Below are 72,089 nucleotides of genomic sequence, written 5' to 3'. Positions count from 1 at the left end.
ACACAACCCAAGCCAACGCGCGAAGCGTCGCAATACACTGTATACATCCCCGAATCGTAAGGCAACACTAACACTGGTGTTGTAGTCAATGATGTCTTGAGCTTCTGAAAGCTCACCTCACAATCATCGGACCATCGGAATGGAGCACCCTTCTGGGTTAATTTGGTCAAAGGTGTTGCAATAGATGAAAAACCTTCCACGAACCGACGATAATAACCTGCCAAACCCAGAAAACTCCTGATCTCCATCGCCGAAGTGGGACGATGCCAATTCTGAACTGCATCAATATTTTTGGGATCAACTTTAATACCTTCGCCCGATACAATATGTCCCAAAAATGCTACAGACTCAAGCCAGAACTCACATTTAGAGAACTTAGCATATAACTTTTGTTCTCGCAATGTCTGAAGCACTACCCTCATATGCTGCTCATGCTCCTCCTTACTACGTGAGTAGATCAAAATGTCATCAATGAAGACAATGACAAATGAATCAATATATGGCTTGAATACCATGTTCATCAGATCCATAAACGCTGTCGGGGCATTAGTTAAACCAAAATACATTACCAGAAACTCATAATGGCCATATCTAGTACGGAAAGCAGTTTTCGGAACATCCGAATCTCGAATCTTCAACTGATGATACCCCGACCTCAAATCGATCTTAGATAACACCCTAGCACCCTGCAACTGATCAAATAAGTCATCAATACGCGGCAACGGGTACTTGTTTTTAATAATGTCTTTGTTTAATTGGCGATAATCAATACACATTCGCATCGTGCCATCTTTCTTCTTCACAAATAATACCGGTGAACCCCAAGGCGATATACTCGGTCTAACAAACCCTTTGGCTAGTAATTCTTCAAGCTATTCTTTTAACTCTTTCAATTTTTTCGGAGCCATACGATACGGTATGATAGATATAGGCTGAGTATCTGGAGCCAAGTCAATACAGAAATCAATATCACGATCAGGTGGCATACCTGGAAGATCTAAAGGAAATACATCGGCGAACTCCCGAACTACAGGCACATAATCAATAACCGGAGTCTCTGTAGTAGTATCCCGAACGTAGGCTAGATAAGCCAAACAACCCTTCTCAACCATGTGTTAAGCCTTTATAAAAGAAATAACTCGATTAAACGAACTAATAGGCGAACCCTTCCACTCCAGCTTAGGCAATGCTGGAATAGCCACGGTAACAGTCTTGGCATGACAATCTAGAATAGCATGATATAGAGACAACCAGTCCATGCCCAGAATAATTTCAAAATCGGTCATCTCAAGCAATAGAAGATCTGCTCTAGTTTCATAAGTGCAGAATGTAATAATACAGGACCGGTAGATCCGGTTCACAACAACCGAATCACCCACAGGAGTGGACACATAAACAGGAGTCCTCAAGGGCTCACGAGAAACACCCAGGAATAGAGCAAATAGAGATGACACATATGAATACGTAGATACTGGATCAAATAATACTAAGGCATCTTTGCCACAAACAGAAATAATACCTGTAATCATGGCATCTGAGGCCTCTGCATCTGGTCTAGCTGGAAAAACATAGAACCGAGCTGGAGCGCCAACCGGCTGGCCTCCGCCTAGCTGACCTCCACCCCTAGGACGGCCCCTACCCACCTGTCCTCCACCTCTTGGTGGTCGGACTACTGGTGGAGAAACTGGTCCGGTAAGCATAGGCTACTGACCCTGTTGTACTGCTCTACCCCGAAGCCTGGGGCAAAACTTCCGCATGTGACTGGGATCCCTGCACTCATAACAACTCCTCGGTGCGATGGGCAACTAACTAAATGCATGGCTCTGGGAACCTGAATACCCACGGGAAGAACCCTGAATAGTTGGTGGGCGATAAGAGCTCTCTGGTATAGCACTGAAATAAGGTCATCCTGGAGCACCCCGAGGAGGCAGTGGTGCCGGATATGGGGGCCTGCTGGACTACCCTCTCACGAACTGACCTCTACCCCCAGATGAAGCAACTCTGAACTCTCCAGAATACCTGAACCGCTTATCTCTCATACCCTGCTCTCGGCTCCATTGATGTACACCCTCAATCCTACGGGCTATCTCCACGACTAGCTCATAAGAAGTACCCATCTCAACCTCTCGAGCCATAGTGGCCTGAATGCCAGTATGTAAACCCGCAACAAACCTCCGCACTCTCTCTACCTCAGTAGGGAGTATCATAAGTGCATGGCGAGATAACTCAGAAAACCTCGCCTCATAATCGGTCACTGACATTTGACCCTGCTGGAGCTGCTCAAACTGAAACCTCAACTCTTCCTTCTGGGAGGGTGGAATATACCTCTCCAGGAAGATACGAGTGAACCTGTCCCAAGTTATGGGAGGAGAATATGCTGGTCTACCAAGAACATAAGACTGCCACCATCTACGGGCTTTGCCCTCTAGCTGAAAAGTAGCAAAGTCTACCCCATGAGACTCCAATATCCTCATGTTGTGCAGTCTGTCCCTGCAACGATCAATGAAGTCCTGTGGATCCTCATGTCGATCACCCCCAAAGACAGGAGGATGTAGTCTAGTCCATCGGTCCAATAACTTCTGAGGATCGGCGGCTACGGTTAGCCTGGGCTCAGGTGTAGCTATTGTCACTGGCTGGGCTACACCCATAGGTAGTGCACCCTGGGTCTAGTATACAACAGGTGCCTGTCCATGGGCCTATGCGGTAGGGGTCTGTGCTCCCCCACCCGCCTGAGATGTGGCTGGGTCTGCCGGAAATAAACCGGCCTGAGTCATATTGTCCATGAACCGCAGCATACGACCCATGACATCCTGAAATCCTGGTGCAGATGTGAAATCTACCGGAGCTGGCTCTGCCACAGGCACCTCACCCTGTTCCTCAATAATGGGATTTTCTGCTGGACCCACTGGCGGCATAACTGGAACAGTCCTGGGACGTCCTCGCCCTCTACCACGGGCTGGAGCCCTCCCTCGGCCTCTGCCTCGGCCTCTAGCGACTGAGGGAGTAGCTCTTCCCTGGTATGGAACCTCATTAGAGTGCGTTCTCACCATCTGTGAGAGAATAAGAGAAGGATATTTAGTATTACATTAATTGCACGATGGAATATGGAGAAAGGTAGTTTCCTAACACCCTATAGCCTCTCGAAGATAAGTACAGACGTCTCCGTACTGATCCGCAAGACTCTATTAGGCTTGCTCATAACTTGTGAGACCTAAGTGAACCTAGTGCTCTCATACCATGTTGTCACGACCCAAAATCCAAAAAGGTCGTGATGGCGCCCAACACTACAGCTAGGCAAGCCAACTAATAAATTAGGCATACATTGATAAAATTTAAAACCAAGAAAATATAAACCCAAACTCTACCAATGTGTGTGCCAAGACCTGGTGTCACAAGTGAATGAGCATCTAGTAGATTATACAAAACTCCAAATACTGTCTGAAATAAAATAGACAGAATGTAAATATAAGAAGAGACATTGGTAGCTGCAGAACGGCTCAGAAAAGCAGCTCACCACTATGCCTCGGGATGACGTGGGTATGTGATGATAGGTCCTCCACTAGTACCTGTCTCAGATCCTGCACAAAAAGTGCAGCAAGTGTAGTATGAGTACGTAAACAACGTGTACCAAGTAAGTATCAAGCCTAATCTCGAAGTGGTAGAGACGAGATGGCCGACTTTGACACTCACTATGGGTCAATAATAATAATTGAAATAAATCTAGAATATTTAAATCAGCATGATTCATAGAATATAACAATAATTTATTTAACCAATAAAAAATAATTAAATTCCTTCAAAATGCAACAATTCTCAATATATATATATATATATATATATATATATATATATATATATATATATATATATATATATATATATATATATATATATATATATATATATATATATATATTAAATCCTTCAATTTCAATAAAAATTCCAATTTATCAAATAGTTTTACAAAACTGCAATTCAATTTCAATGAATTTCCAATTTATCAAATAGCTTCACAAGCTGCAATAAACCGTCAAAGTATCGTGTTATTATTATTATTATTATTAAGCACGATTTCTGCTGAGGTCGTTCGGCCCTATCCAGATTATTGTGTACACTGCCGAGGGACGTGCGGCATGATCCATAGATGCATCTATCCTGCCGAGGCGTTCGGCCCGATCCACAAGAAAGGAGGACATTTTCTTATGTACCTCCAGAATAAGAGTATTTATTGTAAAGTTTATTCGAGAGGATAACAATTTATTTCAATAATTAATTAATCTAAACAAAATTAAGCATATGAAGATTTCATATTTCTCTGCCTTTCATAACAATTCATAATATATACATCAAATATTTTAATTAATAAAGAATATAATTTACACAAGTAATTCATGCTTTGAGTCTTAAACTACCCGGACTTTAGCATTAATAGTAGCTACGCACGGACTCTAGTCACCTCGTGCGCATGTAGCCCCTGCAATTTAGCAAAAATATATTTAATTTTTATCACCTATGAGGTAATTTCCCCCTCACAAGATTAGACAAGAGACTTACCTTGTCTTGCTCCAATTTAATCCACTATAAGGCCTTTTCCACGATTATCCAACTCCGTCTTGCTCGAATCTAGCCAAAATAATTCGATACAATCACTAAATATTATAGGAATCAATTCTATAAGAAAATACTACATTTTTAAGAAAAGATCCCGAAATTAATTAAAGATTTGCCCGTGGGGCCCACATCTCAGAATCCAGCGAAGGTTATGAAATCCGAAAACCCATTCAATTACGAGTCCAACCATACCAGTTTCACTCAAATCCGACTCCGAATCGATACCGAAATCTCAAAATTTTTGTTTCTATGAGATTTTTAAACTTTTCCAAATTTCAATCTCAAAACACTAATTAAATTGTGAAAACAATGATATACTTGTATATGTAGACGATATCCGAGTTAGAATCACTTGCCCCAATGTTTTTCCCTTGAAAATCTGACAAAAGTCGCATCTGCTCAAGCTCAAGTTCGTCAAAAATGACAAATGGGACGAATGCCCTCTTTTTATAAAACTGCCCAGCAGCCTTCGGAACTGGTCCTCGAACTGGGCCTCGATCGCAGCTTCGATCACAGGCTCGAGCCTGGACATCGGTCATGGCCTCGATCAGGGCATCGAGGTTGGGCCTTCGATCAGAACATAGAGGTTGGGCCTTCGATCAGAACATAGAGGCTGGGCCTTCGATCAGGGGATCGAGGTTGGGCCTTCGATCAGAACATCGAGGCTAGGCCTTCGATCAGAACATCGAGGCTGGGCCTTCGATCGGGGCATCGAGGCTGGGCCTTTAATCGGGACATCGAGGCTGGGCCTTCGATCAGGGCATTGAGGCTGGGCCTTCGGTCAGGGCATCGAGCATGTCCCTTCGATCAGGACATCGAGGTTGGGCCTTCGATCAGGGTATCGAGCATGGGTCTCGATCCTAGCCCTCGAGCCTTACCCTCGATCATGTCCTCGAGCTGGACCTTCGATCGTGGCTTCGATATCAAGCTTGAGCCTGAGCCTCATCAACCCTGGGCTCGATACCTGGGCTCGATATCAACTCAGAATATCCAACAGAAGAGGAAACACTGCAGCAGCTTTTAAGTCCAATTTTTGATCCGTTAACCATCCGAAAATCACCCGAGGCCCTCGGGACCTCAACCAAATATTCCAACAAGTCCTAAAACATCATACGAACTTAGTCAAACCTCTAAATCACATCAAACAACGCTAAAACCATGAATCATACCCCAATTCAAGCTTAATGAAACTAAGAGTTTTCAACTTCTACATTCGATGTCGGAACCTATCAAATTAATTCTGATTGACCTCAAATTTTACACACAAGTCATAAATGACATAACGGAGCTATGAAAATTTTCGGAACTGGATTCCAACTCCGGTATCAAAAAGTCAACTCATCGGTCAAACATCCAAACTTAAATTCTTATTTTTAGCCATTTCAAGTCTAATTTAACTACGGACTTCCAAATAAAATTCTGAACACGCTCCTAAGTCCAAAATTACCATACGAAGCTATTGGAATCATCAAAATTTTATTCTGGGGTCGTTTTCACATAATTAGATATCCGGTCACTATTCGAACTTAAATATTATAATTTATCTTCAAAATTCCATATCTCGTGCTAGGGACCTCGGAATTTGATTCCGGGCATACGCCCTAGTATCAAATCATGATACGGACTTAAAGAAACTGTCAAAACACTGATCAGAGTCCATTTTCTCAAAATGTTGACCAAAGTCAACTCAATTGAGTTTTAAAGCTCTAATTCACATTTTAAATCCATTTTTCACATAAAAACTTTCCATAAAGTTTTACGGATTGCACACGCAAGTCGAGGAATGATAAATAGTACTTTCGAGGTCTTAGAACATATAATTAATTATTAAATTTAAAGGTGACATTTTGGGTCATCACAGTTGTACTCATGCTACACCCTGCACTTCATGTGCAGATCCATGTATGTACGGTTCTGGCGGTCGCTAAGTTCGTACACGAGCTGATTATCAGAGACTTACGAGGTAGCTGCCGGCATCCACATTCCTTGTTTCTCCTTTCTTATTATCTTTTCTCTCGCATTTGGCACAGACTATAGTAGACTCTGTTTCTAGATTGGTTCTTAGATGCTCAGGACTTAGTGACACCCCGATGTCGGGCTATCATTCCGCACTTGAATTTTGGGTTTTTACCCCGTTATTATGTAAACCTTCAGTTAGTTTAATTACTTTAGCTCATTTATGTTATATATTGAAAGCATATTGAGAATATTGGCTTGCCTAGTTCTACGATAGGCGCCATCACAACTGGTTAGGTATTTGGGTAGTGACAAGTTGGTATCAGAGCCTAGGTTACATAGGTCTCACGAGTCATGAGCAGGTTTAGTAGAGTGTTGCGGATCGAAACGGAGACGTCTGTACTTATCTTCGAGAGGCTGCAGAACCCTTAGAAAACTCCACATTCTTGAATTCATGTCGTGTGAATCTGTTGATTTAAGTAACTAAACATATGTTGTTTCATTCTCTCACATATGGTGAGGACTCATACTACTGGGCAGTATGGACAACCACCAGTACCACCTGCCAGGGCCGTGAGAGGCTGAGGTCGCGGTAGAAGCTGTGGTAGGGTCAGAGGTGTAGCCCGCACAACAGTCGGGGCAGTACCTGCAGATCCACCAGTTGTCCCAGATCAAGACCAGATTCCAGTTGTTGATACACCAGCTCAGGCACCACCTGTGCCCATCATGATTCCTGGCCTTTAGGAGGCCTTAGCTCAGATTCTGACCGTGTGCACCAGCCTTGCTTAGGCGGTCTCTGTTTTGATGGTAGCAGCCACTTCTCAGGCCGGGGGAGGCACTCAGACTCCCGCCGCCCGCACACCTGAGCAGGTAGTACAGGGACTCCAGACACCGGGGGCACCACCAGCCCAGCCGGTTATAGCTGCTCAGGACTATGTGGTTCCTGCTATGCCTGAGGATGAGAGGCGTAGATTGGAGAGGTTTGGGAGACACCAACCTCCATCTTTCAGTGGTGCAGAGGGAGAAGATGCATAGGGTTTCTTGGAAAGGTGTCATAGGATACTCCATACAACAGGTATTCTGGAGACCAGTGGGGTGTCATTCACTACCTTTCAGTTCTATAGGGCTGCATTCAGTTGGTGGGGGGATTATGAGAGGCGTAGGCCGGTCGGTGCAGCGCCCCTTATCTGGCAGCAGTTCTCTGTTATCTTTCTAGAAAAGTTCGTGCCTCAGTCCCGCAGAGATGAGCTGCGCAGACAGTTTGAGCAGCTTCGCTAGGGTGATATGTCTGTGACGCAGTATGAGATACGATTCTCGGAGCTGGACCGTCATGCTATCTGGTTGGTTCCCACAGACAGGGAGAGGATCAGGAGGTTTATAGATGGCCTCACTTTTCAGTTGCGATTACTTATGACCAGAGAGAGAGTGTCTGGTACTACTTTTGATGAGGTTATCGACATTGCTTGTCAGATTGAGATGGTTCGCAGTCAGGAGAGGGTTGAGAGGGAGGCCAAGAGGCCTCATTGACAGGGTGGATTTAGCGGTGCTCCTTCTGGGGGTCAGTTCCAGCATGGTAGAGGTCGTCCTTTCAAACATGCTCAGACGGCTAGTCCAGTTCACCGTGGTGCATCATCTGGCCATGTTTCTCATAGTTATCAGCAGGGTCGTTCATCTCTTGGTGCCCTCCCAGCGTAGAGTTAATCCCATTCTCCATCGGGTCAGGGTTCGTCTATGCCAGGTCCTTCTGCCAATTTTCCCGGTGCTCGGGGCTCCCTTCAGTCCCCTGCACCAGCACCGAGAAGTTGTTATGAGTTTGGGGAGTTTGGTCACATGAGGAGAGAGTGTCCCCATATAGTGGGAGGTCCTGCTCTACAGAGGAGCCAATCTATGTCATCAGCACCATCCCCTCCACCACCCGCTCAGCCAGCCCGGGGTGGAGCCCAGTCAGCTAGGGGTCGCCCGAGGGGGGAGGCAGATCAGGGGGTGGCCAAGATCATTTCTATACCCTCCCTGCCAGACCAGATACCATTGCTTCAGATGCTGTGATTACAGGTATTGTCTCAGTTTGCCATAGAGATGCCTATGTATTATTTGACCCAGGTTCCATTTATTCATATGTTTCCTAATATTTCGCTCATTTTCTAGATATGCCCCATGAGTCTTTAGTTTCATCTGTTCATGTACCTACTCCTGTGGGTGATACTATTATTGTGGATCGCGTATATCGGTCATGTGTGGTGACTATTGGGGGTCTGGAGACTAGAGTGTATCTTTCGCTACTCAGTATGGTCGATTTTGATGTGATATTGGGTATGGATTGGTTGTCTCCATGTCATGTTATTCTATATTGTCACGCTAATACTGTGATGTTGGCAATGCCGGGGTTGCCGAGGGTTGAGTGGAGCGGTTCTATAGACTATGTTCCCAGTAGAGTGATTTCATACTTGAAGGCTCAGCGGATGGTTGAGAAGGGTTATCTATCCTATTTGGCTTTTGTGAGGGATGTTAGTGCAGAGACTCCTACCATTGATTTTGTTCTGGTGGTGCGTGATTTTCCGAATGTGTTTCCTGCAGACCAGTCGGGCATGCCGCCTGACAGGGATATTGACTTCAGTATTGATTTAGTACAGCCTATTTCTATTCCACCGTATCGTATGGCACAGGCGGAGTTGAAGGAACAGCTTCAGGAACTCCTTGATAAGGGGTTTATTCGGCCTAGCGTGTCACCTTGGGGTGCACCGGTTCTATTTGTAAAGAAAAAAGATGGTTCTATGAGGATGTGCATTGACTACAGACAGTTGAACAAGGTCACAGTTAAGAACAAGTATCCTTTGCCACGTATTGATGATCTATTTGACTAGCTTCAGGGGGCGAGGGTGTTCTCCAAGATTGATTGGAGGTCAGGGTATCACCAGGTTTCAGGACCCAATATGGCCATTATGAGTTCCTTGTGATGTCTTTTGGGCTGACTAACGCCCCAGCAACGTTCAGGCATTTGATGAACAGTGTGTTTCAGCCTCATTTGGACTCATTCGTTATTGTATTCATTGATGATATCCTGGTGTACTCTCGTACCCAGGAGGAGCATGCCTAGCATTTGAAGATTGTGTTATAGAGATAGAGGGAGGAGAAGCTTTATGCAAAGTTCTCTAAGTGTGAGTTTTGGCTCGGTTCAGTGGCGTTCTTGGGGCACGTGGTGTCCAGCGAAGGTTTTCAAGTGGATCCGAAGAAAATAGAGGCGGTGCAGAGTTGGCCCAGACCGTCCTCAGCCACGGAGATCAGGAGCTTTCTTGGTTTGGCGGGCTATTACCGTCATTTTGTGGAGAGTTTTTCATCTATTGCATCGCCCTTGACCAAATTGACCCAAAGGGTGCTCCATTCAGGTGGTCGGATGAGTGCGAGAAGAGCTTTCAGAAGCTCAAGACTGCTTTGACCACGACCTCAGTTCTAGTTCTGCCATCAACTTCTGGTTCTTACACAGTGTATTGTGATGCCTTGCGAATAAGTATTGGATGTCTTCTAATGCATGAGGGTAGAGTGATTGCTTATGCCTCGTGCCAGTTGAAGACCCATGAAAAGAACTATCATGTCCATGATCTTGAGTTAGCAGCTATTGTCCACGCCTTGAAGATTTGGCGGCACTATCTGTACGGGGTTCATTGTGAGATCAACACCGATCATCGGAGTTGCAGCATCTGTTCAAGCATAAGGATATTAACTTGCGTCAGCAGAGGTGGTTGGAGCTTCTCAAGGACTATGATATCACCATTTTGTACTATCCCGGGAAGGCCAATGTGGTGGCCGATGCCTTGAGTCGTCGGGCGAAGAGTTTGGGGAGTTTAGCATATCTTCCAGCAGTAGAGACCCTTGGCATTGGATGTTCAGGCCTTAGCTAGCCAGCTTGTCAGATTGGATATTTCGGAGCCGAGTTGGGTATTGGCTTGTGTGGTTTCTAGGTCTTCTCTTTATGATCGTATCAGGGAGCGTCAGTATGATGACCCCCATCTGCTCGTCCTCCAGGACAGGGTTCGGCGAGGTGATACTAGAGATGTGACTATTGGTGATGATGGCGTGTTGAGGATGCAGGGCCGGATATGTGTGCCCAATGTGGATGGGCTTCGGGAGTTGATTCTTGAGGAGGCCCGCAACTTGCGGTATTCCATTCATCTGGGTGCCGCGAAGATGTACCAGGATTTGAGACAGCACTATTGGTGGAGGAGGATGAAGAAGGATATAGTTGGGTTTGTGGCTCGGTGTCTCAACTGTCAGCAAGTTAAGTATGAGCATCAGAGACCGGGTGGCTTGCTTCAGAGGTTAGATATCCCAGAGTGGAAGTGGGAGCGGATCAACAAGGATTTTGTAGTTGGGCTCCCATGAACTTCGAGGAAGTTCGATGCTATTTGGGTGATTGTGGATTGGCTGACTAAGTCCGCGTACTTCATCCCAGTTGGTACTACTTATTCTTCAGAGCAGTTGGCTAAGATTTATATCCGAGAGATTGTTCACATTCATGGTGTCCCAGTTTCTATCATTTCAGATAGAGGGACACAGTTTACATCGTAGTTTTAGAGGGTCGTGCAGCGAAAGTTGGGTACTCAGGTTAAGTTGAGCACAGCCTTTCACCCTCAGATGGACGGACAGTTCGAGCGCACTATCCAAATATTGGAGGACATGTTACGAGCTTGTTTCATTGATTTTGGGGGTTCATGGGACCAGTTTCTGTCGCTCGCGGAGTTTGCATATAACAACAATTATCAGTCGAGCATTCAGATGGCTCCGTACGAGGCTTTATATGGGAGGCGGTGTAGATCTATGGTGGGATGGTTTGAGCCATGTGAGGCTAGACTCTTGGGTACTGACTTGGTCCAGGATACATTAGACAATGTGAAATTGATTCAGGAGCGGCTTCGCACGACGCAGTCTAGGCAGAAGAGCTATGCTGACAGGAAGGTCTGTAATGTGTCATTCATGGTCGGGGAGAAGGTTCTGCTGAAGGTATCACCCATGAAGTGTGTTATGAGGTTTGGGAAGAAGGGCAAGTTGAGCCCTCGGTTCATTGGGCCTTTTTAGGTACTTTAGAGGATCGGGGACTTGGCTTACAAGCTTGCCTTGCCACCTAGCTTGTCGAGTGTGCATCCAGTATTTCATGTTTCTATGCTCCGGAAGTATATCGGCGATCCATCCCATGTGTTGTATTTCAGTACGGTTCAGTTGGATGGTGATATGACTTATGATGTGGAGCCGGTGGCCATTTTAGAGCGGCAGGTTCGAAAGTTGAGGTCAAAGGATATAGCTTCAGTGAAGGTGCAGTGGAGAGGTCAGCCTGTGGAGGAGGCCACTTGGGAGACCGAGCGGCAGATGTGGAGTAGATATCCACACCAATTTGAGACTCCAGGTATGTTTCTAGACCCGTTCGAGGACAAATGTTTGTTTAAGAGGGGGAGGATGTAACGACCGGGCCGGTCGTTTCGAGAGTTATAGCCCCATTTCCCCCATTTCTTCTTCTTTTGTGCTTTACAACTGTATTATGTCTTACTTGGTTGGTTGGTTCGGGTCCAGGATGGTTTTGGAGTGAATTGAGATACTTAGTCTCTTAATTGGAAACTTAAGTTGGAAAAGTCGACCAGATATCGACTTGTGGGAAAACGACCTCGGATTTGAATTTTTATGGTTCAGTTAGTTCCGTTAGGTGATTTTGGACTTAGGAGCGCGTCCGGAATGTGATTTGGAGGTTCGTAGTAGAATTAGGCTTGAATTGGCGAAAGTTGGAATTTTGGCGATTTTGGCCGGCAGTGGAAATTTTGATATCGGGGTCGGATTGAATTTTCGGAAGTTGGAATAGGTTCGTGGTGTCATTTTTGACTTGTGTGTAAAATTTGAGGTCAATCAGACGTGGTTTGGTAGGTTTCGGCGTCGTTGTGGAATTCGGAAGTTTAGAAGAAGTTCTTTAGGCTTGAATCCGGGTATAATTTGGTGTTTTGATATTGTTTTGAGGGATTCGAAGGTTCAATTAAGTTCGTATCGGGTAATAGGACTTGTTGGTATAATTGGTTAAGGTCCCAAAGGCCTCGGGGTGATTTCGGGTGGTTAACGTCTTGATGGGAGTTGAGGAATTACAGCTGAAGCTGCTGCTACTGGTGTAACCGTACCTGCAGAGTGGGAACCGCAGGTGCGAGCTCGCAGAAGCGAAGGAGGAGCCGCAGATGCGGCTAAGAAGGATCTGAGCATAGGACGGAGGTGCGATGGTCGCAGAAGCGGATTTAGGGGCACAGGTGCGAGTTTGGACCGCAGGTGCGACGTAGTTCCCGCACCCGCGAAGAGCGCAGATGCGGTCACTTGATCGCAGGAGTGGAGGCAGTATTTTTGTGATTTTTTCGCAGATGCGGGGCTTTGCCCGCAGATGTGGCTCCGCAGATACGGAAATGGAGCCGCAGGTGCGAGAAGTCTGGGCAGAACCTATAAATAGAAGACTTCAAGATTTTTCACCATTTTCATCATTTTTGAGCTCGGATTTTGGGGATTTTAAGAGAGATTTCGGAGTAATCACTGAGATAAGTTCCTTTTTCCTATTTATCTTCAATAATGGTGTTTCCCCACTGATTTTTACACCTAGTTGGTGAGTTTTGAGGTGAGATTTGGGATATTAGGGCGTGGGAATTGGAGAGTGAATTTTGGGGGTTTTGGAGGGGCAATTAAGGTCGGATTTTGATAAATTTGGTATGGTTAGACTCGTAAGTGAATGGAATTTCGGGTTTTGTGACTTTCATCGGGTTTCGAGACGTGGGCCCGGGGGGGTTGAGCCGATTTCGGATTTTGGACTATATTTTAGTAGTTTTCTTGTGGAATTGATCCTTTTAGCCAATATTGATTATATCGTACTGTTTGTGGCTAGATTCGGGGCATTTGGAGGCCGATTAGAGAGGCAAAGGCATTTCGGAGTAGGATTTCTGCGCGGTTGAGGTAAGTAACAGTCTTAAATCTGGTTTTGAGGGTATGAAACCCCGAGAATTGGTATGATATGAATATTTAGAGGTGGCACACATGCTAGGTGACTGGCATATGAGCGTGTACCGTAAAGAATTGTGACTTGGTCCGTCCCGTGAGACTGTAAAGTCGAATAGCCATTGTTATTATTTGTTTTTCCTTGTCTTTGAGCAATTGACTGCCTTACATGTTAGAAACCATGCTTAAGCCATATGATATCACTGTTGGTACCTTCAGCGGTCGTATACTTGTTAAATTGACTGCTAATTATTATTTTGTACTCAGTCACAGTCTTACTTGTGTGTTATATCTCAGTTCCCTCTCATTTCTTGTTGATACTTGTATTCTCTGTTTGGGCTAATTATTATGATATTCTGTGAGCCCGAGGGGCTGGAGAGGTTAGTGACTGAGATAGGGTCTGAGTGCCGAGCTGTGAGCTATGTGAGGTTTGCACATGCGGCGTGACAAGGCGGGATATATATATATATATATATATATATATATATATATATATATATATATATATATATATATATATATATATTATTGTTGGTTCGGGTTGCACGCCGCAACAATATTGGATCGGGTTGCACACCGCAATAAATATTGGATCGAGCTGCACGCCGCAGCAATATGGCGCTTGGGTTGAAGGAGCCCCTCCGGAGTCTTTACACCCCAGTGAGCGCAGGTACCTAATGAGAGTGTGTATTGAGGGTTGAGAGCCGAGAGTATGAGCTGTTGAGATGAGTTGAGTGACTGCTGCCTTGAGAGGCTGTTCTTATTTTTATTTATTGTTGCACTTAGTTGTTATCTGTTGTTGTTGTGAAATTTCTGGAAGATTCATATTTGTTTTACTTGAGCTCGAACTGATTTGACTTATACCATCGGATTTGAAAGCATGTTCACTTTTTACTGAAATTTTTTGAAATGATCTGTATTTTTATAGCTCGTCACTGCTTCTCAGTTCCTTATTTAATTATGTTACTTACTGAGTTGGTTGTACTCATGCTACACCCTGCACTTTATGTGCAGATCCAGGTGTGTACGGTTCTGGCGGTCACTGAGTTCGTGCGCGAGCTGATTATCGAAGACTTACGAGGTAGCTGCCGGCGTCCGCAATCCTTGTTTCTCCTTTCTTATTATCTTTTCTCTCGCATTTGGCACAGACTATAGTAGACTCTGTTTCTAGATTGGTTCTTAGATGCTCAGGACTTAGTGACGCCCCGATGTCGGGCTATCATTTTGCACTTGTGTTTTGAGTTTTTTCCTCGTTATTATGTAAACCTTCAGTTAGTTTAATTGATTTAGCTCACTTCTGTTATATATTGAAAGCATATTGAGAATGTCGGCTTGCCTAGTTCCACGATAGGCGCCATCACGACTGGTTAGGTATTTGGGTTGTGACAATAGTTTAGGCGGGTTTTAGGGTATTAACTCTACTAATAATTGTTATCGAAGATGGAGATAGCACATAAATAGAATAAATATTCAATGAAATAAAATTGTATCTTTAGACATAAATAAAGGTAAAATAATCCGACCCTCCTCATAATTAATATTTCTTAAGGGGTGTATAAAAGAGAAACACGACAGATAATTTCAGACGAAGGGGAGTATGCATATTATTTCCCCCACCGATCCATTTTAATTGTAATGTTTCTTTTTTTATACGTATTAAGAAACTATTAATAAGACTACTAAATTCTTATTTACTCTTCTGATTTAGGTTTTTATGCTACGCAATTAATGTTTATTTTACTTTTAAGAGCGATTACTATTAAGGACAAAACGAAAAAAATAATTAATTACTATATCTTAATTTTTTGAAATCATAACCCCGACAAATAAATGGACCAGAGGAAGTAATAGACTGGCAATCAACAAAAATTTGTAAGAAAGTTTACCGACAAAAATAAAGGCACCTTGTTTTATTTTAATTAATAAGATATTTTTAAGAAATATAAATTTACTATGTGAATATTAATATTTGGCATAATTGTAAAATTTTCTTTCATTCGTTTTTTCATACTCCTCATTTTCTTTTAATAGGCTCCAAAAGTTCTGATGTGGGACCAAAATGCAAGTTCTATTCTAGAATTAAATAAACAAAGCCTTCCGTGCCAACCGGAAAAAGTTGTTTGATTTCAATGTAGTTGAAGAATACTCCAAAATAACCCAAATAAAGGGAATAAAATAAATAAAACTTGTGAGACTTCAAATGTTGTGATCACCCACGAGTCACATATGGGTTTACTTCTGTGATTTTGTAAACTCCCCACAAATTAAATCACAATAAATATGAGATGGATCATTGAATATCTCCACTTAACTAAAAAGAGAAAATGGACTAATTTCTGCAATTTAAATATATTTTGAGATGCCGCATTTGTGAATAGACTAATTGCATACCTTTGTTTCCACATATTCACAAGAGGAGGTCCACTTGGACAGCAATAGTCAACACATCATTGAATGTCGAACTCATAATACTGTTAATCGAATCCTAATATAGTTTTGTTTTCTATCTCTTTAGGGACTCAAAAGAGGTAAAATTTTACAGGGGAAATTCAACCATTAAAGAGAGCTAGGGCTATGAACTTCTAGTTCAATTCAGCCAATTTATATATACTACATAAAATAGCGGCATTCAATTGTTGAGCCATAATTTTATACAAGGGATTCATAAACACCAGATCTCGTTTTTTAACTTGTGACATAAGTAACATTTGAACTCCTTTGGTCATTTTACTATAATTTTGCTCATGTCAAAGGTATTCAACAATTTATATATAACTAAAAAACTACTTTTATCTTATTTACATAGTATAATTCTTTTAACTAGAAAATTCAATCAATTAAACCCCTCTTCTCCAAGATAGTTTCGTGCCTCCGCCCTCAGTGGCTTGCCTAGTGTCACACCCCTTTTATCCCCCCCAAAACGATAATGTGTGTTATTGATGATGGGTTAAAGAGCTTCTTCAATTAAAGTGACAAACTTGAATAGAGATTATTTTATTTACAGAGTCGCCACTTGGAATTAATTTTTTGGGTGTTCCAAGTCACCTTTTATTTGAATCCCCAGTCCAAGGAAGATTTGACTCTATTATTATTGGTTTGCGAAAACAAAGTTCGGGTAAGAAATTCTGTTGACCGGGGAGAAGGTGTAAGGCATTCCCCGAGTTCCGTGGTTCTAGCACGGTCGTTTTATTGACTACATTTAGCTTATATTATTTTTGGATAAACTGTATTTTATTGGTTTCTATGTTTTATCTATCCGCTTTTAATTATGAAAATATGGAATTATCTTCGAAACAAATTATGTGTGTGAATCCGTTTTGTTTATTGTGCCAAAATCATGTCACGCGTACATGTACAAAATTAATAGCATTTTATTAATATTAAGATGTTGCGCGAACGCATACTTCAGTTTTAATTTTGAAAATGACAATTATATCACGCGAACGTATACATAATCGCGATAGATTAATTAAAAGTACTCCAACGGTATTCATTATTCTTCCTAAACTTTGAATTTATTGTAAGCCCATGATTTATATAATTATTGTGGGGGAGATGGTATGAATTGATAAGTACGAAAGACATAAAAATGGGCTAGCTACATGTATATTACTAAGAGCCTTGGGTGGCGTTAAATTATTTGGCTCATTAATTATTAAAACCAATTTAACACCAAAAGCATCTCACAATTCCAAAATCGTGATTCAATTGTCGGGTATCTTAATAACCTAATTATGACCCATTTCAATACCTTTCTCAATACCAAACCTTACAGCCCTTTAGCAATTTGAATCCTATAACTTGCCGAAAGTTTTTAAAAAAAAATAAAACGCATCTAAAGATCTTCTGTAGTACTGGGATTATCAGTAGAACCAAACTTATCTTTTAACACTACTAGTTCATTATAATGGCTATAAACCCATAAAAAAAGAAATTATAACTAGCTATTCATGCTCATCAAAAAGAGAAGATTTACTAAACTTTCATATACGTAAACATAACCAAAACTTAAACAAATAAAGCAGTTTAAAGCTTTTAAAGGGTCAATCAAAGCACAATATTGACAAACAATAAAATAAAAAGAAAAATGACCTTTGTATTGATGAATCTGAGCTCAAACTACAACAACTGGATAATTTCTTAAACGGAACGTTCGCCGGCGACCTCAGCCGGAACCGACCATCGGAGGCGAACTCGAGCTCGATCGAAACTTGTTTTCATGGTTGTTTTGGGTGTTTTGAAGCTGGAGATTGGGGTTAAAAGGCTATGGAGGAAGGTGTTTTTTTTTTTTGGCGAAGAAACAGTGGGTTTCAAGGTGTTTCAAGGATGGTTTCGGCTGCTTCTTGTAACTGATTCTAGAGGGGTTTGTGGTTAGTTTTGTCATAAGAAGGAGCTGGTCTTACATGTCTATGGAAGTTTTGTTTTTTGTAAAAAGAGAATGAAGTCTCATCCTCCAGAAAAAGAAAAAAAAAAGCAAATAGTGGCAACTGCTCCTTTCCAAAATGGGGGAGGGTTCTGTGATGTTCTCCTCCAGAAGAAAGGAATTGGGGGTTGTTTTTAATGGGTAGGGAGAGTGGTATGGAGTTTGTGAGTGGGGGACAAGCATGGGAGACAAAGCATGTGGGACAAGCATGAGGGACAAAGCATGGGGGACAAGTATGGGGGACAAGCATGGGGGACAAAGAAAAGTTGAGTGGGAACACGCCTGGGAAGATGGGAACGAGAAATATTCAAGCACGATCAAAAATTAGGTGCTCACAGCATGCCCCTCTTTGCTTGAAAACATTAAAAGTTTTCAGGCAAAGATAAAGTGAGCCGTGTGATTAAGTTTTGACCATATCGTTATTCAAAAGAGGAAAAAAAAAAGGTGCAACCGAGTCTTGATTTTGGACAGCCTACATATCCCGGGTTATAAGGGAATTAGGTCGCGTGTAGTTCAAAAAGAATGATGGAGTGATGAGTTCGAAAGTCGAGCTAGGTTCCATCGAGGCTCCAGTCTGTGGCCCTGTTATTACATCAAAATCTAAAGGAACTAAACAAGCCTATCAGCTATAGGGTACAAGATTCCTATTTATAAATCTTCTAAACCTTGATCTTGAGTCTTGACTGGTTGTTCATGCAGACTCTGATTTGAACCTTGATGCTTGCTAGCTGTAGGTTCTAGTTCATTCTTCTACGGCTTCTTCTGAGCAAAACGGGAAATGTGAAGCTCGTAACTTCAGTCATGTTTTGAGCAGTCCATATCAATTCCATCTGCTTCTGCATTTGGATTCACTTTTTTTTTCTTTTCTTTTCTTTATTTTGGATTCAGACTTCTTCTTTTGTTCATCTCGAACCTTGTGCCTCGAGGTAAATCCTACTCAGACATCACAACAAACAAACAAACGGAATTTTTCTGCCCAAGTTTTAACTAGGATAAAATTTCGTGAGTTATTGTAACAAAATTCTAAACTACTTCTTTATTGAAAGCAAATAAAAAAAACAGTAATGGTGTACCCTAAAAAGGTCATGATGATTTTTTATTTTTTTTTATTGGCCCAAAAGAATATCTCAACTAAGGATTTGTGTACCTTATGTTGGAAATATGTGGTCAGAGAATGGGATACCCTATATTGGCAATGATACCAGGGAGTGGTGTATCCTGCATTTAAAATCAAATCAACTAGGGTGTGGTGTACCCTATGTTGGAGAACACAACTAGGGATTAGTGTACCCTATACTGGTAAGGAGATCAGGGATTGGTGTACCCTATGCTGGTAAGGAAATATAATCAGGGGATTGGTGTACCCTGTATTACTGAGAAGAAAATGTAAACAGAGGTTGGCACCATGAACTCAAAAGGAAATATAACCAGGGGTTGGTGCCCTGTATTACTGAAAAGAAAATGTAACCAAGGGTTGACGCCCTGTATTACTGAAAAGTAAATGTAACCAGGGGTTAGCACCCTGTATTACTGAAAAGGAAATGTAACCAGGGGTTGGCACCCTGTATTACTGGAAAAGGAAATATAACCAGGGGTTGGTGCCCTGTATTACTGAAAAAATGCTGAATCCCCGGGGCGAAAAGGGTCTACCTGGGTTAAACTACGAAAAGCAAACTTGGGCGAAGTGTACTTCTACTCGGAATATGATATGTATCCCCATAGGCAAAAAGTTTATACCCGGGTTAAACTACATAAAACAACATGAGCGAAGAATACTTCTACCCGAAACTATGAGCTGGATCCCCCTAGGCGAAAAGGTTCTACCTGGGTTAAGCTACAAAAAACAACCTGAGCAAAGAGTACTTCTACCCGGAACTATGAGCTGGATCCCCCTAGGCGAAAATGTTCTACCTGGGTTAAGCTACCTAAAACAGCCTAGGAGAAAAGTACCTCTACCCGGAACTATGAGATGGATCCCCCTAGGCGAAAAGGTTCTACCTGGGTTAAGCTACAAAAATCAATCTTGGGCGAATAATACTTCTACCCGGAAATATGAGCTGGATCCCCCTAGGCGAAAATGTTCTACCTGGGTTAAGCTACCTAAAACATCCTGGGCGAAAGTACTTCTACCCGAAACTATGAGCTGGATCCCCCTAGGTGAAAAAGGTTCTACCTGGGTTAAACTACGTAAAATAGCCTGAGCGAAGAGTACTTCTACCAGGAAACTATGAGTTGCATCCCCCTAGGCGAAAAAGGTTCTACCTGGGTTAAGCTACAAAAAACAGCATGGGCGAAGAGTACTTCTACCCGGAACTATGAGCTGGATCCCCTAGGTGAAAAGGTTCTACATAGGTTAAGCTACGAAAATGAGAGGTATGGACAGTAGTGATGCATGCTGAAGATTTTAAGGAGCTTACATTTGGTGACATTCATCCTTTGAGAACCGCCATTCTGCACTGCTTTGTTCCTGCTTCAAACAAAGAAAATTTGTGAGTTTTTAAAGTGGTGGTCGGTTTGTGGCCTTGATGCACTGAGGAGTTTGAGTTCACGGACACCCCGTTGTCGAAGAACTGATTCTATTAGAGTGGTACCGATATGCTCGGATACTTTGTATCATTTTTGGAGACTTTGTCTTTCTGACGTCTCCCCTGACTGTTTCATACCCGGATGTCCGCGGTACCGTTAACCCTTGTATCTAAGGAAAAGCAATTTTTCTTTAAAATCAAACTTAGATGTCTTGCACTCAGAACCAATTTGTGTCTGTAGTGCTTTTTAACTTTTCCCATGAAGCAAGTCTTGCTTAGGAGACCTTTTCAGTTTCTTTGAGACACTTTGTCCGCCTTATCAAAAGAGATCACAGATGGATTCCTGCCTTCGTCAATGCCGTATATGCTCCAAATTGTGCTCGGTATTACGGGAAAACTATAAACAGTTTTGTAGCCATTTTTTCTTTGCTTTTGATGCAAGATTAGACTGAAAGGGAATCTAAGAAAAATTATGGAAAAAAATAGAAGAGCAATTGGAAGTGAAAAGGAATTGTGTCTATATAAAAGGTGTCCCTTTCGGGGAGAGAAATAAGGAGACTTATCTGGAGATATGTGCCGACTTCAATGAATCATGACATGCATTTTGGACTGGACGCCTGATCTGTCTGAGCTGTCTAATTCTCAAAATACGTCGCAAATGTTCATCTTGAAACTGTCTTGGTTGTGCTCATGCTGGAGCATCGAAGACCCCCATTCGGCTAGTAGCGCCCTTTGCGGATTTTCGCTAACTGACCTCTCTTATTTCTCTAATCACTCTTGCCTTATGGTGCCCATCTGGTTTTCACCAATAAGACTCTTGCATTTCTCTGCTCACTGTCGCCTTACAGTGCTCATACGGGTTTTCACCGATAAGACTCTCTCATTTCTTCTTTTCTTTTCTTTTCTTTTTTTCTTTTTCATGCGGAAGGTTGGCCAATGCCCCTGGCATGGGGAATTCAAGTATTCTCAAAGATCGATCAGAAATTCTTAACAGAAAAAGGCAAAAAGAACCTTGAACTGAATTACAACTTTTGGAACTGTTTCTACGAGAAAACCGTCAGATAAAAACAAACTTCTGCCCCAGTTTTGGAGTATTGGGAATATGGATTTTTGTTGCGATGGGACCGAACCCAGGGTAAGGCTGCCTACATATCCTTTCGGAATCAGGTCGGACGTAGTTCAATGACTTAGAAAATTTGTTGTTTGACTTTGTAAGTACACATGTTCCAAAAAGTGGAAAACAAGGAAGAAGAAAAATACAGCTTGGGGTAACAAAAGGGTGACACTTGCTTGGAATAGCGAGCAATGGTAGCCTTTGTAATCTCGATCTAAGAAAATCATGCGTGAAAGTTCCACAGTGGGTATATATTAGACATAATATCTTTTGACTGCATCTGCATTAATAGTCATTTCTGGTACCCGTCCTTCTTCATCTACCAAGAGCAAGGCCCCTTTTGGTAACACTTTCTTGATGATGTAGGGTCCTTTCCAGTTTGGGGCAAACTTTCCTTTAGCTTCTACTTGGTGTGGAAGAACGCGTTTCAGAACGAGTTGGCCTACCTCGAAGTGCCTTGGACGCACTTTCTTGTTGTAAGCGCGTGCCATTCATTGCTGGTATAACTGGCCAAAGCACACTGCTGCTAGCCATTTTTCATCAATCAGCATTAGTTGTTCTAATCGGGTCTTTACCCATTCTGCATCTTCAATCTCCGACTCTACAATGATCCGAAGAGAGGGAATTTCTACTTCAGCCGGTATTACAGCTTCCGTCCCATATACCAACAGATAAGGAGTTGCACCAACAGATGTGCGAGCAGTCGTGCGGTATCCCAAAAGAGCAAAAGGCAACTTTTCATGCCATTGTCTCGAACCTTGGATCCTTTTCCTAATAATCTTCTTGATGTTCTTGTTCGCTGCTTCAACAACTCCATTGGCTTTTGGCCGGTAAGGGGTAGAATGGCGATGCATAATTTTAAATCACTCGTATACCTCCTTCATCAAATGACTATTGAGATTGGCTGCATTGTCAGTGATAATGGTATTTGGGATACCAAAGCAGCAGATGATGTTGGAATGAACAAAGTCTACCACTACTTTCTTGGTGACTGCTTTGAAAGTGATGGCCTCCACCCACTTGGTGAAGTAATCAATTGCAACCAAAATGAATCTATGCCCATTTGAAGCCTTTGGCTCAATTGGCCCAATAACATCCATTCCCCAAGCAACGAAAGGCCAAGGAGAGGACATGGGATGCAACTCCGAAGGTGGCGAGTGAATCAGGTCACCATGAATCTGGCATTGGTGACACTTGCGAACAAAACTGAAGCAATCTCGCTCCATTGTAAGCCAATAATATCCTACCCGTAGAATCTTCTTTACCAAAACATATCCATTCATGTGAGGTCTGCATACCCCCGAATGTACTTCACTCATGATCCGCTCAGTTTCTGTGGCATCTACGCATCTCAACAAGTTCAAATCTGGGGTCCTTTTGTACAAAATTTCCCCATTTAGGAAGAAACCACTGGCGAGCCTCCTTATAGTTCTTTTTTGATCTCCCTTGGTGTGCTCTGGGTATTCTCTCATTTTCAGGAATCATTTTATGTCATGATACCATGATTCACCATCTGGTTCTGTCTCAATTGTATTGCAGCAACCGTGTTGATTCCGAACTTGGATTTCTAGTGGATTGATATGGGTATTTCTCGGATAAGGGAGCATCAAACTCTATGAGCAGGATTTGCCATTTTGCGAGCCTGCCGGTGGGCATTAGCTTGTGGAAAATATACTTCAGAGGATCCATTCTGGATATGAGGTAAGTAGTATAGGCCAAAAGATAATGTCTCAACTTCTGAGCGACCCAAGTCAAAGCACAACATGTCCTTTCTTAAAGGGTGTACTTAACCTCATAATTGGTGAACTTCTTGCTCAAATAATATATTGCTTGTTCCTTTTTGCCTGTCGCATCATGTTACCCCAGAACGCATCCAAAGGAATTATCCATCACCGATAGATATAAAAACAAAGGCCTACCAGATTTAGGTGGGACCAGTATAAGGGGTTTTGATAAATAATCTTTGATCCTGTCAAAAGCATTTTGGCAATCGTCTGTCCACTTGATTGCAGCATCCTTTTTCAGCAACTTAAAGATGGGCTCGCACGTGGTTGTGAGCTGAGCAATGAACCTACTGATGTAGTTCAACCTTCCGAGCAAACTCATGACCTCCTTTTTGTTCTTCGGGGGTGGCAGATCTCGAATGGACTTTATCTTAGATGGATCCAATTCAATGCCTCTCCGACTGACTATAAAACTGAGGAGTTTCCCAGATGGAACCCCAAACGCACATTTGGCTGGATTGAGCTTAAGGTCATACCTTCGAAGCCGTTCGAAGAACTTTTTCAAATCATTCACGCGATCAGCCTGTGTCTTTGATTTTATGATGACATCATCGCCATATACTTCAATCTCTTTGTGCATCATGTCATGAAAAATGGTGGTCATGGCCTTCATGTAAGTTGCCCATGCATTCTTTAAACCGAATGGCATGACCCTGTAACAATAGGTACCCCACGGAGTGGTGAAAGCAGTCTTTTCTGCATCACCCTCATCCATTAGAATCTGGTGGTACCCAGCATAGCAATCCACGAATGACTGTATCTCATGCTTTGCGCAATTATCTACAAGAATATGGATGTTCGGCAAAGGAAAATTATCCTTCGGACTTGCTTTGTCCGGGTCTCTGTAGTCGATACAGACTCTAGTTTGTCCATCTTTCTTTGGCACGGGCATAACATTTTCGCTGCTTCTGTTGGACTGGTGGAAAATCAGGATACGTGGGAAGCTTATGAACCACTAAATCGATGCTTAAACCAGGCATATCATCATAAGACCAGGCAAACACATCTCTATACTCAAATAAAAGTTGAATCAAAGCATCTCTGGTTTTTTGTTCAGTGTGAATGCTTATCTTTGTTTCTCTGACTTCTTCATGACCTCCGATATTAATTGGCTCAGTTTCATTGAGGTTGGGCCTATACTTATTTTCAAATTGTTCCAACTCTCTTTTTCTTTCATCAAAAACCTTATCTTCATCATATTCGACCTCTTGATGCATTATTTCGAAATTGGACAGCTTTTTGAGATCTGGGCGTGAATTCCGCATGCATGTCATGTTATTAAAGCCGGCATTAACAAAACTGAAATGGAAATAAAATGGCAGAAATTAGGAAAAGGAAAAGATACAAAATATGAAACTGAATTGCATTTTATTGAATTTGAAAGGATAGAAGGGTTAACGTCAAAATAAAACAATCATACCAAGATATTTGGATTACAACCCTGAAAGTAACCCAAAGTACAAAAGAAAGAAGCTGCAAAAGTCAACTACCAAGACTCATTCCTTGTGGGGAGAGGAGTTGCTTCCCAGTTATTGAGCATGGTTTCTGGGCCAATTAGTTGCATATCGGCACGACTAGTGCCTTCACCAGCCTGGATCATATTCACTTCAGAAAATATCTGGCTGAGGCCATGGAAAATTTCATCAATGTTTGCATGCGCCGAGGAATTTTGACCATGTTTGAATCGTGGCTTGACAAAAGTGCAGAAAATGTAAGGGATAGGTTGCTGTAAGACCCACCCGTACTTTTTGCGGTGCTTGGCTTTGTCTTCATCTGCTTGTGTTGGCCTGAAGCCTAAACCAAAAGTACCTCTGTTACTGAACGGAGAAATGGGTTTTGAAATTCCTTGCAATGATGCCCCCAAACCTTTTCCTGGCTCAAAACCTTGTCTCATCATAAGTGCAGCCACCATTATAGATGTGGCGGAGAGACGCGGATGTAGAATGGGCTTTCCTTCCTTAACATGGTCCACAACAACCACTTTGAAAGCCTGATAGACAATAGACTCACATCCTTCCTTGGCCTCAATACATGGGATTAACGGGTCTTTATAAATGGATGACTCGTCTTCTCCGTGAACAATAATTTCTTACATCGTGCTCGAATTTGAGCATCTGATGCAAGGTGGATGGCACAGATCGGGCCGTATGGATCCATGGCCTTCCAAGAAGAAAGTTATAAGAAGTTTCCATGTCCACTACTTGGAAGACAATTTCAAAATCAACAGGCTCAATCGTCATGGTGAGGTTGATCTCCCCAATGGTATCTCTCGCTGAGCCATCAAAAGCCCGGATGCGAACATTGCTGGGTCGGATCCTGTCTGTATTGATCTTCATACTTTGCAAGGTAGAGAGGGGGCATACATCTACACTCGAGCCTCCATCAACCATGACTCGCTTCACATAATTCCCCTCATATTTGACAATCAAGTGTAAAGCCCTATTGTGACCGGATCCCTCCTCAGGAAGTTCATCATCAGTAAAGGAAATTTTTTTCACCTCAAAAAATCTATTGGCCATCTTCTCTAACTGATTCACGGTGGTATTCTCTGAGACATGTGCCTCGTTCAGGATTTTTATTAGTACACGGGCATGCTCTCCTGAGTGTATGAGCAGAGATAACAAAGAGATTTGGGCAGGAGTCTTTCTCAACTGGTCAATGATTGAATAATCCTGAACTTTCATCTTTTTCAAAAACTCCTCCGTCTCTTCTTCAGTGACCGGTTTCTTTATTGGCATTTGACCCTCTCTGATTTGCTTAGCCTTCCTCAACTCTTATGGAGAGTAACACCTCCCTGATCGAGTCAAACCTCCAGTTTCCCCCATTTCTTCTATGATTTTCTTGCCTTTGTAGGTTACTACATTTTTGTTGTAGTTCCAAGGGATGGTTTTCGTATTTGTTACATGGGGTTGTGTGGCAGGCTTGATTATGATCGGTTTTATTATACCCATCATATCGCCCTGATTCTGCTTGGTGATGGGGTGACCTCCAAGGACGTATAACTTTGGGTTTGGAACATTGGAGCGAACTTCCAACCTCGAGATTTTTGGAACAAATAAAGTTGCCCTCTCTGAGCTCTGGGCGCCTTTCACAATCAACGGTGCATCTAGGCTTGGACTTACTTCCAGTTTGGTTCCCTCTTGAATCGTTACCACTGTCATTTCTGCTCGACCAACCGGCTTGTATTCATGATCTTGGCTAATCATTCCCACAAAATGAACATCATTGTGTACTGGGAACGGGTTATTGGTCACATTAGGAGGGTCCTCGCCATTCGTGACTATAATTAATTTTTCAACAATGAATCTTTCTATGGCTCTTTTCAGGGTCCAACAGTCATCAGTGCTATGCCCCGGAGCACCTGAATGGTATTCACATCTAGCATTTGCTTGAAATCCGTGTGAATCGGGATGCATATGGTGGGGAGCGATGGGTCCAATCATGCCCATCTGCTTCAACTTCTGGAACAGACTAGAGTATGATTCAGCCAATGGAGTAAATTTTTCCACCGGCCTCTGCTCTCGACCATAATCCTGCCTAGGACGAGCATTGTAGGGTGCCCGAAAATTTTGCTGCTGAGGTCGGGGGAATCTTGGAGCTGGTGCCCGTACCTGTTGATTGGGAGGACGAGCATATGATTGAGCATTAAACACTGTATATTGTGGCGGTCCCACAGAGTACTGAGGAATTGGCGGGGGATAGTAATGTTGAGGGTAGCTGGATTGCCCCTGCTGAACTTGCACATAAGGGTGCGATGCCCCTCTTTGAACTTCCCTGGATCCCGAAGTCATCATGGACCCTTCATCTCTCTTCTTTCTATTTGCCAAACTTCCCGACCCATTTTGGATAGCTTGGGTGGTGGCTTTGAGAGCAGCTTGACTTACAATTCTGCCAGTCTTGAGGCCATTTTCGACCATTTCTCCTATTTTGATCGCTTCCGCAAAAGGTCTACCCATTGCAGACATCATGTTCTGAAAGTAATCAGGCTCTTGGACCTCCAAAAAAACAGTGATCAACTCGTGGTTATCCATGGGTGGCTTAACTCTAGCTGCTTGCTCCCTCCACTTGATTGCATACTCCCTAAAGCTTTCAGTCGGCTTTTTCTTCATATTGGACAGGGAATTGCGATCCAGCGCAATATCTATGTTGTATTGAAATTGTTTTACGAAATCTTGGGCCATGTCGTCCAGACATGCCAGTGAGAGATATCTTGGTCAATAAACCATTAGAAGGCTACCCCCACAAGACTTTCCCCAAAATAAGCCATCAGTAATTCTTCTTTTCCACCTGCACCCCTCAGCTGGTTGCAGTACCTTTTCAAATGGGCGATAGGGTCGCCGTGTCCATCATACTTCTCGAATTTTGGCGTCTTGAACCCTGGTGGCAAATGGATGTGAGGGAACATGCATAGATCACTGAACGAAACTCTTTTGTGACCCCCTAGTCCCTGTATGTTCTTTATGTTCTGTTCAAGACTTTTCATTTTCCTGGCCATCCCATCCGGCTCAACCGTCTTGGCAAGCTTTTCATTTTCCACTAGTGACTCGTACTGAGGAGTCTGATTATATGGAGCCGAGACTCCGAAAGCCATATTTGGAGAGTAGTATTGGCCATCATAAGCATGAGATGGTGGCTCGTTGATTGGCCTCGTGACAGGAGGTGGAGGCGGGATTGTGTATGCCGGTGCGCCAGACACGACTAGAGGAGTGTTCCTGACCGGTGCGACTAGAGGTCGCACATTAGAGGTACCAGGAGCAACGTGGAGGCTATAGTTTGGCACATACCCGGTGGTAGGATGTGGTCGCTCGTTGCATGGAGCGGTGGTTGAGTAGCCAGGGGTACGGTGGAAGTTCCCTCTGAGGGACCACGGGGTGGAGGCTGACCAGACACCCAAGCTTGATATACATCAGACAATTGCTGTCTTAATTTTCTTATTTCCTCCGACTCTTGTTCAACTTATTGACCCTGGGGGTCGTCACTGATCAGCTCGATCTCATCATCGTTGGCCATTACTACTGCTCCCTTAGATCTAGTGAAGTAATGGTGTGTTGCCAGTTTCACCACAAACCAACCACCTTAAGCTTACTACGTAAGAGACAACAAACGTGTTAGGGTTAAGCATTTTATAGATATGAATCACACATAATGTGCCATGCTCCTATCATTGTCACTATTTCTAATATGCTTTTGGAGGCTTCATGTTTGATTCCGGCTTATGAGGTTGCTTCTTATTGACGCTCTTATTTTCTTCTCATTTTTTTTTTTACTCACGCCTCATTTTGATCCCTCATCTTAGAATAATTGAAAAATATTTTGATCGAACTTTTTGTGGGTTGCCTAGGTATCATGTCGCCGCTTGAATCAGATCATTACGTAGTTTAGGGGGATTGGGAATAGACAGACCCATTTTTCATTTTCTTTTCTTTCCTTTTTTATATATAAAGACTTTTAAATATATTTTTTGAGTTTTTTTTTATATGAAATTTTGAATTATTTTTTTTGTAAAAGAAGGAATTCTAAAGAAGGAAGAAAATATTTTGGATTTTGATTTGAAGATTGTTTTTGTTATTTTATTTTTTTTTCGAATGAAAGGCTTCGGAAAAGAAGGAAACTATTTTTGAATTTAATTTCTTTTTAGATTTTCTAAGGAAAGAATTCTAGAGAGGGAATCAAGGAAAGGGAAACTATTTTTGAATTTTTCATATTTTGAAAATTGGGATCGGAATCGATAAGGTTTGCCTACATATCTCATATCCGGTGAGAATCAGACCCGTGTAGTTCGGTGGATGAGAAATAAAATAGATAAACTAACTCTTTTTTTTCATATACAATTAATCCGACAAAATCTCCTAGCAAAGAAAATATTTTCAATTTTTGTTTTCGATTTTTTTTTGTTTTTTTTTTTTTGGAATTGGTGAAAGAAAAACTTCTAAAGAAGAAAAAGATTTTTTTTTTTTTTGATTTTTTTAAAAAAAAATTTCAAAAGAAAGAAAATATTTTTTGGATTTTGGGTGAAAGACTTTTTTTTTTTAAAAAAAAGGAAGAAAATATTTTTGGATTTTTGGTCTAAAAAAGAAAGAAAAAATCTAAAGAAGCAATTAAAGGAAAATATCTTTTTGGATTTTTGAAATTTGGGGGCCGGAACCGATGAGGTTTGCATATGTATCTCACATCCGGTGAGAATCAAACCCGTATAGTTCGGTTAAAATCGACTATGTTCTTTTTTTTTTTTTTTTTATGAAAATTAATCTTTAAAAACCATATGCACTAAACCACATCATTTTTTCTCTCTTAGTTCAACTGATATATGCTAAAGCCAGTCGACATGCATGCCTCCCAAATAATGCAACAAGTAGCACGTAACATGACATAATGGTCTCAATAAAGGCTGTCCTAAAACAGAACTCGACCTTTGTGTCGAGCGTTGCTAAGTCAAATGCACATGATGCAAATAAAGTGTAGCCTACTAGGGATATTCATTGCTTGTGGCTTGTTCTTCTAAGTTTGTAAATCCTAAAGGAGATAGTATCTAGACCTGGCTTACCCGGGCGGACAACCCGAGCCGAGGAGCGTCAAGCGTCACCAATAGTAGAACAGCACTGGCTAGTTAACGACTCTCCCGCCTAAACACGTGTGACTAAATCCTTCACCAGAAGATGGTAGGCTAACTGGCTTTATCTCAAGACAGAAATTTTGTGATGCTGGTAGGCAAACACAACATAACTAATTATCAGAAGACTCAAAGGGATGCGAGAGAAGATACAATTTATATGTACAGTTCAACAATATCAAAACGGTAAAAACTCGACAAGTAACACATTAGGCCCAAATAAATCACAATATATACAAAAATTAATAAAGCCAAATAAAGTCAATGTACAGGCTCGAATTCTTGAAGTCCCCAGCAGAGTCGCCAGAGCTGTCACACCCCTTTTATGCCCCCCAAAACGATAATGTGTGTTATTGATGATGGGTTAAAGAGCTTCTCCAATTAAAGTGACAAACTTGAATAGGGATTATTTTATTTACAGAGTCGCCACTTGGAATTGATTTTTTGGGTGTTCCAAGTCACCTTTTATTTGAATCCCTAGTCCAAGAAAGAAATGACTCTATTATTATTGGTTTGCGAAAACAAAGTTCGGGTAAGAAATTCGGTTGACCGGGGAAAAGGTATAAGACATTCCCCGAATCCCGTGGTTCTAGCACGATCGCTTTATTGACTACATTTAGCTTATATTATTTTTGAATAAACTGTATTTTATTAGTTTCTATGTTTTATCTATCCGCTTTTAATTATTAAAATATGGAATTATCTTCGAAACAAATCACGTGTGTGAATCCGTTTTGTTTATTGTGTCAAAATCATGTCACACGTACATGTACAAAATTAATAGCATTTTATTAATATTAAGATGTTGCGCGAACGCATACTTCAGTTTTAATTTTGAAAATCATAATTATGTCACGCGAACGTATACATAATCGTGATAGATTAATTAAAAATACTCTAACGGTATTTATTATTCTTCCTAAACTTTGAGTTTATTGTAAACCCATGATTTATGTAATTATTGTGGGGGAGATGGTATGAATTGATAAGTACGAAAGACATAAAAAATGGGCTAGCTCCATGTATATTACTAAGAGCCTTGGGTGGCGTTAAATTATTTGGCTCATTAATTATTAAAACCAACTTAACACCAAAAGCATCTCACAATTCCAAAATCGTGATTCAATTATCGGGTATCTTAATAACCTAATTATGACCCATTTCAATACCTTTCTCAATACCAAACCTTACAGCCCTTTAGCAATTTGAATCCTATAATTTGCCGAAAGTTTTAAAAAAAAAAACGCATCTAAAGATCTTCTGTAGTACTGGGATTATCAGTACAACCAAACTTATCTTTTAACACTACTAGTTCATTATAATGGCTATAAACCCATGAAAAAAGAAATTATAACTAGCTATTCATGCTCATCAAAAAGAGAAGATTTACTAAACTTTCATATACGTAAACATAACCAAAACTTAAACAAACAAAGCAGTTTAAAGCTTTTAAAGGGTCAATCGAAGCACAATATTGACTAACAATAAAATAAAAAGAAAAATAACCTTTGTATTGATGAATCTGAGCTCAAACTACAACAATTGGACAATTTCTTAAACGGAACGTTCGCCGGCGACCTCAACCGGAACCGACCATCGGAGGCGAACTCGAGCTCGATCGAAATTTGTATGCTCGGGTGTTGTTTTGGACTGATTTTCAAAACTGTTTTGCTGATGATTGGGTGGTATTTTCAGCTTGTTTTCATGGTTGTTTTGGGTGTTTTGAAGCTGGAGATTGGGGTTAAAAGGCTATAGAGGAAGGTATTTTTTTTTTTTTTGGCGAAGAAACAGTGGGTTTCAAGGTGTTTCAAGGATGGTTTCGGCTGCTTCTTGTAACTGATTCTAGAGGGGTTTGTGGTTAGTTTTGTCATAAGAAGGAGCTGGTCTTACATGTTTATGGAAGTTTTTTTTTTGTAAAAAGAGAATGAAGTCTCCTCCTCCAGAAAAAAAGAAGAAGCAAAGAGTGGCGACTGCTCCTTTCCCAAATGGGGGAGGGTTCTGTGATGTTCTCCTCCAGAAGAAAGGAATTAGGGATTGTTTTTAATGGGTAAGGAGAGTGGTATGGAGTTTGTGAGTGGGGGACAAGCACAAAGTATGGGGGACAAGCATGGGGGACAAGCATGGGGGACAAAGAAAAGTTGAGTGGGGACACGCATGAGAAGATGGGAACGGGAAATATTCAAGCACGGTAAAAAATTAGGTGCTCACACCTAGTATTTGTTAGTAAGTATAAGATGTATATCGTTAGCGGGTTTGGCTTAATGAAGCAGTCTAATAATTGGTCGAGTCAATATTTAATTTTGTCACCTCTAAGAGCACATAAATATGTTCATATAAGTCGAAGAAATGTAATGTAAAAAATGCACCAGGCCAGTGTCAATTTGGAAGGAATTTTCAGAAAATGGAAAACAAAGATACAAAATTGATTGTAATTGATTCTATTTCCTCTGCCTTCCTTTTACGAGTGCATGTTCACGGGCTTATTGTCTTAGCTAGTTTTTAAGGTCAGAACAATATAAGATTTTTAGGAATGCCTTTGTATTTCTCTTCTATAGTCCATTGAGAAGTTGATAATTCGTAGGCGACGAAGTAAACATAAAATGGGGTTGAATCTGCTCTCTCCATTTGCTGGATTTATTAAAGGTTCAAGATCGAGACACCATTCCAAGTGGTAAAACTCCTAATTTCTCTCTTCCCTTGTTTTTTCTTTTCCTACTTTTCATGTTGTTCCTTTATGCCAAGCCATAATGGGCATTTCTGAGATTTCCTTTATTTAATCACTCTTCGTTTTGTTACTCCCAAAGATCCAAAATTTTTCTAAGTTCCTATAATATTGTAGAAAAGGTAAAGAAACCACAATAAACTATAAGTCGATAATTAGAAGTAGCAAACACAGAAAGAAAAGTTTTGATTAATGGTCAGTGGCTCGCTAGTAGGATTGTAAGATTCAATCTTACTAGTTTGTTAATGTTTTATTTATGTTGAACTGATAGATAAAGTTATTTATCATTAATCAGATGTCTCGATTTCGAGTCCTAATATGAAAAAAAGCTTGATAGGAAACGTTTTATCTTTAATGGGCCTTGTGACACCAATTCAAATTAGTCAAGTCAAATACGAATACCAACGGGAAAGCAAAAAAGTGTCATTTATACTCTAGCTTCATATCTCTCATTATCGCCATATACACTGAACACATTAAATCCACCCGTTGTTATTCACTAACCAATTAGACTGACATTATAGGCAGTGACCTGTAATAATATTTCAAAAGACCTGTAATAAACTTTTGAAGTGCCAACAAAGCTAACGTGTTTTTCCTGTCTACAGCAAGAAGCTAATCAAACAACTTAAGTCACGTTTAGTGATAGAAAGGAAGAGAAGAAATGCAATCATAAAACAAGTACGTTCCGACATTTTTCAACTTCTCCAGATTGGGCACCATGATGTCGCTTTTGCCAGAGTATTATTCTCTCTCACTTCTTCATTATGTTTAACAATTGTTGTTGTCCTCTGTTTTATTTCTTATTAGTACTAACTAATGAATCCATCACCATTTTCCAATTAGTTCTCATTTAACAAACAAAATTTGTTACAGGTTGGACAACTTTATAGAGAACAGAGCAGGTTATCTGTATACCACCAACTTGACAATTTTTGCGACTGCATCAGTATGAACCTCCGTGATATTAGCAGACATAGGTAAAGCGAATAATTTGTGTTCTAATTTCTCATTTCCATCAAATCTTTAGCTATTGTTCTGTAGCTGTTCCGAACAATTCAACAAGATATGGCAATAAGGTAGTTAATGTATTTTTCATAAATTAGCAGCTTGTGTGGGCTTTTGGACATAAGAATTGTAAAATTTCGGAAACAAATGAAAATTGTATTTGTGTTTTGGACATGAATATAATCTTGGGCTGTTTTTAAATTTTTGTGAGTGATCTGAATTGAAAATTTGGAAAAATTGCTTAATTTTTGGAGTTTTTCAAATTTTCTAAAAATTCATCTTCATATGAAAATCGAAAATTTCATAGCCAAACACCGATTTAAAAAAAAAAATAATAATAAATCAAAAGGAATCCTTTTTATGGCCAAACCGGCCCTTAGTTTTTCAAAATTCACATATTTCCTAATCTCCAAATTAAATTTGTATATTTGGGTTGAGTTGCATTTTGACCCGTATTTGGATTACATTTATTTTGATTCATTTTGACCAAATAGTTTGATTAGTCATTTCAATTTCGACCTGTTTGGTCAAGTCAATATACAAGTCACAATCCAACCTGTTTAAGATTTGAGGGTTTTGGCTCGGTTTCTTAAAAATGGTTTGATTTTGCTACCTTTGAATTCAACTTTAGTAGTGTTAATTATATTCTGCATTTTCTGCAGCAAGTTGCCTGATAGAGTGCAAGAGGCAATGTCCAGTATTATATTTGCAGCCTCGAGATGTGGCGAATTACCAGAGCTGCATTCCCTCAGGAATATGTTTAAAGAACTTTTTGGTCAAGAATTTGATCGACTCAATGTTGAACTGCTTCCAGGTAACGCAGTTAACTCACAAACCAAGCAGTATCTCACTGCCACAAAGCTAAAAGAAGACGTAAAGCTCCAAATAATGGATGAAATAGCTAAGGAATCATGTAATATAGCAGAAGATTTCAGCAGCTACAAAACTAGTCCTAGTACTACAGACTCATCTTGGGTTGAAACCCTAAACAATACTAAGATTTATACCTCAAAGAGAACCAGATCAGACCAACGATGCAAAGCTACTATTGAGAAAAATGAAAACTTTGATTGTAAAAGTTGTGAAGCTGAAGAACAATCGCCTCGAGTAAGCCATGTACATCCAAAGCTTCCTGACTATGATAACTTAGTTGCCAGATTCAGAGATCTGAAAGGAGAATATATGTATAAGAATACAAATCACCGATCCTTTTCTAAATGGATTAGGTGGTAGGTTTTTTTCCATTGCCATGTGTATATTATGTAATTTATATACCATTGACATGAACAGTGGTGATTCAATTAGTCGATCCCAATTTCCGTGAGATTGACTAGATAGACACCGGGGTTCATCTAGTTGATCCTAATTTACTTAAGTTTGAGTCATAGTTATTGTTAGCTTATACAACATGAATTTACTGAACTTACACTCTTCATTTTTCTTATACAAGTCCATATGCAAGTCTAGGATAAGCAATTAAAAATAAAAAGTAGACGATGATGCCTTTTAAGGAGGCACTAATTGACTAAGGTTTAACTTGTACCTATTCTTCTAACTAGGGGTTCATGAAAACCCGAAAAACCGAACCAAACCGAAAACCGACTAAAAAATCGATACTTTTTCGGTTTGGTTTGGTTTGGTTTTGGTTTTGAATTTTAAAAATCGACCAAATTTGGTTTAGTTTTGATTTTAATAAAAAAAATAACCGAAAAAACCGAACCAAACCGAATATAGAAGTAGCTACTTAAAATTTATTATTATACTTATATATATGTATATTTATACACAAAGTTTCTAAAATTTTATGTTACATTTTAATAGTTTGCACTTTTAGTCTAGTTCTTTGCTATTATAATAATCTCGTTCTTTGTCTTTATATTCTAGTTTGATTAGTAGTTTTCTTTTGCTAAGTACAAGAATTTATTTCATGTTAAAAATAATTTATTTAATTGAGTCCTAAAATTATTCATTACTATTTAGTTCAATTATCATCAATATATCTTGGTAAATGATAGATTTCTCAAAGAGAAATTAGTTTGATAGTGTTATGTTGAAAATATAGTCGCCGGAATATGTGTTTGGTAGTGTATATCTCATATTTAAGAAAAAACCAATAAAAAACCGAAAAATCGACAAAAACCGAATCGATAAAAAACCGATTTAATTGGTTTGGTTTGGTTCCAATATTTGAAAACTGTCTCACTTGGTTTGGTTTCTTTTTAGGAAAAAACCGATCCAAACCAAACCACGAACGCCCCTACATTTCTAACTGCTTGATAATGGTCTTATTATATATTTCTTGCGATAGTTTTACTTTTAAACAGTCATTTGGTTCTATTGTTATACATCTTGGATTATATATTTTCAACACCATTCATGCTAAAAAGACTCAGTTCCAAGTTTATGATATTTGTAAAATTGATTAAAAGAATAAGTATGACCTACCCATTATAAAATAAAATCTTACAAAAGCTTCTAAGTTTATATTTAACAAATATAATACCTGTAGGTGGTGGGATTCAAATATATGCTTAAACCGTCACAGTAATTAAAACAAGCCAATTTGTAAGATTGTTATCCTAAGCAGAAAAGAGTGATGTTGATTTTAGATAGTTAATATTTTATGTAACATTTTGGTGAACTTTGGATTTACATGAAAGGCCCTCAATATTCTACAAATTTAGTGAAATAGATTAAAGTAATGAGGAACAATATTGGAAAACTAAAACTAAGAGAATACTAAATATTGGCAATTCTATTGGTATTATAATTAGTTGCATGACCTCCTTTAACCCAAAAAGAGAAGAATTTTTCTTTTCTTTAAATTCTTTTCTTTTTCGGTTAGGCGTGGATTCTATAACTCTAACATAGTAATCAAGCGCGGAACTATAATTTTAAGTTTATGGGTTGTAAAATTATTGAATTCTAAATTAATAATTTTTGTATATAATGAATTTTTTCATGATAAATAGAAGGTTTAAACCATAACTACTGAGTTCAGCTGTACCCGCTAGCTCAGCCTGAAATAGTAACATGAAAATCTATGAATTCAAGGAACGAGAATAAGATTTTTTTCAGACGCAAGTTCCTTTGTCAATTACAAATCACCTTTTAGATTATACACCTTAAAAATCCAAGATACGTTAGTTTCCTGAGTGAGTGAATGATGTTTTTCAAGTGTAATATCATGATAGTGCAAAATTACAGTTAAAAAAACTGGGTAAGATCCACCGAAGTGGGTAGCCTTAACCGGATGTGTCTGGTAACAGGTTAAGCCCGAAGGCTGTTCCCGACCCTGTCAGGGGAGATGCCAACCGTCTCTCCTTTCTACGAACACCGGCTATAAAATGGTACGTATTGCATATCAACAGACACAAATATCACTAAACCGTCGATGTGGGATTGCTGGTAAGGTTTGTCTCTCTTTTCACTTCCAACGTTTTCACCTTAAAAAATCACGAAATTGGAAGACGCTACTATTTCCCGGTTTTATGCTTCTCTAGAATGTGACAATCTGTGCATCATTTACAGAACTTTAACAAACTGTAAAAGCACAAAAACATGAGTAGGGAGAAGGATCTGACACTGACTTTTTCGAGGTAGGGCTTCGACCCATATCTGCCCAAACTCCTCCAACTGCTGGGTGGGTCATATTCATGGACTGGCAAAGCAAAATCCCAATTTGATCAGGAGAGCCTAGAGAGCTCTCTATCTTTCCCCAAATTCCGACTAGTGCACTTCTTTTTCTCGACCAATCTGAATTCCACAAGTTGAATAGTAAGTAGCTAGGCGGATTTCAACACATGCTGCATTGAGAATCTCCAAAGAAATTGAAAGCGCCTATGATAGTGTATGATCACTCCCATTTGTGACCGTCGGAATGTCTTCCATTCCAGAAGTGTAATTTCACCCTTTCTCCCATTATCATCTCTTTATGGGAATTGCATTTAAGGAATTTTGTTAGTCATGCATTGTCAAAGTAGCGTCTGGGAAGTTACTGCTTCTTTATGGAATTACATTTGATGTTTCACTGAAGGATTTACAAGTGTAATGTAGTAGCACTTGAAACACTCAAAATTCAAACAATAACGTTGTACAGCAAAAGAGAATTACACGATTGTAGGTTTCACTCCAAAAATTAAACGATTCTTTTCTTTTCTTTTCTTTTCTTTAGGCAGAGAATAAGATCGGAAAAAGATTACAAATAACAGAGATATTCTTAGGATACAAGTTTTTATTAAATAAAAACCATAACACTCATCACACAATTTCACCTATTCACAGCAGTCACTAATGCAGCAATACCTGATGCCTTATTGTGCCTTAAATATACAGCTTCTGTATATTTCCTATTTCCTACGCTACCACTCAAGAGGGTGATATAGACGGACGATAAGCTTCTGCAGACACACAACAAATGCCATGACTTGACCACAAGGAAGGATTCAGCTCTTCCGACCAAACAAGAGAAGTTTTCTGAATCCTTTGGTAACTTTAAGAGAGCTTTCATCAGTTATCCATTTTCTTCTCGCGTTATTTGCCTCGAGGTTCATTTCATTATTTGGAGGAGGCGTAGAGACTTCATTAGAGATGATCTCTTGGCATTCTGTAGGCTCCACATTTATGTTACTGTCCTCATGCATTATGGAAGCAGAGGAACTCAGAGGATTGACGGGCGACGGATTACCATTCACTTGAGGACTAACTCCAATATCATCATCAGCTGCTGAGCTTTCATCTTCAGATAGTACAAACCTTACCTTGTTAGGACTTTGTTTCTTTTCATCTTTCAAATGTTCATCAGAAAGCACAGGTATATCCTTCTTTTCATTGAATGATATGCTACGTACCTCCTCCGTGTTCTTAGCATCAACAGTCTCATTAGAAAGCTGTGGTCTTAGTTCAGATCCGTGTTCATTTGACATTAACATTATGTCACCCTTGCCATCTTTTACCTTCTGAGAATTAGATGCAGAAAAATCTTTTGCATTAACTTTTGTATCCGAAGGCTTGACCTGATGACTTTTTGAATCTGAAGGCTTGATCTTACGTGGACCTTTCTTACTCTCATTTCCAGCTGACTTCTGTAATGGAGCAATCGCTTTATTCTCCTTTTGACTTGCTTTCCTACTTGGAGTAGTTTTTGACTCAATTGATCGATCCTTAGCTGTCCTTGTAGCTGAAAGGCGATCTATAGTGGAACTCTTACAAAGTGGTTTATGTAGTCTATTGGTTGCCTCAGGTTTTGGCTTCTCAACTTTTGAAGATGTGGCTGACTCTTTTGCATACTTCCTTGTAGTCGGTTTGGTAAAACCAGTGGTACCACTTCTTTCTGCAATTCTCTTTTGGCGCTGCAATAATGATTGTTCCAATTTCTTTCTACTTTCCTCGTCCTGTCAGCAACATAGAGAAATTTAAATAGTAACAATAATAATAAGAATGATTGATGAAAAGAACAGGAAAAACCATCCCTTGGAAGAGGGTTTTCTAATCTTTTCTTTTCCTTCTTCTTGTTGAGATATGATGATATGCTGTTCATGATAAAATCTCTCTAAACAAGGCAGATTAATCTTAACTAATCATATCGAGCAGCTCTACTTAGACTAGAAACTGAATATTCATCTTCCTCTCAAACGACACATTTCTTGAAAAAAGTTTCACTTAAACATAGATCCAGCAAAATTGAGTGAACATAAATTATATTAAAAAGATAGAGATGCAAGGTTAACAAAAGTGGACCCTTATTAGATGTCCATGCACTGCAGTACAGACTGTCCATACCTTCTCAGCTTTGCTCTTTTGCAATGTGGTTCTATTACTTGCAGAAGGAGATTTCTTGATTCTTGAAGATATCTCAGATTTTGTCCTTCCAAGAGATCCAACTGAAGCTTTAGATTTTGGTTCTCTGCCAACTCCCTTTCGTCCAAGGTCCTTACCGGTCTTTTTGGTTTCTTCATCATTTTGTGGAAGCTTCATATCAGTAGGTCTGACATCACTGTGAATTTTAAGAGTTTCAGACAAGAAGACATCATTTTCGTAATCTATTTCAGGATTCCAAGAAGCTGGAACTTGCTCAGCAGTTGAAGCACTTCCAAGCACCATGAAAAGGTCATTTGGTTCACATGTATCAGAAGAATCAAGCTTATCTTTTACTACATGATTAGGCATGTTGTGCTTAACTTGTTCAGCTCCGACGATGTCTGAAACCATGAAAATGTCTGTCTGTTGGTGATAATCAGACGCGGTATCAACTGAATGGGATTGAACCATAATGGAGTCATCAAATAGAATGCCATTCTTATCTTTCCCCGTCTCCAAAGCATAATCTCCAACAAAGATATTTTGATCTGAGATTTCTCCTTGACGTATTGATTTATTCAGTAGATTACCAGCTAACCAATCCTCCTCTTTGTGGTTCTTAAGGACAACTGATTCAGTGGCACCATTGGACAAGATAGACTGAGGATAGCGATCTGACTCCTGTGTTCTATGTGAAAATAACAACTCTTCTTCTGTGCGTTCTCTTCTATTAACTGGTCGAAAACTTTTTTCTTCCCCAATGTTTTGTTGAGGCACTTTATCTTCATGTCCTAGTTGTCTCTCAGTCACAATAAGAGAATCGGCTGATGGAGTCCATTGCTTTAATAAACCTTCTGATCTAACATTGGATGCAGGTGCTACATCTTCCACAAAGCTCTTTGACCCCGTGTCATTGGCCCTTGAATCTGCATCTTGCATAAGAATGTTCTGGAAGATATCCCAATTCTTACCGATGTTTTCTTCTCTGGTAACTTCATCCTTAGTACTCCCCTTAGAAGCCCCATTTGAGATATTGCCACTTCTTTTTACCTTCTTTCCATCTCGTTTCTTCTTGTTGCGAGACGTTGAGTTGTGGTGCCTCTCCCATGATCCAACTGCTTCTTCTACCTGCTTTCTGAGGGAACCTGCATCCTCATCGGCAGAACTATCCTCAGTGCTGCTGTCAGTTTGCTCATTTCTATTCGAAGCTATGTAGTTTATGTTGCGGATAACAACTTTTCTTGATGAACTTTTCCCATGCTTCTTGGTCTGAAGGTTGTCAATAGGCAGCTGCGTTTTCTTGTCATCCTCATAATCATCAGAATCACTGTTAGAGGCTGAATTGTTGCTTTCATGTTTATCATCTTCTGTTGAATTAATTGGTCCCCTCCCATTTGAATATTTCTTCTTGTTCTTGGAAGGTGGTTTATTCTTCCAATTATAATCTGATTCATGACCAGGACCTCGAATAGAATCTTCCGCATTTGCAGGCCATGGCATTCCAGGATAGTAAGTTGGATTAGCCTGCATGCCCGAAAACATGTATCCTGGATATGGTGGCATTTGTTGAAATGCAGGATTTTGAAAATTTTGCATGTAAGGTGGTAGATTGTTTGGCCATATTGCTTGTGATTTTCCATCTGTAGAGTGCATTTGGATTGGTGGTGGTAATCCATTTTCTGCAATTCCACATACAAAAGCAGCAGAGTTTAGCCATCACACAAGCAAGGTGGTTCACAAAAATGAATATAAACAATGTGAAAAGACTCATATTCATGGTAAACATAACTGAGGTATGTCATCATGGAAGCTATTTACTATTACAAGTGAAACAAATATGGAAAATATTGTCATATATACCTTGATTAGTATCTAAACTTGCATGACTTATGGTATCAGATGTCGAAGCATCAATAGAACCATTCTGTTTTCTGCTGGAGAGACCGATATTTTGATTGTTCAACATGATATCTTGAGTAACATCACTATGTTCAGCAGCAAGCATGATTCCAGATCTACCGAAATATGAAAATTCAGGAGAGTAGGCCTGAAGAGCTGCCACTTCATCCATCCAGATCCCGTCATCTCTCTTTTTGTTACACAGCTCCATAAATTTAATGCATGCTTCCCTAGATGGAGGCAGAAGTGTTTTTCAGTACTCATCCACTATTGGGAAAAGGTACAGATAGTATCTTCAAAATCCACTGGTCCGCACTAAATTGGAATTAGTATGACATGGTTAGAGAGTAAGAGCAAAGAATAGAATCAAGCAGTATTCTGGTTACCAAAGATAAGGTGTTGTCAGAAGAGCAACTAAACAGAATAAAGAGAAACCAACAGGAATTAGCTAAAACATTTAGATAGAAAATAGAAAGAAAGAAAGAAATTATGAGAAGTGTTTAATCAGATGGATGTAAAGAGAAATATTCTCCTACAAGCTTTATCTAGGTAAGCCTTTCAAAGGAAATGTAACCTTAATTATAAGTAGGCACTCATTGATAGATATTAAAATGGTGCATCTACCATCTTAATTAGTTCGGTAAACAAAGAGATTAACGCGTTTCAGCAGAACGAATGACTAGCCTGCAATCTCCCTCTCTGCTCCAGTTTTTGGTGTAATTCATGGCGCAAACAAAAAGGCTCCACTAAATAATCCTTTTATATTCCCCAATGAACTAAATCCACAAGATTAATGCAAATTAGGTTCACAGTTTCTATTTAGATGTCACAATTGGCTGCATTCAAGTCCTACCTTAAACGTAGAGCTCCAAAAGCATTAGCAAAAGATATGAGGTCATCCAAATTGTCCATATCAAAGCCAGATACCAAAGCACGAGCATAAGCCATTGCTTGCTCTCTCCTTAAAACTGCTTTTCTGCTTTCGAGAAAACGTTGAAGACGAACCCTATCCATAGCAAAGAGCACACAGTCATATAAGTTGAATCCCCTTCCTTTCTAGTAATGTTGTAATGATTTGACAAAACACAAGAGCTTACTTGGGATTTTCTTCTTGTGCAGCGTCACCAATACCATCAGATTCACCTTTGAACTTCAGTATCAAATTGTCAGTTACTAATGAGTAAGAATGTCCAGCAAACATGAGATGAAACATAGTTTTATCGAATTCACATATTGATATACCTTTGGAAAACCAGCAGAGAATTTGGAATCTCCATCAAAAGCTGATGCATTTCCTGAAGATTAAATAAGAAGAACCTCAAAACGCTGCATCAATCTGTTTCTTATAAATCTCAGTTGTCACCCTAAAAGAATAGGCTGAAGCCTGTCTATTGTAATTGCACTGTGACAACACATATTTGACTTCATGGCACATCACATAAACATGAGCAACCACTATTGTCAAAAACTGAACAAACAAAGAACAAAAATTTTATCTCCTCAATTCTAATCTTTTTACTCCTTTTGTTAATAGACGAATTCAATACTTTTGATAAGCTAATTTGCAGGACGGAGAGAGAGAGAGAAATCTGTGTAGACTAAAGCAGATGACCAGAACTGAGATCAATTGAAATACACACATTCACACACACACACACACACATAGGGGCTAGGGCGACGAATTAAGTGTGCATCAGGTGCAGGGACCTAACACGAATATGTTGGTGAACATACCTTCATTAGATTGAACTGAGCTCTCAATCTGCGTAATTTCTCTTTCTATGGTTACAAATCGCTCAAGAATTTCAGGAGTACTAACAAATCCCACAAACCTGAGGATGTTGAAAAACATAGTATAGCAGCCCAGTAAACATCGCAAAAAGCAATGACAAGAAAAATAATAGGAGGTAACAAAAGTTGGATGATTATTTGGACAAGAAAAATATAAAATGAAAAGCTAATAGAAGGTAAAAAAGCTGTGCTTTACCTTTGTAAAGTAGCTTTAGTGAACCAATAAGCATTAGTTGGTGAAGGTCGAAGAGTAATGGAATAACCCCCTTTAGAAATTTGATCTTTAGCTGATTTGAGATGTGTAATAAAAGGCTCAAGTAAACCAGAAGCTAATTTCTCCGAATTGTTACCAGCATAGATTACAAGATCGCATCTTTGAACATTCAATCAAATTTGAAACAATATCAATGTTAGATCCCAAGAACAGTTGACATTAACATGAATTGAATAGTAGTAAATAAATACCTGGTTCTTGTTGGGGTGAGCTGAAACAAAGCATAATCCAGACGGGTCCTGGAATCCATATAGCTTATATTTGACAGATATAAAATCTTGGAAAATACCCACAAAGAAAGGACCACAATTTCACTCTTTTCTCATTGTGAATATGGAGAGAGTGAGATGATGGGTTGATCAGCAAGAGGAAGCACGAGTGTGAGACACACAGAGGGATTTCTTGATTCAAAAGTGGGGTTTCAATGTTCAATGCCGACAATTCATCCGAAATGAGTGAATTTAATATGATGGTAATATCTTCTACAAACATACTTAAAATTTTGGATTCGTCTCTGTGAATCTGAGTAAAAGTAATTGTTAGTAGTAGTAGTAGTAGTATACTGGAATATGGTTTGAGTGTCGTATCTAATGCTGGGGCAGAGTGTTGGGTGAGGGGTCGTCTCAAAGTCTGTTTGTCTTATAGTTGAAGACAGCAGAAATGGCGGGCTCCTCTTCCTCTGCTTCAGGTTCTGCTCTCCCTGTAATTCAATTTCTTCTAAATTGCTTTTGCTTTGCTTTACTGTTACTCTCAAGTGTAATAATAACAGAGAGAGCAGGAGAGTATAGGGAAAGGATATCATATCATATGAACAAATTCATAAGGGTAAAGTCCCACTATTGCTGGTGTGGTGTTACCGAATTTACCAGACTTTCCCGCTGGCCATGCGCATCATTATGGCATCTTCCTTCAAAAACTAAATAAATTAAATATTGTTTACTCTTAAAATAGATAATAATATAATTTATACACGATTTTAAGGATATGTGGACTAATTTAATACAAGTGATCAATAACGTTAAATAAGTAAATTAAAGATGGAATAAATAACCAAACCAGTTGTGATATTAGGCCCGAGCTCGGATCTGAGCTTAGTGATTGTTCTGCCCTCGATTCGAAACCAAATACTTATGAAGAACTAAGAGTAAAAATAAGAACTTTGAATAACTTTAGAAGTAGAGAAAACAAATATATATTGCCTTGATATGCGTGTCACAATGTGTACCTTGAATAAAAATCAACCCCTTTATATAGTAGGAGAGTTTCATCCCTAGTTCAATTCTAAGAAAGGTAAAAATCTTATTTTTCATTAATCACTGATGTGCTGTCGATACGGTCCGAGATCTACGCCATGATATTCGGTTGGGCACGGATATCACGACCCTTTGTTAGTCGTGTGCAGACGTTTGGTAATGCTTTCCGATGTCTTGGAGCTCGAACCGGATCCGGGGGCGTGGTCTCGATGGCTCCGGTGGTAGGCGCTTTGTTCGGGCCTTAGTACAAGAGGTTCCTAGCTTCGATTCTGATTCCTCGTAGTTATGTCCCTACTTCGTTTGCCCTACCGAGAAATCGAGGTGCTCACTAGTTGAGGTTTTACCCGTATACATATAGTCCCCTTATTTTTCAGAGAGTAGGTTTACCGAAACGATGAGAAACGATAGATGAACCCTGATTCCTTCCTCCGTACGCCACAACCGAAATGACGAAGAAGTCGGAACGTCCCATCAGTCATGTCGTTCCGACTTTGAACACGTGTCAATCACCGGCTGGTTGTCTTCGAATACGAAGCGTCGCATACTTCCCCTGTAAAAGCTTCTATTCTCTGCTCTTTTTTTTACTTTCTGATCAAGCTTCCACCTTCGAATTTTCTAGATATCACCAACTTCTTTCAAACCTTCATATCTTCATCCTTGATCTTCAAGTTCTCATAATTGTTCTTAGATTCTTACCCACATTTTCTTCAAATCTTCATACTCCGCTTTTCAGCCTTCACAATTGTTCCTTCAATCTTTCATATTTTTTCCTTAAATTTTCAAATTTTACCAGATAACAATGGCTAAAACGTCTAAATCAATTCCTCAACAGGCTGCCTCTTCATCTTCCCACCCGACCACAAATGCTGAGGTGGTTGCTTCCAAGGCGGTTATTCCCGAAGTGGCCGCTTCCGAGGTGGCTGCCCCCGAGGCTGCCCCCAAGCCTCCCATGAAATGCTTTATACCCGGGGGTTGCTCAATCGCAGACGAATTCAAACTCGAGAAACCCTCATCCAAACAGGACCGAGGTGAAGGAGCATCGAGGTATATATGCTACGTTACCGAGGATGTCCTTCCCGTGGTCCGAGAGGACTGTAAATGGGAAGGCAAGGACGTAGTAGTCCCCGGGCCTGAGGATGCTATTTCTACCCACGTGGAGGGGTATTTAAGTGTTTATACTTACCCTTTCATACCCTTTCACATTGGGGCCGGTAGACCCAATTATTCTGCAGTTTTGCAAGAGATACGAGGTGTGCCCTAGGCAAATCCACCCATCTCTTTGGAGTATCGTGATCCTCCTCCGTTATTTTGTGAATAACACTGAGTCTCGTCGATTCTCCCTCGACTACCTGATCTGTCTATACAATCCCCGAATTTTTCGATGGGGATTAATCAAGCTCACTCGCCGGTCAAGGCCCCCTTTTCGAGTATTGATGAAGATCGAGACCGAGGCTGACAGGGGCGCTTCGTTCAGGTGAAGAAAGAAGACTTGATCCCTTCGGAGTTTATGCCATTCCCCGAGAAGTGGAATGCATCTGGTAAGTGTAGCCTTTCCTTAAGTATCAATTGTTCTTCATTTCCTCTCTCATAATTCGTATTTGTGGTTGTGCAGCTATTGCCCGGGTTCCAAATGCAGTCCCCCAGCTCAAGAAGTGGATTGAAGGCATCTGCAAACAGATGTCATACTTCGAGCGCTCATGGCGCAAGCTTTCGAAGGGCCGATGGGAGGCTCGTTCTCATGGTAAGGTCCTCATTCGAATAACTATTACCGTGCTCTTAACTCATATCATACTAACCTTTCTTGTTTCTTTTATAGGTTTGACTAAGACCACATAACTTAGTCCTTTGGAAGGGGATGAGATCGTGTCCTTGTCCGTCGATCCCTCTGTTACGGGACAACCTGGGGCTACCGCGGGGGAAATGAAGAAGAGGAAAAGAAAATCTCCGGGCTCCCTCAGTTCCGAGGTGAAGCCAAAGAAGAGGGTGGCTCATAAGCCCAAGAAGAGTACTAACTCCTGGGTGCCGGATTCCGATTCGCCTCTCCGGCTCAGGGATGAGTCGGAAGAAGATGATATTTTTGTTGCCCACGGATCGACCCCTCCCGTGGAGCAGGCAGCAACCGAAGAAAAGAGCCATTAGGTTAGGCCCCTCCCAGTCCGAGAATACGAAGTCGATATGGAGGCCGTGACCTCTCAGGAAACTTCTCCTGCCATGAAGGACGCTACCGGTGTGATTGACATCGTTGAGACGCCCTCCTACACCGACTCTATGCTCGACGAGGCCCAAGCGGACAAAGAGAAATCAAGTGAAGAAGCACAAGGTGCAAATGAACCCCTCCGCTCCTTCTTTGATGGCGTGGACATGTTCAATTCGAATGATTTTACCGGGCTGGGCAACTTGTAGGTCCCGAAGAAAGACGTACTTTCGGAATCCGGCGAGCCGAGTTCGAGCCCAAAATTGGTTAATCAGTTTCCCACTCCTGGTGTGGACCTCGGTCGCAATAGATCGATTATGGTTACTGTCTCGGAGGATGCTCGGGTTTTATCCACTCACGTGGGTATAGCCAGCTACCTCCGATGCCTGGTGATCGAGGAGGACCAGGCAAAAATGAATGAGGTGGGCGTGCCGTATCTTTTCAATGAGGCGCAGCAGGCGCTGAACCGGGTAAGGCATCATTACGTCCTCTTGAATTTTACTCAGGTTTTAATATCTCTCACGACTTTTGTTGTTTTGTAGGCCTCGGTACTTCACCACAAGAGCTTCCTCCCATACCTTTCCGAGGTCAATCAGCTTGAGTTTGAGTTAAGGAGCATGCTCGAAAGAAGGATATGTAGAAGCTCCTCAGCGAGCAACAAGACGGGGCCATCAAGGACCTTCAGGCCGCGATGGATAGGGCTCAGAAGGAAGTTTCGACCCTGAGGCGGGAACATGGAGACCTGGTAAAAAAGGTAAAGGTCATTGAAGTTAGAAACGAGGAACTAGTCGTGGTGCCTAACGACAAAACCTCGCAGGTCCAATAGAAGATCGACCAGATCGACCAACTCCGAATCGAGATGAACGGGATCCAAGCCATGGCCGATGAGTGGAAGAGAAAAATTGACTTGCTGGCTTCGGAGAAGGAAACTGCCCAGGCAAAGCTGGCATCGGTAGAGGTTCAACTTTGGGTGGCGAAGGAGAAAGTTGGCAAGCGGTCCCAGCTGAATAATGATCTTCAAGCATAGCTGAGCTTGGCTATCGCATAGTGGGGGACACCATCGGTAGAGAGTACGAAGCAATAAAGTCCAAGTTGGACACAACCTCCGCTGATGTCGAAGAGATGGTGGCCCAGTACAAGGCCGATGTCGAGGCTGCCGAGACCCACCTGAAGACGAAGGCTGACTATATGAGGCGGTTGTCTCGAAGGTGATAAGTAGGTATTTTGACCGCTTATTTGCTCTCTTTTACTTGCATTTTAGCTCAAAAATGCTTAAAGGTATTCCCGAAAATTAATAAAATATGCTTTTGTACAGGAACATTGGGAAACGAGCCAAAGGAGTCAAAATCAACTCATGAAGGAGTCAAAAGTGGACAAGGACCAAAATAAGGCAAAAGGCCCACAGTGCGGACCGCACAATATTGTGTGCGGCCACAAAACAAAGGAAGAGCCATGTCAGTTTTCCTTCAGAGTATACGGACCGCACAAATATTTTGCGGCCACAGAAGAGGAGATTCAGAGAGCTGGTTTTGGGAAAGTTGAAGGAGTGCGGACCGCACCGTAGTTGTGCAGCCGCAGAATGACAAGTGCGGCCACACTCAATATTATGCGACCCGCAAAAGTCAAAGATCAGAGAGATGGGATTTCAAGTTCAAGAAGAAATGTGGACCGCACCATTTTTGTGCGGCCGCATAATCAAGAGCGCGGTCGTACTCATTATTATGCGGTCCGCAGAAGTCTCACACAACCAGAGCTTCAGATCAAAAAGTGCAGACCGCACAATAATTGTGTGGCCGCAGAAGTAAGTGTGCGGCCGCACTCACAAATGTGCGGTCCGCAGTAGTTGAAGGAGTGCGGCCGCAATCCAGAATTGTGCGGCTGCAGAACTAGAACCTGTCAAGCCAAGTATCGTTGTGCGGACTGCGCACATAATTGTGCGGCCGCACAACCTTCGCGAGGGCATTTTTGTCAGATATTTTCAGCTTAGTAGAAATAGAACTTTTTGTCATTTTTAGGGTAAGTTTTGTTTTGGGAGAGCACCTGAGCCCTTTTCCTTTACTGTTTTGAGAAATATTGTACTAGATTAGCTTCTCAATATTAGATTTCCTTTCCCTAATCAATTATTATGCATTTTATCTTAATTTCTTCTTGTATTTCTTCATTTTTCATGAGTAGCTAAATTTCTAGCTAGGGTCGTGGCCCAACCATAGTGTGGGTACTTAATGGGTGTTTGATTTAGGACTTGTTTGCGATTGGGTTAGTGATATTTAGCCTAGTTCTTGATTGAATTCAAGAATTAATGGTTGCAAATATTGATTCATGCCTAATTGACTTAGTCTCTACTTGAGAAAGAGAGACTAAATCTAGGAAAACTTGGCTAACAAGAAATTGCGGTGAACTCAAGAAATTGATAGCCCCAATTAAAGGGTTGAATCTAGAGATAGTAAGACCCGACTTGAGCAGTTATCACTTGTTTTGTGCAATACTCATTTGGACTTGAGAAAGCCAAATTGGGCAAAACCACTCAAACAGGCGAGAGGTATAGAGTGGGTAATTGCATGTGATTGCTATATTACAATCCCGACCAATCATGCTTGTCCTAGCGTTTTTAACCCATTAGGTAACCACCTAGGTGGAAGTCATGACCCTAGATCTTTTATCATTTGGAAAACAACCAAAACCAAAAATATTATCTTCTAGTTTTATAATTGCAATCAATAGTCTAAAGTAGAAGTAGAAACACCAAACAAGAATGTGGAAGTGTAATCTAAGGCATATTGTACAATTACACTAAATATATACCTAATCCCAATTCTAACTTCCTGAGGATTCGACCCCGACTTGCGTTGGGTTTTATTATTGCTTCGACCGCCTCACTACCAATATTTGTGGTCTGAGTTTGGGCGACATCAATTTTTGGTGCCGTTGCCGGGGAGTTAAACGGATTTAGATATATATCTAAGTTTTTGTGTGATTTGTCTTCTTTTCTTTCCGAGTCACTAATTTTGTTTTCGAATTGCTTATAGGTACGATAATGGCTCTCAACAACGAGCCCATTGGTAATTTGCCTTTGGGGGAGGAAGTGGACAATGAGCAAGGAGATGCGGTTCTTCCCTAACCTCAAGCAAATAGGCGAGGCCAACCGCCTAATGATAATGTTCTCGTCCCTCCCCCACCTCCACCAAGAGCGGCAGTGCACCGGGTGTTACCTAAAGAGGGTTATGCAAGTGCTATAGTCCCGCCCCGCATTAGGGCGGGCAACTTCCAAATCACCAACGTGATGCTTACACTACTTGAGCAACGAGGATTCTTTATCGGGGCTCCAATTCAAAATGCTTACAAGCATCTCAAGGGGTTCGGCGATACTTGTTGGGGGAGCAAGCAAACCAATGTTTCTGAGCACGCGCTGAGGTTGAGGCTATTTCCTTTCTCTTTACGGGGAAAAGCATTGGACTGGCTAGAGAGATTGCCCAATCATTCCATCCATATATGGGATGAGTTGGCCGAAAAATTTATTGCCAAATTCTTCTCTCCGGGGCACATGGCTGCACTACGGGAGCAAGAGCCCAATGAGCCATTGCATAAGATTTGGGAAAGATATCGTACAATGGTTAAAGAGTGCCCAAATAATGATATGACCGAGTCCATGATCCAACAAACCTTCTACAGGGGGATCAACATAACAAATCAATGTGTGGTAAATCAATTCGCCGGCGGGAACTTCATGAACACACCTTATGCCGAAGCTTATGAAATTTTGGATGAGATGGCGGATACCTCATCGACATGGAAAAGTAGGGCCAATGTTCTGCAAGGTGACCCCAATGTCATTCACCTACACAAGGAACTACATGATCATGGGCAAGCTATCACAGAGTTAAAAACCACAATGAACCAATTGGCCAAAGCCCAGCTGCAACAAATTTAAGGGCCGAAACAAGTTAATGCGATGGAAGGTGTAAATATGATAATGAACAAGAGACGGCAAAAAGGTCAACAAGGGCAAAGCCGTCCGGAACAATTCATGCAAGATGATAGTGGGTATGACCAAGGTGATTCGTATAATGAGCTAGAAGAAGAAGTGAAATACGTCAACAATTATCAAGGTCAAAGAAACAATGCTCAAAATCAACAACAATGGAGATCACAACGAAATCAAGGAAATTGGAACAACCAAGGCCACCAAGGCAATTGGAGTGGTGGCAACAACAATCAAAGTAATTGGAATAATCAAGGAAACCAAGGCAATTGGAGTGGTGGCAACAACAATCAAAGCAATTGGAATAATCAAGGAAACCAAGGCAATTGGGGTGGCAATAATCAAAGTAATTGGGGAGGTAATCAAGGAGGGTGGAACAACAACAACAACAGCCGGGAGTCGGGTTTTCAAAGGCCCCCGATGTTCCAACAACCGAGCAATCCACCCCCTATCCTTCTCAAGGCCCGAGCTCGAGCTCTTCTAACAATGAGATGGGACGGATTGAAAGTATGTTCAAACAAATGATGGAGAAAAATGCCAACTCCGATGCTCAATTAGCCTCCCACAACACTTCAATCCACAATTTGGAGGTTCAACTTGGCCAAATCTCACAAGCATTGAACACTCGTCCTAAGGGGGCACTACCAAGTGATACGGTGGTGAACCCAAAGGGGAGGGGGGAATAATACGGGACATGCTATGGCCGTGATTACGAGAAGTGGAAAAGGTGGAGATGCAACCATCTCAAATCAAAGAAGAATTGTGGATGATGATGTTGTAGTTCAAGAATATGAAATTCCAAGCAATGTGGTTCAAGCTAATGACGAAGTGAGAATTGATATTGATGAAAATGTGAAGGAGACGTAAGAAGAGGTGAACCCGTCTAGGGAGCACATGATTGACATACCGGAACCGGTAGTGCCAAAGGCTAAGGCACCAATGCCAAGGCCTCCTCCTCCATACCCTCAAAGGCTTGCAAAGCAAAATAGTGAGAACCAATTCAAAAAGTTTATTGACATGATGAAGAGTTTGTCTATCAATGTACCATTGGTTGAGGCGTTGGAACAAATGACGGGTTATGCAAAGTTCATGAAGGACTTGGTCACCAAGAAGAGGTCGATGAATTGTGAAACTATCAAGATGACACATCAAGTGAGTGCTATTGTGCACTCAATGGCTCCAAAATTGGAAGATCCGGGTGCTTTCACGATCCCTTGCACTATTGGAAGTGCCGACTTTGCCAAAGCTTTATGTGATTTGGGGGCAAGTATCTATGTGATTTGGGGACTGTGTTCAAAACTTTGGGAATTAGGCAACCAAGACCCAAATCTATGAGGTTGCAAATGGCAGATCAGACTATGAAGAGGCCATTGGGAATTATTGATGATGTGTTAGTCCGTGTTGATAAGTTCATCCTTCCAGCGGACTTTGTGATCCTTGATTCTGAGGTTGACTACGAGGTGCCTATTATCTTGGGTAGACCTTTCCTTACTATGGGGAAGGCTCTTGTTGATGTGGAAGCCGGTGAGCTCACTTTTCAGGCAGGTGACGAAAAGGTGGTTTTCCATATGTGCAAATCGATGAGGCAACCAAATAGCAACGAAGTTTGTTCATTCATGGATTTAGTGACCGAAGTAATTGTTGATGATGCTAATGCTGTGATGAATGTTGAGGATACCTTGGAAGTTTTGTTGCTCAATCATGATGATGATGAGAAGGAAGGCTTTGTGAAATGTGTCAATGCTTTGCAAGGAATGGGGTCATATACTTATGAACCCCGAAAATTGTCCTTAGATCTTGAGAACCGGAAGACTCGTCCAGCAAAGCCCTCAATCAAGGAGCCTCCTACTTTGGAGTTAAAGCCTTTGCCTTAACATCTCAGGTATGAGTTTCTTGGTCCTTGTTCCACTTTACCTGTTATTATTTCCTCTTGCTTGACTAACGTACAGGTAGATTCTACTTTGGCGGTGCTCCAAAAGAGGAAGAAAGCGATAGGATGGACATTGGCAGATATTCGGGGTATAAGCCCCACCTTTTGTATGCACAAGATTATTTTGGAGGAGGATGCCAAACCCTCCGTGGAGCATCAAAGAAGATTGAATGAAGCAATGAAAGAGGTAGTGAAGAAGGAGATCATAAAGTGGTTGGATGCCGGGGTTGTTTACCCCATTTCTGATAGCTTATGGACTTCTCCGGTGTAATGTGTCCCAAAGAAAGGGGGCATGACTATGATAACTAATGACAAGAATGAATTGATCCCCACAAAAACTGTCACAGGGTGGAGAGTGTGCATGGACTATAGGAAGCTCAACAAAGTCAGTCGGAAAGATCATTTTTCGCTTCCATTTCTTCATCAAATGTTGGATAGGTTGGCCGGGCGTGCTTTTTATTGCTTCCTGGATGGATACTCCGGCTACAATCAATTTCTTATTGCTCTTGAGGACCAAGAGAAGACCACTTTCACTTGTCCATATGGTACCTTTACATTCTCGAGGATGCCATTTGGGTTATGTAATGCACCGGCGACTTTTCAACGGTGTATGATGGCTATTTTCACCGATATGGTGGAAGATATTCTTGAGGTCTTCATGGACAATTTCTCCATCATTGGGAATTCTTTTGATGATTGTTTGAACAACTTGTACGGGGTATTGTCAAGATGTGAAGAAACTAACTTGGTTTTAAATTGGGAGAAATGTCACTTCATGGTCGAGGAAGGCATTATCCTCGGTCACAAGATTTCAAAGTATGGTATTGAGGTTGATAAGGCAAAAGTTTAAGTGATCTCCAAACTCCCTCCCCCTATATCAGTGAAGGGAGTGAGGAGTTTTTTGGGTCATGCGGGGTTCTATCGCCGATTCATCAAGGATTTTTCTAAGGTAGTGGACCCTTTTTGTAAACGTTTGGATAAGGATGCCAAGTTCCATTTCATTGAAGATTGCATGAAGGCATTCGATTTGCTTATGTTCAACTTGACTACTACTCCTATTATTACCGCACCGGATTGGAGCTGCCTTTTGAGCTCATGTGCGACGCAAGTGATATGTAGGTTGGAGCGGTGTTGGGGCAACGTATCAACAAAATCTTCCATCCGGTCTATTATGTAAGCAAGACCATGAATGATGCCCAAGTCAACTACACAGTGACCAAAAAAGATCTCCTTGCTATTGTCTTTGCTATGGAGAAGTTTTGCCCGTACTTGATGGGTATAGAGGTGATTGTTCACACTGACCATGCGGCACTTCGGTATTTGATGAGCAAGAAGGATTATAAGGTAAGTTTGATACGGTGGGTTCTTCTATTTCAAGAGTTTGATCTAGAGATTCAAGACCGCAAGGGTAGTGAAAATCAAGTGGCGGACTACTTGTCCCGATTGGAGGAGGAGGGGAGGCCACATGATGGCCTTGAGATAAATGATTCATTTCCCGACAAGAACTTCCTAGCCATTTCTATGACCGGGATGCCATGGTTTGCCGACTTTGCTAATTATCTTGTGAGTGGCATTGTACCAAATGAGATCTCTTCAAACTAAAGGAAGAAGCTCAAACGGGATTGCCTTGACTATTATTGGGATGAGCCGTCTCTTTTTCGGATATGTACCGATGGTGTGATCCAATGATATGTGCCGGAGTAAGAACAAATGGGTATTCTTGAGGCTTGCCACTCTTCACCGTATGGTGGTCACCATGGTGGAGCAAGAACGACGGCAAAAGTTTTGAGTTATGGATTATATTGGCCTACTCTCTACAAGGATGCTAGTGAGCTTGTCAAGCGGTGTGATGAATGCCAAAGGACCGGTGGGATCTGAAAGAAGAACGAAATACCTCTCACTACCATTTTGGAGATAGATATTTTCGATGTGTGGGGTATTGATTTTATGGGTCCGTTTGTTAGCTCTTGTGGAAACACCTACATTCTAGTTGTGGTGGATTATGTATCTAAATGGGTTGAGGCCATTGCTTTTCCCAACAATGAAGCAAGGAGTGTGGTGGCATTCTTGAAAAAGAACATCTTCACGAGGTTTAGTACCCCAAGAGCCATTACTAGTGATGGGGGTTCGCATTTTCACAACAAGGCTTTTGATACCTTACTCACAAAATATGGTGTCACTCACAAAGTATCAACCCCCTACCATCCTCAAGCAAGCGGACAACTTGAAGTCTCCAACCGGGAGATAAAGAGTATTTTGTTAAAGACAGTTAATGCCAACCGGACGGATTGGTCAAGAAAACTTGATGATGCTCTTTTGGCTTATAGAACGGCCTACAAAATACCGATCGGGATGTCTCCATACCGGTTAGTGTTCGAGAAGGCATGCCATCTTCCGGTAGAACTTGAGCATAAGGCCATGTGGGCTTTGAAGAAGTTGAACCTTGAATGGGATATAGAGGAAAATCTAAAGGTGTCACAATTGAATGATCTTGATGAATTCCGGTATCATGCCTACACAAGCTCGTCCCTTTACAAGGAGAAGATGAAGTACCTCCATGACAAGTACATCCACAACAAGGAATTTAAAGAAGGTGATCTTGTGCTATTGTTCAATTCCCGGTTACGGATGTTTCCGGGCAAGTTGAAGTCAAAATGGAGTGGCCCCTTTGAAATGGTGAATGTAACCACCTTTGGTGTTCTAGATTTGAAAAATAAGAATGACGAGGTGTTTAGAGTCAATGGACACCAGGTTAAACATTATCTTGGCAAGGTTGATGATGGCCATATTGTGGCGGTCCTTCATTTCAAATGATTGGTAATTTGCATCGTGTCGCGACGTTAAATCAGGCGCTTCTTGGGAGGCAATCCATGTGTCTTTTTCTTTTTCTTTTCTTCTTTTTTAGATAGGTGTTGTTTTGTGCTAACTGATTTTGAAGTGTATGCAGGAATGGGTGTGCATTGCAGGGATTGTGCAAGAAAAATTGGCTAAGTGTCACAAAAAGTACGGACCACACCAAAATTATGCGGACAGCACAACCACTCTGTGGCCGCACGATTCTGTGTGCGGTCGCACAACTGGAAGAACAAAATTTCATGCTCTTTGAAGTTTGGCCTGTCAAAACTCCTTAACAAAGTGTGACCACACACAAAATTGTGCGGTTCGCACAAATTCTGTGGCCGCACTCACTTTTGTGCGGTCCGCAGAATGTCTTCAAAGGAACAGGTAATGAGTGCAGACCACACTAAAAATTGTGCGCCCGCACTCAGGTAAGTGCTGGGCCCGACAGGTCAAAGTATAAATAGGGCTTTTCTCAACTTTTTACACTTTACATTCTCTGAACCTTCAAGCCCTAAGCAAACACAGTGCATCCCCCACTAATTCTCAAACTTCAAGCATTTCATCTCTTAGATTCTCACCTGCATCCTCCATCACTGGTATGTTCATTTCATCTTTAGATTTTTCATCTTCTCTTAGTTTTGTTCTTTTGTCTAGGGTTAATTTCATGCCTAAAAATGTCAATAGTTAGTCATCTTTGCTCAAAATCCTGTGGGTAGCTTCATAATTGTTAATTGGGTCCTGGGTAAATAGATAATCATACTTGATTAATAGGGCCATGTCTAGTTCTTGCAAAACTTGTATGAATCGTAAAGCAGTGCCGTGTTAATCCAAATTGTGCGGCCGCACACACTTTCGTATGGTCCGCAGTCTCTAAGTTAGGGCATCTGTATGCTTGAATTGTGCGGACCGCACTCAAAAATATGCGGTCCGCAGTCAAAATTATGCGGTCCGCGGTCAAAATTATGCGGTATGCACTGTTAAATGATCAGAGACCCAATAGTCTAAACCTGGGGCTATGCTGCCGCACTAAAAATTGTTTGGTCCGCACTTTTGATTGTGCAGACGCACTCACTTTTGTGCGGCCGTAGACAGTGCGGTCCGCACTTGGCAGTCTGCGGCCGCACTTACTTTTGTGCGGTCCGCACTGCCTCTTCTATTTTTTTCCATAACTGACCTGCAACTATCATGCATATATCAGTATCCTATGTACCTGAACTCTAACTGATTCTAATTGTTATGAATTGCAGACGATGGTTAGATCACGAGGAGGAGATACATCAAAAGGGAGGGCAGAACCCTCCCGAGGCTGAGGACGAAGCAAGAGTAACCAACCATTAGCCATCCAGGGAGTGTTAAGAAAGAAGGCTACGGCCAACAGAGTCCCTAAATCATCAGACACCAGTGAGTATCTCCTGTCTAGGGAAGTTTCTGATGCAAACTCTGACCAAGACCCACCTAACACCCAACCTCAACAAGTCCCGGGTAGATTCCATTTGGTTGATGAATCATCTTCCGCGACTAGTTCTTCTAAAGGTTTGGAAGAGGATAGCCATGATTCTGAGCCCTCTTCCTCACATGCCCCGGCTGCACCAATCAATGTTGATGATGATGATGATGTCTCGAATGATGGTAGAGGGGTGATGCTATAGTGGGGGGGTTTAGAGAGGTCGAGGAAGAGGGAGATGTGGGAAGACAGATTTGTAAGCTTGATTGCCTTCAGCAGATTTAGATAGTGGTGGCCCCAGAGATCTCTCACTCTCGAGCGACAATTCTTGATAAAGGATTTGGACAAGCACAACCCAAATGTCCTCAGACAGTTCCAGGAGAGAAAAGGATGGAAATGGTTCACTCAAAGCATCCTCGATGCAAATGAGCACTTGGTTAAAGAAATTTATGCCAATGTGGCTCACATTAAAAAGGGTACCAAGGTGACAAAAGTGCAAAATCTGAAAATCCGATTCGACTCCTATGCTTTGAACTCTTATATGGGATTTGAAGAAGTGGAGGCCGCCCAATACTTGGAAAAGCTGGCTATGGGTAATGCAGCTCGCCCGTGGCTAGCTGAGATTTTGGCTATTCGAGGATCAATACCTCTGTGGCTCACAGCAGGGGTTCCCATAGTCCGGGCCACCCTAAACTTTGAAGCTAAAGGGTGGTAGACTTTTGTGTGCGTCCTCATTGACCCGTGCTTGAATGAGAACAATCTCCCACTTCCCCGAGCAGTCTTGTTGGCTTCAATTATGGCGGGTACCCGATCAATGTGTGTGCTATAATGTCAACCAACATCACTTTGGCTGTCTAGAAGGATGAGAGTTCCTACCCCTACCCGAACTTCCTCACAGAGTACTTCAATGATCAAAAGGTGGAGCCGAGGCAGTACGATACTAAAGTAAAGGCCAAGAAGCCTTTCTCATGGTACCACCTACAGTGTTCCGACAACCCGAAGTTCAAGGGTAAGGCAACTACCTCCGTTATCCAGTCTGAGGAGCCAACGGTAGTAGTTACTGATTCAGCTGCTGAGCCTTCCGTAGATGTTATGCCTTCCACCGCAGCCGGACCTTCCACCGGGACATCAGAAATGCCACCATCTTCTTCTTCCAGACCATCATCTCCATTATCAGTACCAGCTTCATCTACTTATCCACTGCCTGTGCTACGAGTCTCCCAGACATTGGCGAGTCTCAACAACTGGATGCAGGCAGCTACTTCAAAGTTGTCTGACATATCTAGTGTTGTTGCAGCACAGTCTTATGCCTAGGCTGCACCATAGGTACCTTCGTCAGTGAAGGAAATATTGAAGAAGATTCTGGACAACCAGAAGACAATTATGGAGACTTTGGTGGCACATGGGGATGTCATTGAGGATTTGGGCAAGCAGGTAAAGAAAATGCAGAAGTCTCAAGCTTCGAAGAAGTCGGTGGATAAGTTGACAACAACAGTTACCAAGCTTACATCGGCCGGAGATCTACTAGTGGACCTACTTATGAAGGGAGAACCTTCAGCACCAAGAGTACCAGAGGCATCACATATAGCAGCCGGCCAGTATGAGGAGCCGGTTGCGACTGCCCACACCACTAAGGAGATGATCCAGATGCTCAGCAACCCTGTTGTCCCTCAGCCAGGTGATGATAATATACAGCTAGAGGAGACCGAGGGTGCTGAGGATGCCATGCAGACTGAGACCGCATAGGGAGTTCTCTTAACTCTCTACCCCCTTCTTGTTCTTACTTTTGATAAGCGTTGGGGACAATGCTCACTTATCCGGGGGTGGTCTATTTTGATTGATTGACATTGACATGTGGCCTGTAATAACTCTTATACTATTTTTTCCTTTATCTTTATTTTCTCTTTGGTATGTATATATTCTCCCCCTTCGTTTGATGTATATATTCATTTTACTTCGGTTTGTATATTCATTTATCTTATTTTCTGTAGTTTATTTCGTAGCTTCTTTACTTTGTCTTTCTTAGTAGTAGAACTTCTTATTTACTTTAGTAGTTTCTTTTTTATTTGTTAGCTTTTTTTTTTTTACGTTTGAGTGATCAATAAGCCTTTGGTTTTCTTAATGCCACGGTTCTTTCCAAATGTGGATTTTGTGTGAACCGGGTGGCTCTTCCCAACGATGGATGGTGTGACAACCTTCTTAAGGGATTGAGTCTATTTTCTTTTATGTTTAGGCAAATATAGTAGTAATGAATAAAAGAGTCTCTAACATGCTTCACTTGGTACCAACACATTTACCCACGACCTTATGGTTAAAAATAAATTGTTGGCAGAAATTAGCTCTAGTTGTGACCTTTTAACTCTTGTGTTGACTTAAGCAGTCATCGAGTAGTTCAGTCGAGCCATTTTTGATTCTCAATCTCAACTAGGGTTATTGTGGGCCCTCGACTCCGTTCTCTTTAGCAATCCAACAGCATGAGAGGTGAGGTATTGAATTGCAAGTCCAAGTACCCGTGCTAATAGTCTAGAACTTGCCCCGAATATTTTTCTAGGCAAAATTCTAAGTATAGCTTGGCTTGAGAAATGATTGTAGGCTCTACTTGGTCCAATTCGAAATTTGAAATCTTACATAGCCTACCAATGTGATATCCCTAATCAACCTATTTGAGCCTAAGCCCTATTTCTTTCAATAACCACGTTACAAGCCTTTTTCTGTTTGGTAATGACCCTCTTTTGGCACCTGATCTTTCCTTAGCATTCTTGAGAAACAATTGGCAAAAACATAAGTTTGAGGGAGAGATGAGGAGTTTGGAAGTGATAAAAGGTACAAAGAAAAGAAAGAAATGAAGAAAAGAGAAGGCAAAAAAAAAAGAACAAAAAGAAAAATACCAAAAAGAAAGTGAATTAGGTAGAAAGTTGAAGGGATTCAAAGAAAGCAATGATGATAGGAATGGAGTAAATAGAAAATGAGAAAAATGAATGTCATGATCAAGAAAGAATGACGTTACGTCTCTCTAGTTCCCCCGAGGAAAAAGGAAATGACTCAAAGATTTGAAAAAGTATGAGCCGAAAAGGGGAAATGGAGTGCTTGAGGAAAAATGAAACCATTCTGTTCCAACAAATCCTACCTTGGTCCTAAAGCCTTCATTACATCCCGCAAAAGCCCTACATGATCTCAGGTTGAGTGAGCTTACATTAGTGGTGATTTACATGAGGGGCAAGCTTATGGTACTTAGAGCCGGACTTGTGACATTCTTTTGAAAAAGATAAGCGCACGTTTCGCAATCCTTGATTTGAGTGTTACATTCTAAAGTGAGATTTGCTAATGGAGAGTATAGGAGGAGGAGTTTGGGATCCAAAATGACCTACGTGAAAGAGCGAGCGTCCTCGATGAATAGAGTCAACTCTTGATGCTCTAGTGTCGCATTAGAACTATGGTACTCAAAAAGTCAAATTATTACGTTATTGATAATTCGTATGTGTTATGGGTAATTATTGGTCCCAATTGATACATGATTGATTCACCTTAGGCCAGCTAAAATATCCTTTTTTCTAGTGGAGATGGGAATTGTCTTAATTGCTTGAGGATAAGCAAAAGCTTAAGTTTGGTATAGTTGATAAGTAGGGATTTTGACCGCTTATTTGCTATCTTTTACTTGTGTTTTAGCTAAAAATGCTTAAAGGTATTCCCGAAAACTAATGAAATGTGCTTTTGTACAGGAACATTGGAAAACAAGCCAAAGGAGTCAAAATCAACTCATAAAGGAGTCAAAAGTGGACAAGGACCAAAACAAGGCAAAAGGGCCACAGTGCAGACCACACAATACTGTGTGCGGCCGCAAAACAAAGGAAGAGCCATGTCAGTTTTCCTTCAGAGTATGCGGATCGCACAAATATTATACGGCCGCAGAAGAGGAGATTCAGAGAGCTGGTGTTGGGCAAGTTAAAGGAGTGCGGACCGCACCATAATTGTGCGGCCGCAGAATGACAAGTGATGTCGCACTCAATATTATGCGGCCCGCAGAAGTCAAAGATCAGAGAGATGGGATTTCAAGTTCAAGATGAAATGTAGACCGCACCATTTTTGTATGGCCGCATAATCAATAGCGCGACCGCACTAATTTTTATGTGGTCTGTAGAAGTCTCACAAACCAGAGCTTCAGATCAAAGAGTGCGGACCGCACTATAATTGTGTGGCCACAGAAGCAAAAGTGCGGCTGCTCTCACAAATATGCGGTCCGCAGTAGTTGAAGGAGTGCGGCCGCAATCCAGAATTGTGCGGCCGCAAAACTGGAACATGTCAAGCCAAGTCTCGTTGTGCGGACCGTGCACATAATTATGCGGCCGCACAACCTCCGCAGGGGCATTTTTGTCAGATATTTTTAGCTTAGTATAAATAGAACTTTTTGTCATTTTTAGGGTAAGTTTTGTATTGGGAGAGCACCTGAGCCATTATCCTTTACTGTTTTGAGTAATATTGTACTAGATTAGATTTTAAACATTAGATTTCCTTTCCCTAATCAATTATTATGCATTCTATCTTAATATCTTCTTGTGTTTATTCATTTTTCATGAGTAACTAAATTTCTAGCTAGGGTTGTGGCCCAACCCTAGTGTGGGTACTTAATGAGTATTTGATTTAGGACTTGTTTGTGATTGGGTTAGTGATATTTAGCCTAGTTCTTGCTTGAATTCAAGAATTAATAGTTGCAAACATTGATTGATGCACAATTGACTTAGTCTCTACTTGAGAAAGAGAGACTAAGTCTAGGAAAACTTGGCTAACAAGAAATTGGGGTGAACTCAAGAAACTGATAGCCCTAATTAAAGGGTTGAATCTAGAGATAGTAAGACCCGACTTGAGCAGTTATCACTTGTTTTGTGCAATACCCATTTGGACTTGAGAAAGCCAAATTGGGCAAAACCACTCAAACAGGCGAGAGGTATAGAGTGGGTAATTGTGTGTGATTGCTATATTATAACCCCGACCAATCAGGCTTGTCCTAGAGTTTTCAACCTAGGTGGAAGTCACGACCCTAGATCTTTTATCATTTGAAAAACAACCAAAACCAAAAATATTATCTTCTAGTTTTATAATTGCAATCAATAGTCTAAAGTAGAAGTAGAAACAACAAACAAGAATGTGGAAGTGTAATCTAAGGCATATTGTACAATTACACTAAATATATGCCTAATCCTAATTCTAACTCCCTGAGGATTCGACCCCGACTTGTGTTGGGTTTTATTATTGCTTCGACCACCTCACTACGTATATTTGTGGTGTGAGTTTGCGCTACATCAGAAGGGAGATCCTCGAATAGATTCACGCCCGAGGCTTCGAACTGTCGGCCGAGATCGAGGAAGAAATAAAGCTTGAGGCCGAGACGAAGAAACTTTCTGAGCCTGAAGGTGCCGAAGGCTCTGAGGGTTCTGCGGGATCCGATGGCTCCGACGGTTCTAGCGACGAGCCGGGCCCCGGTGAAGACTAGGCATGAATGCCTTAGAATTCTTTTAGTTTTTGTTTATTTTTTTAGTTTTTTTCTTGTGTATGTTTTTTGTTTATTTTGAGGTTGTTTTTGTTGAGCCTTTGTAAATACATTCCAAAATATATAAAATTTCCCTTTCTGGTAATTTTGAATCTATACTTTTTTAGCATATTTTCATAATTTCTATTCTTCCAAATATTTCTAATGCCTTAGTATAGAATAAAATGTAGTAATAAGTCATTCGTTTTTCAGAGATCCGAATAGAGCCTGACTTCGATGCAACTTTATTTGCTCGAGGCTTTGAAAACTCGGTGTGACTAGAAGTTTTCCCAATATGCTTAAGCGATTTTAGATGACGCTTTTGCTAGGGTAACCTTTTGGCAGGTTTTTAATTTTTATAAAGGCCTTATGTTCTGATTACGAGTTTCGGACGTCTCCGAGCCATTTTTTAAGATGGCCGTAGCCTTTTGTGTTTAGGCACTACCTAATAGGTTTTGTGACCCCGAGATTTGGTAGCCCGAGTTGCCCGAACTTTTTTCGGATGACAATCCCCGAGTAGGGTTAGCCTTTGGGCTCGATAGTCCCGAAATGGGGTTTAGACCATGGGCCCTTAGGATCTGTGTTTTAAGAGGCAAAAATGCGTAACAGTAAGGTAGAAAATTTCTTTCATTTATGTGTGTAAAGTACATGATTGAAAGCGTGTAAAAGCTTGTATCATGGCTAAGGTGGCCTATATGGGCACGGTTCACTTGACCGTTTAGCCCTTACAATAAATCCTAACCACCTAAGCTATTCAAGTACAAAGTTTCCTTTTTTACTTGCTATGAACTTTATCCCGAGGGTGATGGCCCCCAGTCGAGGTCGATCTTGAGAGGGTTCAGATACTGTTGATACGCCCATTGACTCTGGTTTAATACCGGCCTTCGAATCTAAGTTAGCACGATTTACTGTTGCCTCGTTAAAAACCTTGCCGAAAAAACCATTTGGGACAAAACGGGTTCAAGGGAAAAAGAGTGCAATACGTGCTTTCAGACCTAATAGTCACATTCTCCCTTGGCCATTTCCTGCAAGTGTTAGTTCGATTCATAATATTATAAAAAAGTAAATGAGATCGTACCGTAGAAGTAGTACCGCTTTAAGTACGTCACATTCCAGTTGTTCGGTAGTTGTGCACCGCTTCTTATTTCGAGTTTGTACGAGCCTTTGCTAGTAATTCCGACGACTTGATATGGTCCGTCCCAATTAGGTCCCAGCTTCCCCTCGTTCGAGTTTCGGGTGTGTAGTGTTACTTTTTTTAACACCAAGTCCCCGATCATGATGTGTTGGAGGTTGACTCTTCGTTTATAATATTTTTCTATCCAGTGTTTTTGGGGGGCCAACCGGACTAGGGCAGCCTCACGCCTTTCATCCAATAGTTCCAAGCTCTTGGCCTCACCGTTAGACTCTTAGGTCGTATATCGGAACCTGAGACTCGGTTCTCCCACTTCGACTGGTATTAATGTTTCGGCATCGTAGACCAATGAAAATGGGGTGGCCCCGGTACTAGACTTCGAAGTTGTACGGTATGCCCATAAGACTTTGGGCAGAATTTCCTTCCATTTGCCTTTGGCATCAGTCAACCTATTTTTTAGGTTTTGAAGTATGATCTTGTTTGTAGATTCTGCTTGTCCGTTCCTGCTAGGGTGATAGGGTGTCGATAATATCTTTTTAATCTTGTGGTCTTCAAAAAACTTGTTTACCTTGCTACCGATGAATTGTTTCCCATTATCACACACGATATCGACCGGTATCTCGAACCGGCATATTATGTGGTCCCAAATAAAGTCAATGACTTCTTTTTCCTGGACTTTCTCGAATGCTTGAGGTTCAACCCATTTAGAAAAAATAATCGGTCATAAACAGTATGAATTGAGCCTTACCAGGTGCCCACGGCAGGGGACCGACAATGTCCATTCCCTATTTCATGAACGGAAATGGGGACAAGACCGAATGGAGTACCTCTCCGAGCTGATGGATCATCGGTGCATGTCTCTGATAGCCGTCGCATCTTCGTACAAAGTCATTTGCATCTTTCTCCATGTCGATCTAGTAATAGCTGGCTCTGATTAATTTTTTAACCAAATATTACGCCCCTGAATGGTTTCCGCAAGTGCCTTCATGAACTTCTCTCAAGACAAATTCGGTATCTCTCGGCCCCAAGCATATGGTGAGTGGGCCGTCGAATGTTCTTCTGAAAAGAGTCCCTTCGGACAGGCTAAACCTGGCCTCCTTCGTGCGCAGAGCCCTCGATTCTTTAGGATCCGAGCGCAACTTCCTAATCTTCAAATAATCTATGTATTTGTTCCTCCAATCCCAAGTTAAACTTGTCGATTCTACTTCGGCATGGCCTTCTTCTACCACCGACTTCATGAGTTGTACGACCGTTCACGAACTGAATTTATTGTCATCAACCGATGACCCCAAGGTAGAGAGAGCATCGGCCTCACAATTTTGATCTCGGGGCACGTGATGTAGGTCTATTCCTTGAATTGATGCAGCGTTACTTGCTACCTCAGCCCTAAGGCTATTAGCCTATTCTAGACCCGCAATCATGACCTCATACTTAGCCTCGTTGTTAGTCAATTTCATAGTTCTAATAGATTGCCTAACTACATTACCCGTAGGTAGCTTTAGCATGATGCCAAGCCCGGACCCCTTTGCGTTCAAAGTACCATCCGTAAAGAGGGTCCAAACTCCCGAGGTAATCCCCAAGGTTAACAATAGTTCCCTTTCGATTTCGGGTATTACGGCCAGCATAAAGTCGGCTACGAAGTCTGCCAAAATTTGTGATTTGATGGCAGTTCGGGGCCGATACTCGATATCGTACCTACTAATTTTGACTCCCCATTTGGCCAACCGGCCCGAGAGCTCAGGTTTGTGCATGATATTCCTCAGTGGGTAAGAGGTCACGATACATATGGGGTGACATTGAAAGTATGGTTTTAACTTTCTAGAGGCGCTTAGCAAAGCGAGCGCCAAGTTTTCCAGGTGAGGATACCTTGTTTCGGCCTCTCCTAGAGTTCTACTAACATAGTAAATATAGAATTGCGTACCTTCCTCTTCCCAGACCAAGACTTCACTTACCGCCACTTTGAATACCGCCAAGTAAAGGTACAACTGCTCATCCGCCTTCAGAGTATGGAGCAGGGGTGGACTCGAAAGGTATCGTTTGAGTTATTCCAAGGCTTGTTGGCACTCTGGGGTACAAGAAAAGTTATTCTTTTTCTTCAGTAATGAGAAAAACCGATGGCTTTTGTTTGAGGACCTCGATATGAACCAGCCCAGGGCGGCTATATGCCCGGTTAGCCTCTGAACAGCCTTGATATTTTCCACCATGATTATGTCTTTTATAGCTTTGATTTTATTGGGATTTATCTCGATCCCTCGGTTGGACACCATGAACCCAAGGAATTTTTCGGATCTTACTCTGAATGCACATTTTTTCATGTTCAGCTTCATATTGTAGCTTTTTAATATGTCGAAGGTTTCCTACAAACATTTCAAATGGTCCTTTGCTCGCAGGGACTTGACTAACATGTCATCAATATAAACCTCTTGATTTTCCTATATGTCCTTCGAACATCCAGTTTACTAGGCGTTGATAAGTGGCTCCAGCATTTTTTTAACCCGAATGGCATTACATTATAACAATAGGTGCCGAATTTAGTGATAAAAATGTCTTTTCTTGATCGTTTGAGGTCCATCCGGATTTGGTAGTACCCGGAATAGGCGTCAAGAAAGCTGAGTATCTCATGCCCGGCCGTTGTATCGATCATGCAATCGATGTTAGGCAAAGGAAAAGATTCCTTAGGGCATGGCTTGTTCAAGTCTTTGTAATCTATGCACATTCTTAATTTATTTCCTTTTTAGGCACTACCACTACATTAGCTAACCAGTCCGGGTATTTAATTTCCCGAATGGAACCTATTTTATGGAGTTTAGATACCTCGTCTTTGATGAATGCATGTTTGACTTCAGGCTGAGGCCTCCACTTCTGTTTGACCGGGTGGAACTTCGGATCCAAACTCAACTTATGAGTGGTTATCTTTGGAGGGAACCCTGTCATATCAAGATGGGACCAAGCGAAACAATCCATGTTAGCTATAAGGAATTCAATGAGTTTTTTCCTGAGCTCGGTAGTTAATACCGTACCCAGGTATACCTTTCGATCGGGCAAGTGTTCAATCAATATGACTTGCTCCAGCTCCTCGACCATTGATTTGGTGGCATCGGAATCATCAGGGGCGATGAACAACTTAGGGACCTCGTAATCGTCATCCTCGCTTGTTCCCCGCTCCTCTGGTTGGGTCGGGGCCGGTATTGGTGATTGCTATTTAGTTTCTTCCTTTCTAATCGGCTCCGTATTCTTCGATATCGAGAGCACAAGCATCAGGATCACCTTGTCGACTGCGAACATTTATTTTGCGGCTGGCTTTTCTCTGTATACCATTTTGATTCCTCTCGAAGTAGGAAATTTTAATGCCCGGTGTAAGGTCGAAGGCACTGCCCTCATGTTGTGAACCCATGGTCTTCCGAATAGAGTGTTATATTTCATGTCCTCTTCGATCACATAGAACTTTGTTTCCTGGATGGTCTCGACAGTGTTCACGGGTAGGGTTATCTCTCCTTTAGTGGTTTCACATGCCATGGTTAAACCCGTTCAACACCCGGACTACTGGCACTATTTGATCTTGTAACCCCAACTGCTCTATGACCCTCAATCTAATGATGTTGGCCGAGATACCAAGATCAATCAACACACATTTAACTCGCGATTTGTTGATAAGTACGGAAATTACCAGTGCATTGTTATGAGGTTGTACGATCCCTCTGCATCCTCATCGCTGAATGAAATGGCTCGTTCCGAGATATAATCTCGTGTTCGCTTCTCCCTTGTGATCAACACTTTAGTGTATTTTATCACTGGCCCTTGAGGGATATCGACCCCTCCAATGATCATGTTGATGACGTGTTGGGGTTCCTCTGGTTCAGTCTGTTTGTTGGCGTCCCTATTTCTGAATTGGTTTTTGGCTCGATCACTCAGAAATTCTCGCAGGTGTACGTTATTAAATAACCGGGCAACTTCTTCTCCCAATTATCGTCAGTCCTCGATACTATGGCCATGAGTGCCATGATACTTACACATCAGGTTAGGATCTCTCTGGGTGGGATCAGACTGCAACGGTCGAGGCCACTTGGTCTCTTTGATGCGCCCGATGGAAGATACGATGCTGGTTGCATCAACGTTGAAGTTATACTCTGATAATCTCGGTGCTTTCCTTCCCCCGAGTGGCCTGTCAAAACCATTTTTGCTCATCAGGCCTCGGCTATTGGGCCCTCGATTGCTTCTCCTTTGTTCCTTGTAGAGTTACACACGGACCCGTTTCCCCTTCGATCTGCACTGTATGGTTGATACCAATATTGGACCGACCTTGATTAGTGATCGACGACTCTCTTAGGCCTTTCTTCGGTTCTGATGAGATCAATGGACCCGGAAGGGGCCCCATGCTGGTCGTCCTCAACTCTTATTTTTTAACTTGTACTTGTTGTGGACATCGATCCAAGTTACCACCGGGTACTCTACCAAATTTTGTTTTAACTGTTGTAAAGCGATAGAGCTTCAGGGTTAAGTCCTTGAGTGAATGCCTGAATGCCCAATCGTCCTCAACCGAAGGCAGGTCTATCGGGATCCCATTTGAAACCTTGACATGAACTCCCTGAGCATCTCGTTATCCCTTTTCTTAACTTTGAAAAGGTTCGATTTTCTAGTCTCGACCTTGATGACTAATAAGTGGGGATTTTGACTACTTATTAGCACCTTTTAGCTTTTGTTTTAGTCTAAAAGCATTGAATTGTATTCCCGAAACTAATGAAATTGTGCAAAATTGCAGGAATGCTGGAAGTTGGGCTCCCGAGATGAAATCCGACTCCAAAAGGAGTAGTCCAAGCACAAGGCAATAAAGGGCACTGAAGCGCACAATATGCGGTCTGCAGAAGAAATTTTGAACCGCATAATTCCATCTGCGGCCGCAAACAAAGAAGGAAAAATTAGCAGAAATTTGTGAAAATTGCGGACCGCACATGAATTATGCTGCCGCAAAGCTAGGCTAAGGGTCGAAGATCAGAGAGTATGCAAAAAGACCAAGTCCAAAGCCTCAGAGATTTGCGGACCGCACAAGATTTGTGCAGCCGCAAGGCAATCAGAAGATTGCCTTGTGGCCACAATCCTAATATTGAAGACCGCAGAAGAATGCCTCGCAGGCGCAGTTTTAAATCTATGGCCCGCAGAAAAGTTGCCTTACAGCCGCAGTTCAGAAATGTGCGGCTGCAGAACTCCAGCTCCTGCCAGATGAAGAAATCTGCAAACCGCACATGGAATTGTGCGGCCGCAGAACCTCCCGAGGGGTATTTTTATCCGATATTTTCAGCCTTGTATAAATAGATGAGTTTTACAAAATTAGGTCAAGTTTGAACCTCTAAAATTGCTGTAGCCATTTTTCTTTGCTATTTTAGGAAGTTTTACTTTGCTTTGGTGTATTTACAATAGATTTAATCATTTTTTGCTTGCATTATGAGTTTAATTAGTCTTTCTTCCTTTATTTCTTCAAAACCCATTATGAGCAGCTAGACTTCTACTAGGGTTGTGACCCAACCCTAGTGTGCAAATATTATGGGTATCTAATTTAGTGCTTGTTTATGATTGTGTGTTTATTATTTAGTTTAGTTCATGCTTTAATTATAGAATTAATGGTTGCAAACATTAGTTCATGCCTATTTGACTTAGTCTCTACTTGAGAAAGAGAGATTTAGTCTAGGATAACTTAGCTAACAAGGAATTGGGTCAATTGAGAGATTGATTAATCCAATTAAAGGGTTCAACCTAGAGATAGTAATAACCCGACTTGAGCTCTTATCAACTGTTTTGGGTAATGCCTATTTGGTCTTGAGAAAGCCAAATTGGGCAAAACTACTCTTTGACCGAGAGGTACTGAGTGGGTAAATTAGAGTTGATAGCTATAATACACCCCAATCAACGAAACAAACATTAAGGTCTTTATCCCATTAGGCATACACCTAGGTCATGGTCACAACCCTAGGCTTTTTATCCATTTGGAAAAATCTTAAAAACAATTTTCTCTAGTCTTCTTCATTTATTTTGCAATCAGTAGACTAAAATTAAAAATAGAAAACAAATCTTTGTGTGGAAGTACAATCTAGATAATTCAATCACTCACAGTAAAATATATACGGCTAACCCCCATCTTAGCTCCCTGTGGATTCGACCTCGACTCTTAGTTGGGTTTCTATTATTGCAAATGACCGTTTCATATATTTTTTGAGGTGTGTTTTGGACATGATCAATTTTTGGCGTCGTTACCGGGGAGTTAAAAACGGTGTTAGTTATATATTTGGGTGTGTTTTTGGAGTATCTTCTTTTCCTTCCGTGTTACTAACTTGTTTGAGAAATCGTATGTACAACCATGGCAAACAATGAGGTCGGAAATATTGTTTTGGGGGATGTGGACATTGAGGATGAGCAAGTTAATGAGGTTCCTCTTGAACCTCAAACCAATAAAAGAGGTCGAGTGCCTCATGAAAATGTCCTCGTTCCAACCCTACCTCCACAACGAGCGGCTCCACACCGAGTGTTACCCAATGAAGAATATGCAAGTGCAATAACCCCTCCCCATATTAGGGTGGGCAACTTTCAAATCACCAATGTGATGCTCACTTTGCTAGAGCAACGAGGTTTCTTCACCGGTGCTCCAAGTCAAAATACATACAAATTTTTGAAGGGGTTTGTGGACACTTGTTGGGGAGCAAAAAAACAAATGTCTTCGAGGATACATTGAGGCTAAGGCTTTTTCCCTTTTATCTACGGGGGAAAGCTTTAGATTGGTTGGAATGTTTGCCGAAATATTCCATTCACACTTGGGATGAGTTGGCAGAAATGTTTATTTCTAAATTCTTCTCTCCGGGGCACATGGCTACACTTGGATGAGATTTTGGTATTCAAGAAAGATCCAAATAAACCACTACATGAGATATGACTATATAACAATGGTTAAGGAATGTCCCAACAATGATATGACGGAGAATATGATTCACAAACTTTCTATCGTAAGATCAACACAACTAACCAATGTGTAGTGAATCAACTTGCCGGTGGGAACTTCATGACTACGCCTTATGCGGAGGCGTGTGAGATTTTAGATGAAATAGAGGAAACATCATCGACATGGTAATTCTGGACTAATGTTCCACAAGGTGATCCCAATGTGATCCACCTTCACAAAAAGTTGCATGACCATGGGCAAGCCATTGCCGAATTTACTACCACCATGAATCAATTAGCAAAGGCTCAGCTTCAACAAGTGCAAAATCCTAAGCAAGTCAATGCCATGGAGGGGGTGAACATGATGGTGAACAAAAGGATAACCAAGGGTCCACAAGTGCAATATCGAGTGGACAATTTTGTGCAAGAGGATAGTGGTTTTTATCAAGATGATTCTTACAATGACCAAGAAGAGGATGTGCAATAGGTGAACAACTTTCACGGGTAACGAAACAACTTTCAAGGCCCAAACCAACAACAATGGTGACCTCAAAACAATCAAGACAATTGGAATTCTAACAACCAATGAAATTGGAGTGGCGGAAACAATCAAGGGAATTGGCATAACAACAACAATCAAGGAAATTAGAGCGGCAATAATCAAGGAAGGTAACAATCAAGTCGGATGGAACCAATGAGATGGGGCGTATTGAGAACATTTTCAAGGAAATGATGGAAAAGAATGTTTATTCGGATGCCCAACTTGCCTCACACAACACATCGATCCGTAACGTAGAAGTTCAAATGGGAAAATCTCTCAAGATCTAAATTCTCGTCCTAAGGGGCACTACCAAGTGACACGGTGGTAAACCCAAAGGGTGGGAACAACACGGGGCATGCCATGGCCATTACTACAAGAAGTGGAAAAGGTGGGAATGCATCCACATCAAGTCAAAAGCAACTTGTGGATGATGAGCAAGTGGAACAAGAAGAAGAGGTCCCGAATAATGTGGTGCAAGCAAATGATGAAGTTCGGATTGATATTGATGATAGTGTGAAAGATACTCAAGAGGAGGTGAACCCATCTAGGGATCACATTATTGACATACCGGAGCCGGTAGTGCAAAAGGCTAAGGCGCCATTGCCTAAGTCTCCACCTCCATACCTTCAAAGACTTTCCAAACAAAATGGCGAGAATCAATTCAAAAAGTTCATTCAAATGATGAATAGTCTCTCAATCAATGTGCCATTAGTTGAAGCTTTAGAACAAATGCCCGGTTATGCAAAGTTTATGAAGGATCTTATGCCAAAGAACTGGTCAATGAATTTTGAAACTATCAAAGTCACTCA

General features: G+C 41.3%; 2 protein-coding genes and 1 non-coding gene across 3 annotated transcripts; 1 reads left to right on the top strand and 2 right to left on the bottom strand.

Annotated features, from left to right (window-relative positions):
• Positions 1-32,145: 32,145 nt before the first annotated feature.
• On the top strand, positions 32,146-35,096 carry LOC142167044 (uncharacterized). Its single transcript, XM_075227197.1, has 4 exons — positions 32,146-32,213; positions 33,356-33,488; positions 33,624-33,727; positions 34,418-35,096. Exons 1-4 carry the CDS (start codon positions 32,146-32,148, stop codon positions 34,986-34,988), a joined length of 876 nt encoding a protein of 291 aa, XP_075083298.1. The 3' UTR covers positions 34,989-35,096.
• Positions 35,097-36,964: 1,868 nt separating this feature from the next.
• Positions 36,965-37,092, bottom strand: LOC142174159 (U6atac minor spliceosomal RNA). Its single transcript, XR_012703508.1, has one exon. It is a non-coding gene; the product is annotated as a U6atac minor spliceosomal RNA (small nuclear RNA).
• A 787-nt stretch (positions 37,093-37,879) lies between these two features.
• LOC107823064 (COP1-interacting protein 7-like) lies at positions 37,880-44,294 on the bottom strand. The gene is made up of 9 exons (XM_016649660.2): positions 43,710-44,294; positions 43,441-43,617; positions 43,188-43,285; positions 42,696-42,748; positions 42,551-42,603; positions 42,307-42,459; positions 41,415-41,683; positions 39,537-41,233; positions 37,880-39,148 (listed from the first exon to the last, which is right to left on the bottom strand). The coding sequence occupies exons 1-9, from the start codon at positions 43,766-43,768 to the stop codon at positions 38,201-38,203; spliced, it is 3,507 nt and encodes a 1,168-aa protein (XP_016505146.1). The 5' UTR covers positions 43,769-44,294; the 3' UTR covers positions 37,880-38,200.
• Between the last annotated feature and the right edge of the window lie 27,795 nt (positions 44,295-72,089).

The sequence above is a fragment of the Nicotiana tabacum genome, chromosome 2, assembly GCF_000715075.1.
Source record: "Nicotiana tabacum cultivar K326 chromosome 2, ASM71507v2, whole genome shotgun sequence".
NCBI lineage: Eukaryota > Viridiplantae > Streptophyta > Magnoliopsida > Solanales > Solanaceae > Nicotiana > Nicotiana tabacum.
Note: the sequence above shows the minus strand (reverse complement) of the source record. Positions and strands in the feature narration are given on the sequence as shown.

Bases quoted from the DNA above. Each gene is read 5' to 3' on its own strand.
- LOC142167044 (XM_075227197.1), top strand. From the start codon at position 32,146: ATGGGGGACAAAGAAAAGTTGAGTGGGGACACGCATGAGAAGATGGGA. The intron at 33,489-33,623 runs GTATTATTCTCT...AATTTGTTACAG, and splicing joins ATGATGTCGCTTTTGCCAGA to GTTGGACAACTTTATAGAGA. The intron at 33,728-34,417 runs GTAAAGCGAATA...CATTTTCTGCAG, and splicing joins CGTGATATTAGCAGACATAG to CAAGTTGCCTGATAGAGTGC.
- LOC107823064 (XM_016649660.2), bottom strand. From the start codon at position 43,768: ATGGATTCCAGGACCCGTCTGGATTATGCTTTGTTTCAGCTCACCCCA. The intron at 43,618-43,709 runs GTATTTATTTAC...GAATGTTCAAAG, and splicing joins CTCACCCCAACAAGAACCAG to ATGCGATCTTGTAATCTATG. The intron at 41,234-41,414 runs GTATATATGACA...GTGGAATTGCAG, and splicing joins AAGTTTAGATACTAATCAAG to AAAATGGATTACCACCACCA.